The 72,089-nt window shown below is 34.6% G+C and overlaps 2 protein-coding genes across 8 annotated transcripts; both read right to left on the bottom strand.

Moving 5' to 3' along the window:
• Positions 1-26,251: 26,251 nt before the first annotated feature.
• On the bottom strand, positions 26,252-33,892 carry LOC115715021 (uncharacterized). The gene is made up of 2 exons (XM_061113446.1): positions 33,459-33,892; positions 26,252-33,362 (listed from the first exon to the last, which is right to left on the bottom strand). Exons 1-2 carry the CDS (start codon positions 33,528-33,530, stop codon positions 33,015-33,017), a joined length of 420 nt encoding a protein of 139 aa, XP_060969429.1. The 5' UTR covers positions 33,531-33,892; the 3' UTR covers positions 26,252-33,014.
• Positions 33,893-39,272: 5,380 nt separating this feature from the next.
• LOC115715045 (uncharacterized) lies at positions 39,273-56,979 on the bottom strand. 7 transcript variants are annotated; one of them, XM_030643839.2, is made up of 20 exons: positions 56,471-56,979; positions 55,766-56,094; positions 55,583-55,682; positions 55,431-55,508; positions 55,256-55,315; positions 55,021-55,125; positions 54,767-54,877; positions 54,222-54,263; positions 53,977-54,090; positions 53,702-53,895; positions 51,100-51,386; positions 50,838-50,959; positions 50,659-50,701; positions 50,494-50,585; positions 48,810-48,858; positions 48,516-48,586; positions 48,283-48,402; positions 47,296-47,393; positions 40,001-40,046; positions 39,273-39,862 (listed from the first exon to the last, which is right to left on the bottom strand). In XM_030643839.2, the coding sequence occupies exons 1-20, from the start codon at positions 56,717-56,719 to the stop codon at positions 39,812-39,814; spliced, it is 2,361 nt and encodes a 786-aa protein (XP_030499699.2). In that variant the 5' UTR covers positions 56,720-56,979; the 3' UTR covers positions 39,273-39,811. The 7 variants fall into 7 exon arrangements, 6 of the variants coding, with proteins under 6 accessions (XP_030499699.2, XP_030499697.2, XP_030499698.2 ...); XM_030643837.2 differs by having other exon boundaries at positions 48,516-48,607; positions 50,838-50,953; positions 56,471-56,936; XM_030643838.2 differs by having other exon boundaries at positions 48,516-48,607; positions 55,431-55,493; positions 56,471-56,935.
• Between the last annotated feature and the right edge of the window lie 15,110 nt (positions 56,980-72,089).

Below are 72,089 nucleotides of genomic sequence, written 5' to 3' on the forward strand. Positions count from 1 at the left end.
TCTGTTTTAGTATCGAAATAATTTTTTAGTTAAATTTTTTCTCATGTTATGTAAATTATAGTTATTTAAGACATCCTACACAAATTTTAAGAAATTCGGAAAAGTTTAACACGTCGAAAATTACATTCAAACAGTGTGTTGCAAGCGTGATTATTTTATTTTATACGTGTGTGAAATATACTGTTTGAATATTATTTTTTATATTGTAAGTTATTCTGAATTTCTCAAAATTTTGTAGGATATCTTAAATAATTATAACGTACATGAATATGAAAAAAAAATATTAGATTAAAATTTTTTTCTAGATACCGAAATAAGTAGATGGTGCATTAATACTTCTATTTTAAGAGGTGCATTGTAGAATCACTCATAAATATATTATTTAAAATATTATATAAATTAAAATTCCAAAATTTGAAAGTTAATATAATTTAATAATTTAATTATAACTAAACAAAATACAATCCTGAACAGGTGGTTTTATGAGGCCAATTAAACTTTCTAAAAAAAAGGTCTATATATTATAGGTCTCCGACCGACACTACAAATCTACTAATCTACCGATGATAAAGCTAATCCTAAATTTCCTTAACTCAATTATCATAAATCTATCTTAAAAAAAAAAAACTTCAATTAAGACGAACATACTTCTCTAGCTAGACAAACTTTTTTTAAAGAAACTAGCTAGACAAATTCAATACAGAAATAATTTTACCGAAAAACGTTCAACATACCAAATTTAATAGCAAATCAATCACATCTACCTCCCTACATATATGATAAAAAAAAATTGTCAAACACGATTGATTAAATACATAAGTTGATAGTCAATACAATCTCAAAGAGTGCTACTACGAATTTTTACAAATAAGTTTAAATCTTATTTCTAATTATAAAAAATAATTTTGAGGAATTTTTTTCTTTTATTTTATATCCTTATTTTGTCATTGTTTGCTAGCTAATTGAGTTTATTATCTTTTTTGGTAAAATAGTTAATTTTAGTGGAGATTTGATTTATTAAATTTGATTAATCTCTCAAATCTTAAATTTTATGTATGGTGCAGATTTAATTGACTGGTATATTTCTACCTTAGAAGACTTTGCTCGATCCAATAGTTAGACATAACAAATTAGTTTCTATATAATGGTGACATGCTGAGTGAAAAAAACTTCAAAGATAAGTTCTCTCGTTTAAATTACTATTGTGTTTTACCCTTAATTTAAAATTTACATTATTATCGTTGTATAGTGTACTAATCCATCTTTTATATCGATTTATTTTGTAGGTAGTTTCGGTCCAATTGGTTGTTTATATCGAATGCTACTTGAAGGTGGTCTGAAGTTGTTTTGTCTAAACTTCCAAGATAACTTGGTCTTATATAAGTTGCTTTGCTCGTTGTGACTCGTATTTTGACTTTATATATCTTTGGCTAGACAATTAGCTGGTTGGCTGGATTTGTTTCGCGTCGATGATTGTCATAGTATGATTCAAATCACTCTCTAAAAAAAAATAATAAATAAGGGAAACTGGAGTGAGGAAAAGAGGCTAAGATTTATAGGTTATGACACCCCGAAAGTCCAAGCAACTTATAAATATATACTACTAAGTATAAGTACAATATTTATAAATGTAATAATAACAGCTAATTTTGTAATAGTAATTTTCAGTGGACACGACAAATTTTCTTAATAGGTTCTTGACGAGACTTATGATCCATGACTCTGTTTGTGGTATATGATAACATTAGGACGAATATCAAAATCCTTGACTAAATTGTCTTGTTTACTGGAACCGGAGAGGTATGTTTGAACTTGATCTTGATCATGGAAAAGGCCTATTATTACATCTGGCATCGCTTGATCTTTCATAATGTTCTTCCAATAGTTTCCAACGTCTTTTCTAGCGTAGCTGATATGTAATAACTATATTTGAAAACAATTAAAAACGATTTTGATTAGTCATTTATACTTTTTACTTGTAATATATATATATATATATATATATATATATATGTGTGTGTGTGTGATCTTAGACAAATTGTATCTCATCTTTTACAAAATATTCTACAATACATAACTAATATGAAAGTTTTTGAACACAAAGAGTACAACTTTCTAAGGATAACAAAATTACGTGAAAAACTGATGAAGCTTATTTTGAAGATACATACTTACCACGATTATAGAGAAGATAAAGATGAAAGTAGATACTGACTTCTTCATGTTTGTTGCTTATTTGAATGGTATCTCCAATCAGATCGTTAATCTATACCTTTTATAGACAAAGTTCAGAATAATAGAATCCAACCAAAAAATATATTTTGTTTATTTATTTATTTATTGATTATTATTTTGAAAGTCTACTATATATTAGTGACAGATGATTAGACAACAACAACCATTAGTGGAGGAGACTACAGACTACAGTATTCTCCAACTATATGCAACTATTATCTACAGTAAAAACATAGCTAATAAATGAGTCTCTATTAGTAGATTATGTGAGATTTGTGCTCCTAAAAAATTGGATACAAAATAATGAAAAAAAGTGGGTTAAAGCTTCTTAGTGAAAAGAATAAAAAAAAAAAAACATAACGGGTCTTGTGATCTAAATTTAGGTTATGCAATTATTTAATTGAATTTTGAAAGATTTTATACAAAGTACACTAAATTCCTTGCGGTTGGTACCAAAACTAACATATTTAGGCAGCTTCTGCTAGTTCCGTAAATTTTATTCTTTGCATTATATTTTAATTTTTACAGCAATAATCGTGGTAAATTTTTGCTAAAGTTGCTAATGATTTTCTTCTAACTTTTTATTGGAAAATGTGTATATTTGTATCACTAATAATGCATCGCACTCCTGTATGATAAGAAAGAGTTGACTTTGTGATAGTTGACAATTTTTTTTTAAAGATATATGACCTTTACCCACTAAAACATATCTTAAATAACAGTTGACTTTGTTCTTATTTTAGATTTTAGGCTTGAATTTTTTTTTTGCAGCAAGATTTTAGGCTTGAATTGATGTATAAGTATATATTTTTTTAAGCTCAAATCGTTTATGGGTAGATATAATAATATTTTCACTTATAATTATCTCTTATATAATAGCTTATCAAATTTAAAATACTATGATAAAATAATATAAAATATATAAGAAAAAAATAAGAAAAAAAAAGAAAAATTGAATGAAAATTTCTTATTTGTTTATTTTGGGTGAATCCTTATTTAAAACTAAATTTATATATATAATAAACGAAAATACAACCAAATATTAATAATTTATTTAGTAATTTAGAGATGCATAAATAATATTTTATTATAAATACTTAGTTATATATGTTACGTGCATCGCACGTATGCAAATTATTTTAAATGATTATTATGATTTTTTACTTATTATAATGGACTATATTATATATAATTTAAATTAATAAATAATACTACTTTTTAATAATTATAAACTTTTTAATATAAAGTATAAAGTAAAAACATACAGTAATTTGAAAAAATAAAGTCCAAAAAGAATAATGGTAACTTTTAATATAATAGTTAGTACCTAAAGGAAGGTAATTAGGAAATGTAATTTTTAAGTGATAAAAAATAAGGTAAATTTAATTATTTTAATGTAATCAATTAACTTCATTTATTTTAGTTAAGTAATAATGGATGGGTGTAAACAAATTTCAACAGTGATATGACATGTCTATATAAATCTTGGGGATATGTTGGTGTTATATAGCAAGTTCTAATTTTAAAAGATTGGGAATCTAACAGGAAAAAATGATTAATTTAAAAAATTAATTAAATCAGAATGATTTAAAAAAGTTGAGATGCTCACTTTCATAAAATTAGGATGCTCCATATTGAGGGAAAACTCTACCTATTAATGATAGTTGGATTGAGATTTTGACAATGACTAAGCCTTGTTTTGTATTTTCATTTTGCTTTAGTTTCAGACCTTTTCTTGTCTGTTGGACTTTGTTGATTTTCTATTTTCTTTATTAATGATATGGTGCCTAAGGCACTCCACTTTCATAAAATAAAATAAAAAAAAATGCTTTCTCGATAATGTACAATGCATGTTCTACTTCATCATATGAAATCAAACAATAAAAGAGACCTAGCTAAAACCTCACTACTTGTGTTCTATTAAGATGCAACACAAATGAAAATCTCCACCATCTGCACTATGTGAAGAAAATAAAATGATTCTATCACAGCGTCAAGCAATACATTTTGGTCATCTCCTTTTTGGGAATGCACATTAACAGTACTAAGAAGAACGCCAAGGCACCTGACAAAACATAATAAGCAAGAAAGAATAAGATTTACAATTAAAAATAAGACAAATAGATATAAAATATACCAGTTTATAGACTCGCCAACCATCCACATATAGCATCAGTAAGAATATGAAATTCATAAGTGAATACATACTGAGTAATAGTATTATATTTCCTGCCATTAAGAGAGCACACACAACAAATGGCTAATAGAGAAACCAAATTTGCATCCAACCAACCAACATTAGTCTATTTGCATACAATGCTTACATGCGTAATTGCAGTTCTATATCTTTATCATTATCTTTATTTTAAATTATTACAAAAAATAACTAAAAGTAAATTTAGAAAGAAAAAAACTTATGAAGAAATAGGAGACTTTATCTTGGATTGTTCTCGAAACCATTAATAGGTTATTTAATCAATGAACTTTGACCAATGCAACTTCGTAAACCATATATGAGTTTGGTGAAATATTTTGATCATCTCCTTTGATCCCATAACTCATTGGTGGGGTACAGTAAGTGTTCTCTTTTCTCCTACATGCATACCTTCAAGACCAATATCCCAACCCTCTGACGTTTGCTACACCTAAGCGAAATTTGTAAGAAATAAAAGACGAAGATTTCGATTATAAGAAATAAAAGGCTTGCAAAGTTTGAAACATAAAGAGGCGAATATGAGAATTTTAAACTTGAGAATAATAAAAATAATTAAGAAGAATCATCAATATATATATATGATGATGATGATGGCTGTATATTAAATATTCTTGCACCTACTTGTTTAATAACATTGTGGAAGATAATTATATGAGCGTTTAAAGGATCAACATCAACCCTTTTAAGTGCAGCTGCAAAACAACATCAAAGGAAATTTATAAAACTCACTCTTGAGTGTAGGTGCCCTTTATAATTTTTCTATTTATAAGAATCCATATAAGCATCTAGTAAATAAATCTTGGCTAGTGCTCATACAGAAATATTGTCATAAAATATCATGTACATGGATAATGGTGATGCATACTATTATCTATTTAGCCCAATCCATCACCCAATATGAAATGAAGTCAATCAGAAAATATCATCAAAATAAACAAAGGTTTCAAAATATTTACCTTGTTTCTTAGAATTTCCTATTGCTTCCTTGGAACCTGTTGAAAATAAATAAATAAATAAATTACTGCTTGATGTAACCCCATATATCTAAACTACCAATTTATAATATTCAAACCTTCTCTATAAAGTCCCAATATGAAGTTCCAATAAATCAAAATCTCCTAACATTTTGAGTGAAAAATAATCTATAAAAGAAACACATTTAATCAGAAGAAGAAGCCAAACCTTCTCTGGAAGCGGTGCAGTGCTACCCTCGTCGTCACCGAACCTTGTCGTTGTTGGAAATTATTTTACCAGGATCTTAGATCTACTCACAAGTATGTTGATTAACACCCTAAATATGAACTTCTAAAACGATTATAAAATAAACACATATAAAGTATGAGAAACCTTACATTGGGTGCAGCGGAATAATATGTCTCCTTCCGTTCAGATCTCTAACCCTTGTATCATTTCTGTCGCAGAGTATTATCAAGATCTGAACCTGGATTTCTTTCTCTCCTTTCTTTAGTGCTGAATCTCCTTCTTGTTGAATGTCTTTCTTCACGATCTTCCTCACTATGATTGAGGTATCACTTGCTGTGTGTGGGCACTACTCTATCACTAAGAGCTTCGAAATTATTCAAGGAAGAAGAAGAGTATGGGTGGCGGCTAGGTTAGAGAGAGAAGGCTCAGGTTTTTCTCTGAAGAAAACAAGAAGTGAAAGTGTTGTTTATTTCCTGCAGCCTTCACTATCTATTTATAGTATTCCATATAGGGTTAGGTTTGAATTATTTGGCATTAAAATAATGAAAATATCAGATGATAAAGCCTATAAAAGTGGTCGGCCATGGCTATATGGATTTGGGCCTCACTTTTTGCAATTTTGCAGTTTTATCATTTCTGCATCTCATTTTCTCAAAAACGCCCATTTTCAAATTCAACATTTAAATGCCAATTCTAACTATTTAATAACTATAGATAATTATTAAATAATACTGTCATTTATCATATTTATTAATTGAACCATACAAAGTATCTTAATTAACAAATATGCCCTAAAAACTCTTTCTTTACAATTTCGCCCTTACTTAGTGAAAAATTCACAAATAGACATAGTCTAATTTGAGAATTATAATTGATTAATCAAAACCAATTAAATGAGTCTTACAAATAATATTATCTCAACTAGTGGGGGGACCATGGGTCTATATAACCGAGCTTCTAACAAGTAGATCAAGAATTTATAACCTAAATTCACTGACTTATTAATTCTTCGTTGAATCTACGCATAGAACTTAGAATTGCACTCTCAGTATATAGAACGCTCTATATGTTCCACCATATAGACACGTCATTAGTTATCCATTGTTATAATCCTAATTTGATCAATGATCCTCTATATGAATGATCTACACTGTAAAGGGATTAGATTACCGTAACACCCTACAATGTATTTTATCCTTAAAACACTTAACCCCGTATAAATGATATTTCAGCTATGTGAAATGAGTACTCCACCATTTATTTTCGTTTGGTCAAGCTCGAAGGAAATCATCCTTTACTTACTATTCGCCAAATAGAAGCTATAGATTCCATATTTATGTTAGCGCTCCCACTCAATTGCACTACCGTGTTCCCAAAATGTACGTATCACCCTGACCCAAAAGTAGGCTTAACTAACAAATCAAAGAACACGAATAACACTCTTGAGATTGAACCTAATCATATCAGGATTAAGATCATTTGATCTAGGATCAACTAGGCGATATTGACTTGAATAGATATTACGGTAAGTTTGATAAATCTATGTCAAAGTTCAATATCGGTCCCTTCCGATGCATACTCCATGCACCCAACCTGAGCTTTACTTTAACCAATGCTCTGGAAAGAACGTAGCATTTCTCCAAATGCAAGTAAACTCTGTTGTAGATTATCATATCAGTAAAACCCTGTGTCTGATAAATCTAGGAATCTTTATTCACATAGTCATGTTTACTTTCCAATGTGTTGACAACACAACAAACAGGATCAAGTATGTGAAAAAGGTTTCAGATGAATTTATAAATCAAATAGAGAAGCAATTGATAAGATGAACCAAAACATACACAAATGAATGAAAAATACTTCTGTTTCTTTATTGATATTGAATAAATTGGATTACATTGAATTGGAGTTTTATTTAGGGCATAAAACCCAACAGTCGTTACTCTGAGCTCCACTATCTTCATCCATCTTCTTCTCCCCCTCCTTCTCTGCTCCAATGGCTTCAACCCTAAACCTACATTCTCATCACTGAACTGATGTCCTTGCAACCCAATCAACAACAAATCGATTTTGAATCAAACATAGACAGCTCAATCGTATCAACCTAATGGTTCGACTCAATCGACCATTCCGAAGCTCAAATGGATCAATCAACAAAAAATCAAAATCGAATGCTCAATCGTATACATGAATATATAGAGTAAGGGTATTGCATGTATGTCAATCGTATCGACCCAATTGTTGTTCGCCTCAATCGACCATTCCGAAGCTGATCAACCGACTATAAATTTAAATCAATTCTGATTCAAAAATTGAATGCACCATTGAATCGATCTTCAAACAGGAGATGAAAAATGCAAATAGGGCATTTTAAAAATTCCCCACCTAAAAAAAAGGGTAATTTTTACTAATATACCAAATTAACAAATTAATATTACAGTTACCGAATAAAACAAAAATACCTTACATATGTATATTCCTACCAAAATTTAGGAAAAAAATTCCTACCAAACTAGAAAAAATGGGATCAACCCCCGTGTACTGCCGAACCATATATAACCATTTGAGAACAAAAAAAAATCAAAAAGAAACCTTCGACTATTCAAACCTCCACAACCTATGCCATTGAAGCTCTGCAAAAAATGTCAATCGAATCTGCAAAAAAAATCACAATTAAAGCTTGACAAAAGCTTCGATCAACAAAAATCAAAACAAACTCTACAGATGCTAATCGAAGGTGCCGAGATAACTCATCATTGAAGCTACTCAAAGCTTTCGTCATCAAAATTCAGTCATTCCTTATATAAAACCTTAGATCAAAAACTTCGATGTGAGATTCAAAACTTCAATTGTCAGATTCAGTCAATGCTACTCGAAGCTACTAAGACAACACTTACCTGTGAATTTCAGTCGATCATTTCACAAAAACTGAACTTTTGGAAAAGAAAATAACTATGCTTCCTTCGATCGTTTCAAGAATCATCTTTAAACAAAGGAGATATCACGTTCAACCTCTGTACACTGAAAGAGAAAAAAGCAACATGATCACAGCTCCTAGAATCTGATTTACACAGAAAAAGTTTCAAAAACCAGTAAGCTTTTTCATATTTAATAAGAAACTAAACATATAATTTATATAACATTGATTGCTTCTATCTAAAACTACGACTCTCTTCTATAACAGAATCATGGAACATTTATTGTTGGTACTATACTACAATGGAAAATTTGTAGATAGATGCTTATGCAGAGATTATCAAGTAACAGGTATACTGATACAAAGAGGTTTCTCATACCAAGAACTGAGAACACTAATCTGTCATTATTTGGAATAAACAACAGCACCACTGTTCTTGAAATACAATTTCAAATACAAGAAGGTATACCACCAATGAGGATCAAGGACGATAATTCTTGCATAATTTATGAGCATATCAGGAAAAAAAAAATGACAATGAGGCTGCCTTCCCACTATTCATTAACTATACACAGTCATTGAACAATGGCTACCAACTATTAAATCAAGAAATTACTTGCTTTGTCAGAACCTCTGCAGCCTATGAAAATGAAGAACCATATATACAAGATATTGATCCAATTCCTAGATGGACAGAGTATGCACTCTCAGTAGCTAATTACATCACAGAAAGAACTATAGAAGCTATACCAACTCAAGCTGGGAAAACAAAAGAAACATCATCAAAGATCCAACGATTGACAAAATAAGAGTTGGGCAAATTTTCCAAGACAAAGAAACAGTAAAGCTTGCCATGAGCCTACATGCAATCAAAATGAATGAACAACACAGGGTAAAAAGTGTTGGAAGTAATTTTACCAGGAACTTAGATCTACTCACAAGTATGTGGATTTAACAACCTAAATATGAACTTCTAAAACGATGAAAAATTAAACACATAAAAGTATCAGTAATCTTACATTGGGTGCAGCGGAATATATGTCTCCTCCCACTCAGATCTCTAACCCTTGATTCCTTTCTGTAGCAGAGTATAATCAAGATCTGAGCCTGATAGTCCTTCTTTGTTGTTTCTAAATTCTACACAGCCTTCCTCACTATGATTGAGGTATTACTTGATGTGTGTGGGCACTACTCTAACACTTATAGATTTCGAAACAGTGAAGGAATAGAGAGAGAGAGGGTGGCGGCTCAGAGAGAGTTTTGAGTGAGAAAATTCTGTCAGAATAATGTGTGTTCAAAACTGAAGCCTTTGCCTTCTATTTATATAAGACCACCCAGGGCTATGGTTGAATTAATTGATATTTAAAATTGAAAAAAATTAATGAGAAAGGAAGCTTAAGTGGCCGGCCTAGGCATTGTGGAAACAAGGCTAGCCACTTTTCCAACTTTCCTTTTCCTACATTGATAGTATCCTGTTTTGTCAAAAACTGCCAATTCCTTTGTTCAACCACATAAATGTCAAATCTAATTATTTAATAATTAAAATTAATTATCAAATAATATATTGTCATTTATTTTATTAATAATAAAACTAATTAAAGTTTTCTAATTAATAAATATGTCGTTCAGAATCTCTATTTACTGTTTTGCCCTTAATCAGTGATAAATTCTCAAATAGACACAGTCTATCATGAGAATTATAATTGATTAATTAAAATCAATTAAATGAGTCTTACAAGTAATATTATCTCAACTGGTGGGGGACCATGGGTCTATATATCCGAGCTTCCAATAAGCAGATCTAGAATTTACTACTTAAATTCACTGACTTATTAATTCTTCGTTGAATCCACGCATAGAACTTAGAATTGCACTCTCAGTATATAGAATGCTCTATATGTTCCACCATATAGACACATCATTAGTTATTCATTGTTATAATCCTAATGTGATCAATGATCCTCTATATGGATGATTTACACTGTAAAGGGACTAAATTACCGTAACACCCTACAATGTATTTTATCCTTAAAACACTTAACCCTGTATAAATTATATTTCAACTAAGTGAAATGAGTACTCAATCATTTATCTCGTTTGGTTAAGCTCGAAGGAAATCACCCTTTGCTTACTATTCGCCAGATAGAAGCTATAGATTCCGTATTTATGTTAGCGCTCCCACTCAATCGCACTACCGTGTTCCCAAAATGTATGTATTACCCTGACCCAAAAGTAGGCTTAACTAACAAATCAAAGAACACGAATAACACTCTTGAGATTGAGCCTAACCATATCAGGATTTCGATCATGTGATCTAGGATCAACTTAGTGATATTGAATTGAATAGATATTTACGGTAAGTTTTATAAATCTATTTCAAAGTTCAATATCGGTCCATTCCAATGCATACTCCATGCATCCAACCTGAGCTTTACTTTAACCAATGTTCTGGAAAGAACATAGCATTTCTCCAAATGCAAGTAAACTCTGTTGTAGATTGTCATATCAGTGAAACCCAGTGTTCTGATAAATCTAGGAATACTTTATTCACATAGTCATGTTTACTTTCCACTATGTTGACAACACAATAAACATGATCAAGTATGTGAAAGGGGTTTGGATGAATTTATAAATTAAATAGACAAACAATTGATTAAGTGAACCAAAACATACACACATGAATGAAAAATACTTCTGTTACTTTATTGATATTGAATAATCTGGATTACATTGAAACAGAGTTTTATTTAGGGCATAAAACCCAACAAACTCCCACTTGCACTAATATAAAACAAATCAGTACATTTCAATTAACCCTAAATTCTAACGGTGCTTTTCGAATGCAGTCACTACCAAGACTTTCGTGAATGGATCAGCTAAGTTGTCCTGCGTGTCCACTTTTTCCACCAGTACATCCCCTCTTGCCACATATTCTCTGATAATATGATATTTTCTTTCTATATGCTTACTTCTCTTGTGGCTCCGAGGTTCCTTACTGTTGGCTATAGCTCCATTGTTATCACAAAGCAGGACTAAAGGCTTTTCTATTCCAGGAACTACACCAAGACTGGTGAAGAACTTCCTAAGCCAGACAACCTATTTAGCTGCTTCAGCCGCAGCTATGTATTCTGCCTCCATGGTAGAATCCGAAATCACCGTTTGTTTAGCACTTCTCCAAACCACTGCTCCACCCCCAAGAGTAAACACCATCCCAGATGTAGATTTCCTGTCTTCAAGACATCCCTGGAAATCTGAGTCTGTATAGCTTAAGGGATTTAAAGCACCACCCTTGTAGACTAATACATAATCTCTTGTACTTTTTAAGTATTTCAAAATATACTTAACAGCATTCCAATGTATCCGTCCTGGATTTGACTGATACCTGCTCACGATTCCAACTGCATAGCAGATGTCAGGTCTAGTGCATAGCATAGCATACATTAGACTTCCAACTGCAATAGCATAAGGAACTTTTGCCATGTCTTCTATCTCTTAAGGATCAGTAGGACATTGTTCCTTAGATAAACGGATACCATATCTAGAAGGCATATTTGCCCCATTGGTATTAGTCATGGAGAATCTCTCTAGAACTTTGTCAATGTAAGTTGTTTGAGAGAGAGCAAGGGATCTATTCTTCCGGTTTCTGATAATCTGAATACCGAGAACATAGGTTGCCTCAATAAAGTCTTTCATGTCGAATTGAGTGTCAAGCCATTCCTTGATGTGACTCATTTTCTTGACATTGTTGCCAATGATCAAAATGTCATCAACATAAAGGACCAGGAATACTACTACTTGGTCTTCCTTGAGTTGGTAAACACAAGGTTCATCTTCATTCTGATGAAAGCCGTAGGTTTTAATGATCTCATCAAACCTTTTATTCCACGAGCGAGAAGCTTGCTTAAGTCCATATATGGACCTATTTAATTTGCAAACTTTATTCTCCTGCCCAGGAAGAACATAACCTTCTGGTTTCTCCATATAGATGGTTTCTTCAAGAAGCCCATTAAGAAAGGTTGTCTTGACATCCATTTGCCAAATTTCATAATCTAAAGCGGCAGCAATGGAGAGAAGAATTCGAATGGATTTGAGCATGGCAACCGAACTAAAAGTTTCCTCATAGTCCACACCTTCTCTTTGGGTATAACCCTTGGCGACCAGTCTAGCTTTGAAAGTTTCGACTTCGCCTCCAACGCCTCTTTTCTTCTTGTAGACCCATTACATCCAATTGGACGATAATCATCAGGTGGGTCTACATATTCCCAGACTTTGTTCTTTTTCATGGAATCTATTTCTGAATCCATGCCGGCTGACCATCGCTTCCGTTGCGGACTTGCCATTGCCTGTTTATAGGTTAATGGGTCGTCATCAATACCGTCACCAACGACCATATTGATTTCACCATCCAAGCCATAACGAGATGGTTTTGTAGAAACCCTCCCACTACGACGAGAAGCGGTGACCTTCTGAACAGGAGCTTTGGTAGTAGTTTTCTCAGTTGCTACAACTGAGGGAGTGGGATGTTCCTCTTCTTGAGTAGAAGAGGATGGAACATTTGAAGGAACAGTATCTGTAAGCATTTCCTCTAATACAATTTCACTTTTCGGTTTGTTGTCTTTCATATAGTTATCTTCAAGGAAAGTAGCATTTGTAGAAACAAACACTTTGTTATCCTTGTGACTATAAAATAGTCCACCCCTAGTCTTTTTAGAATTTCTGACAAACATGCAAACTTCAGTTCGCGATTCCAGTTTGCCTTCTTTCTTCTCAAGACGTGAGCAGGGCACCCCCAAATCCTATAATGGCGTAAACTAGGTGTACGACCATTCCATAGTTCAACGGGTGTCTTAGGGACTGCTTTAGATGGTACAACATTTAAAATGTCGTTTGCCATTTGAATAGCATATCCCCAGAAGGACGTAGACAGAGTTGAATAACTCAGCATAGACCTAACCATTTCCAAGAGAGTGCGATTTCTTCTTTCTGTAACTCCATTTTGCTGTGGAGTGCTTGGGGCAGTATATTGGGATTCAATTCTAAGTTCAGTTAAATGATCTTTGAACTACATATCCATATATTCTCCACCCCTATCAGTTCGCAAGATCTTTAATGTTTTACCTAATTTGTTTTGAGCCAAAGCATGAAATTCCTGAAACTTTTCAAACGTTTCAGATTTCTTTTGCATTAGGTAAAGAAAACTGTATCTAGAGAAATCGTCAATGAAAGTGACGAAATACTCGTAACCTCCTCTGGCTTTTACATTCAGAGGTCCGCAAACATCTAAATGCACTAACCCTAGGGGTTGTTTGGCACGCTCTCCCTTTGCAGAGAAAGAACGTTTGGTCATTTTTCCTTCTAGGCAACACTCGCATACTGGCAATTCTCCTAAGACGACATTCTTCAATGGACCGTCTTTGGTTAGCCTATTGAGTCTATTAAAGCCTATATGACCTAAACGTAAATACCATAGATAAGTTTGATCATCATTATCAATCTCTTTTCTCTTAAGGCTTCTAGGTTTAGCTACATTGAAAAGTTCAGTATTTAGTGAGATTTGAGTATCAGGTCTTAAAACATAAAGCCCTTGTTCCATGTTTGCAACACATATATGAAATCCATTACGAGAAATTGAACAATTTGAACTCAAAAAATTCAATATATAAAATTGTGTTTGTAAACATGAAACACTAATCAAGTTTCTACTAAAATTGGGAATATATAAAACATTCTCTAAAAGTAAAAACTTCTTTGAATTAAACTTGATTCGGGTTGTTCCTCTTGCTTTAACTGATACCAACTCGTCATTTCCAACTTTAAGATTTAACTCATCTGGGTGAAGATTCTCCCAAGTTTCAAGCAGCTGCAATGAAGAACATACATGGTTAGTAGATCCAGAATCAACAATCCAGGTGGATTTGTCATTCTCTAAAAGACATGATTCAAAGACAAAAGCATCACCTTCGTTTGAATTGTCTAGAAGCCTGGGACATTGTTCTTCTTTATGTCTCTTTCCATTACAATTCGCACATAGAACATGATGTCTGATAATTGTACTTGAAGAAGCAGCTTTGTTAGAGCCCTCATGCTTAATCTTCTTCCTCTGATTAAATTTTGCAATACCAGGAGGTCCCATTGCAATCAGATTCTGGTCATGGGCCCTCAACTCAGTCTCGAGTTTGTCCATGTCGGAGGAGTGAGGATTGTTCAATAAGTAATATAGAACAAAACTGTCATACTCCTGAGGAAGACTATTAAGTATGAGTCGTACCCATTGTTCCTTTGATAAATTAATTCGTAGTAGATTTACCTTTTGGAATTTCAGATTCATCAACAATAGGTGCGAGTTAATGCAACTACCAGGATGCATTTTCACACTATTGAGTTCTTTTGCAAAGATACTAACTAGGAGTGGATCGGGATGAGGGTTATTCATATTGGCACTATAACATATCAATAAACAGAAGTAAGGTTTTGGTTCTATAAATTCATACACAAGTTCAGAAAAGAAACAATCACATAGGGTTAGAAAAATATTAAATCTAACATAGTTTATTTTCCAAGGTTTCCAACGAACTGATACAGTGTCCCGTTTAGGCGAGAGTCAAAGCATCATCCATTGAATAGAGTTGTCAATTCATCTAAAATGTCATTCATTCTAGCAACCTTTTATTCGATCAAGATTGGAATTCAGCGTTGTCCTGTTTAGGCGAGAGTCAAGGCAATTCTATCTTATGAGCTTCTACCATTGTTTCGCACTCTTGTAAATCTTATACAGTCGTCACCATTAGTGTGGACATAAACCATATAAAAAACTTATAAGAATACTTATCTTTCGAGATTAAACAGGGATAACTTGCTAATGAACGTTCCTCCATTAGGGAGGATTACTCACTAAAACAATAGCTATGTAAAACCAACAATGGAAATCGAATTTCTCTTGATTAAAGCTCATTATTTAAAAAAATATGTATTTTGTTTAATCATTTATATTCCATATCTCAATAATGAAATATTACAAATTAAAGTAAAAACTTTAATTAAATTTCAAAAATGGAATAATTTTGAAAAATATCTTATTTGTTATAAATATTAATAATTATGTGGATGTCCAAATCTTTTATTTATTACCATGAATTGTAATCAATATTCCTCTTTTCCTTAGTTTCTCTTTTTCTTAGTTTCTTAATATCTCACTCTTGTATTTGTATAAATAGGGGTTCACCCCATTGGAATAAACAACTCAAAAATTCTCATTCACTTTCTCTTTCTCTCTTCATCTTCTTCTTCTTTCTTCTCTTCTACTTTATATTATTTTATATTATTTTATAACACGTTATCAGCACGAGTCTCTGCCCAAGCTTCAAGCATGAGTCTATGCTATGTCCCAATGTAAGTATTTTGTTAAAGTTCTTGAATTGTTTCAAAGTCATGATACACTAAATATATATTTATATATATACTTATCTCACTGAAACAATTTCAAGAATCCTTTGTTTTCTTTTTTCTTTTTATCTATATATCTATATATTATATATGTATGTATATGTTTTTATATATTTATTATTAATTTCATATATAAATATATTATGTTCTTATCATTCATAATATTTACAATATATGTGCGCCTATGATATGATAGAGAAAATCTATATAAATTATACATATATCCAAAAGATTATGTATTATCGATAAAATATTGTATATATCCTAAAGATTATGCATCATCGATAAAATATTGCATATATCCTAAAGTTTATGCATCATCGATAAAATATTGCATATATCCTGAAGATTATGCATCATCGATAAAATATTGCATATATCCTGAAGATTATGCATCATCGATAAAAAATTGTATATATCCCGAAGATTATGCATCCTCGATAAAATATTGCATATATCCTGATGATTATGCGTCCTCAATAAAATCTTCCATATATCCTGAAGATTATGCAAACGTAATATTCATTATATAGTTGATGGATATATAATGAAAGAGATGAATACATATTTATATATATGTTCTTGTATTCTTTGAGGACAATGAAAAGTAATCTAATATAGATATAGATTTTGACAAACATTTCCTGAAGTAAATGTTTTATATTTGTCAAAAAAAATGATTGTATTTATGTGAATACAACTAAAGAATCATTAAAAATGATTATTATTGATGCAATTTTATAGTGGGTTTTGAATATCCAAAACGAATATTAAGAAAATTGCATTGAAACATCAAAGTATAAGAATAACAATGAGCATGACTAATGTTATTTAAATACATGAGGCATGTATTTATTGTTCATCATTCCCTGCAGAGAATGATACGAATTGAAGTCAATTACTTTTAAAGATTCTTCGTATTAGTCATGTTATTATACATTGTTATTACTTGCAATGTTGGAAATTATTGAATCTGACATATATTAAAGATTAAATTTTGCATACATCTTGGAGACTATGCAAAAATTGCATTCATATATTCTTTGAAATATCGTAAAAGAAATTGTTGAATAATTTCTTATATTTTTATGGATGAACAAGTAATAAATTTTTAAGAAATTTATAATAATGTTCTACTTGTTCAACGTCATTCCCCGAAGTGAATGTAATGATTTTAAATAATCAATGACATTATTTACTACTCAAATATTTCCAGAAAAAAATGGAAACAACCAAAAGATGAGATACCACACACAATCAAAGTGCATGAAATCTATATATCATGTGTGGAATTAAATAATAGTGGTCGTGTACTTGTAGTACGGACACACTTATAATCAAGATAAAAGTATACTTGAATATTTAATAGAATGTGAATTGTACAAACTTATTGTACATTTAGAATATTTAAATATCATTACCTAAAGAGAATGAATAGGCATGAAATTCTATTTCAAAGAATATAGATTTCACATATATTGGTAATGCCAGAAGCAAATTAATATTTACATATTTTATTATTTCTTGAAATCAATAGTTTCAAACTATTGTTAGTACAGGATATGTATATATATAGTTACTATATAATTCAGTTTGCATATTCCCAAAAGTGGATATATAATTTACTAATATTTGTTAGTGATCCAATATAATCAAAGTGATAAAGAATCACAAAATGATTATTTGAAAAGCTTCCTGAAGAAGTACTCTTACATACAATTGCTACTTTGAGTAGTAAAATATCTTGGTATGTACCTAGATGTATAACTTTTATCTAGTTATGAAAGTAATAAGAGATGACTTATTATATGTACTGGTTGTACATTTAAATATATAATATATCAAGTCATGATAATTAGACTGATGAATAGTCTATTAATAAATTAGACGACTTGTTAAAAAGATACCAGGAAACATGAATGATATATTATGGTTATATCTATTTGACCATTATAACAACATGATGAAGTTGTCATATACATTTTACATTATACACATCATTGAATTGATGATAGTGATTTCTGAAGAAATATAAAGTTTGATAAACATAATAGTGACTCCTGAAGAGTGTATATGTTTTGGAGAATAATATAATTATATTATTCGTGTATATAAAAATAAAACTTGTAATGATTATGTTGTAATGAATTTACATTACATTTTGAAAGTTTCATTGAAATACAAATTATAGTGAACCTGAAGTTCATGAATTGAATTTTTTGACATGATCAATCATATGCAATAAATTGTCAAATAATTTGACTAAATTTTGTTGAAGAACCAAAAGATTCTTCTCATTGTTATTTATAAGGCTCAAAAGAAGAATGTGCATATATTTCCACATAGAAAATATTTAAATTATATTTTCTTAACAATCTTGAGCCATTGTTAGATTTTTATTGCATAGTTTCTTATCGATGTGATAAGATTATATGATCATGCATTTACAAAATGTGTAAATTTATGTATTTCTAATTATACACGTATGACTCATTCTTAGAAATGAATTAAGTTCATAAGTATTGAACTTGAAACTGAAGTTATTGAACCTGAAGTTCAATGTCATATAATATATATGAGTTTAAATAGATATTGATTCATTGTGATATATTGAAATCCCTACAGGTGTATTAATATTATTAGATATCACAATTTTTAAAAATTCTCTCGATCGGGGGAGAAGCTGGGATCGATGATAATTTTTGAAAAATGATCCTTGCACAAAGTATATAAGAACAATATAGTTCAAAATGATATATACCAACTGCAAATCAATATTATTCAAAGTTGAGATAGAATGAGTTGAAAACGCCTGAAGCGTAAATGAACAATGTAGAAATTATTAATAAATGTTCATTTGATTTGCCCTGAAGTTGTTAAATCTAGAGGTACTCATGGAGATACCTTAATGTTATAAAGTATTAAAATGATAACCGTGATGAAAACGGTACTCGAAAAGACTCCCAAGAGAAGTTAGACATAACACATTTGATCATAATTGAATCCCTGAAGTGATTCTATATAGGTACCTATAAATGATAAACATATTTGAAAAATATGTAATTTAAAGAGATCTCTATAAGTTATGTCAATATGGGAGGAAATTATCATTTATTGAAATTTTTGTCGATAATAAATATTGAATGTTTGCATATGCAATAAATTAACATGAGATAGCAAGGATCATGGTATTAGATTTGTCGAGAATCATCGACATACATTTTGATTTTTGGCCAAAATATTATGACGCAATCCAGGCAAATTTACTCACATAAAGTGAAGTAAGACCTGTAGGGTGTGCAAATAAATATTTCTAATGAGAAATTTGCATATATGTATTTGTACATAATGAATTGTTGTACAAAGCTTGCATAGACATGAGATTGATTGAAGTAAGGCTTAAATATTGAGAAAATATAATCATGATTTGATTATAGCCTGGAATATATTTTATGAGGATTTATAAGCGTCACATAAATGTTGCAACAAAAGGTTATTTATTTGGAGCTCCTAATATAGTGAGAATTTGAAATAAGCCTTATCTAAAAATTCTAGAAGAATTTAATACATATCTTAAATGATATAAATTCAAAGTCGCGCGCACTATATGACAAAGATCTTTGTATGAAATAAAGACATGTAAGTAAATTATTATTTGAAAAATACCTATGGTTGTCTATGCAATATAAATACGTAAATTATACGTTGTGATAGACTCTTGAAGAGTTTTTAATTAATTGAAGAACAAACTTTTATTTCTTTTGTATTTCGAGAAATATTAATGTATAAAGTTTGTTCATTAGTATTGAAGTCCTGAAGTACTTCTTATGTATCAAGAATTATAAATATATGATCATTTGATATGGAAATTAAGATCATAAAACAAGATGGAATAAATATATGGTCTCGGAGTACCATCATTGTCACAAATGAAAATTTATAGTACCATTAATGTGTTATGTTCATATCTACTTGAAATTTTAAATTTTCGTATGAACAAAGTTGTGTACACACATGAATGATACAATTAGTTGGATAAAGACTAATGTTCCACGAACCCCTCATCTATAATTTAGAAGTCCATACATACTCTGGAAGAGTTATAGAAAATATATGATCAAAGATTATATATGGTGATATTTTAAAAGTGATAACAATAATCTTATGAGATATATTATCACCAAAAGAATTATGGATCATATGTGCATGAGGGGAAGACATATTCATGTTGCACTCTTTTTTCCTTAGTTTAGGTTTTGTCCCAATGGGTTTTCCTGACAAGGTTTTTAACGAGGCAACTTGCAAATAATTATGAATATGAAATATATATTATACTCTTTTCCCTAGCTCAGATTTTGTCCCACTGGGTTTTTCTGGCAAGGTTTTTAACGAGGCAACTATAAATCATGTTAACATACATGCATTTTATGAAGCAAGTAGAGAATGTGTGTGAGTGAGATCATTGACATAGCATATTCGGGAAACATATGGATTGCACTCAATAAAGAAGTATCAACCCAAGCAATTCTCCATGGATAATACTGCTTGCATCGTTCAACTAAAAGGAGGTACATTGAAGGAGATAGAGTTAGAACACATTTCACGAAATTCTTCTTTATACGCTTCAAGAAAATGCATATTGGTGTTCAACATATCCAATCAAGTGTCAATCTTACAAACTTATTCACAAAGTTATTACCAACATCAACATTTGAGAAGACGGCAGACAAGATCAAAATTCGTCGATTAGAAGATCTCCACAAATGCCTAAATGAGGGGGAGTTAGTTTACACTATACTCTTTTTCCTTTGATCAAGTTTTCAGCAAGATTTTTAATAAGGCAGATATATTATGGACATCGAAGGGGGAGTGTTATAAATATTAATAATTATGTGGATGTCCAAATCTTTTATTTATTACCATGAATTGTAATCAACATTCCTCTTTTCCTTAGTTTCTCTTTTTCTTAATTTCTTAATATCTCACTCTTGTATTTGTATAAATAGGGGTTCACCCCATTGGAATAAACAACTCAAAAATTCTCATTCACTTTCTCTTTCTCTCTTCATCTTCTTCTTCTTTCTTCTCTTCTACTTTATATTATTTTATATTATTTTATAACATTATTCAAGTTGTTTAGAAAAATCTAACTATCCAACGTAAATATTCTTCAATCAATGACTTAATTAAATATTACCAATTAAGAAGTAATCACTTAATTTAGAAGATATTCCATTTTAAGTTCCCATATTTATAAAATATCAACTTAAAAAATATCTAAAGAATCTTAATAACCAATTCCTAAAATTCCTAAACTTAATTTATAATAGGAGATTCAAAAAATATTCAAATCTAAGTTGATTTGATAGATTTAACTAAATCTCAACTTAAATAGGAATATTTAATGAAATTATAAAATTAAAATTCAGAAAGAATTTACATGGTTATAATTCCATATTTAATTAAACACAAGAAAAATACATATAGTTTTCTAGAATATAACTATTCAAACTATGTTTTTCTTAAATTAATTTCAAGGAAGAATGAAATTAATTATGTTGCTAATCAATTTTATTAGGTCAAACTAATATAATTAACCTAGCACAGTTATCCAAATCAGGCAAATGGACCTTCACAATTGGGGTTGTTCATATGAGGGGGGCTGGGTCCAGTATGTCGTACCCACTTCTAAGGCTCCCAACTCTCACACAAGGCCCAAAAGAGAGGAATTTAACCTTAAAATGAACAACTGTTATTAATTGAATAGGCTCACTACTAAATGAGCCTAAATAAAATCTATCAGGTTTGATATTTTATTTAGCAACAACAACCTATATGTATCTATAACAGAAATTAAACATATAGGCTCACACAAGCACACACATTTGGATGAATCCTATCATGTTACTAGGTCATACACAGATGAAAGAAGATTGTAAAAATTACCTGTTACAAATTATTTACTTGATCTATCATCAATTGAACCATTGGTTAAAATCAGATCATTAGATCTATCAACAAGTTAACCATGGCAATTTAGATCAAGCAATAATAGATTTTAGAAAACTTACAAACAATCTAAAACACATACTCCTGCAACAAGTTAGATTTGGATAGTTGGATGTAGGATTTATTTAATTTTTAAACATATATTTCGAAAAAAAATATTTAAAAATTAAACCTACCATTTTGAAAAATTAGGTTTTGGGTAACCTAAATGTCATTTCAAAATAAATTGCTAACTTTCCTTTTAAATTTCATGTTATTTAATAAATTAAATAATAAAATAGAAAATGGTAAATACATACCATTTTCTTGTTTTACAATTTAATTTAAGTAAGAATAACAAAATTTAAAAGTTAACAAAAATATCTTATTTCCTCTTTTAAAATATCATGATTATTTTGATCTTATTCTAATTAAGGTCAAGTTACCAAAAAAAAATTAATATCTGACCTTAAAAAAAATAAAATAATCAAATTTTAAAGGAAATAAGAAAAGAGGTAAGAAAAACTTGATTTTTCCTATTTTCAAAATCAAATTACACTAATATCTAAAATTAATTTTAAAAAATAAAATTAATTTATTTCTGATAATTAGATTTGAAATTTGAAAAACAAAAATCAATATACAAAACTACACAAAAAATCAAAATTTAATTCCATGAAATAGCATGAAAAATCGAAAAAATTGAAAAATTGGATGAACTGTACGGATGGCATGCCAGGCATGCCCATCCGCGCGCGTTTCAGGGGGGATTGGCCGAGCTCACACGGCGCAGGGAGGCTGCATGCAGCCATTCCGCGCGCGTGTGAAGATGCTCATCATCCCGATTTTTCCAATTTTCAAAAATTCATAACTAATTCAAATTAAATCGAAATCGAGTTCTGTAAAAAAGTAAATTGCTTAGAATTTTCCAAACTATCCAATAAAAATAATTACAGAGACAGAAAAGTAACTATTTTTCCCAGAATTCACAAACAACAATCAAACATCAATATGACACACAAAGCAACATGATACCATCCAAAACACAAACAAATCGTTTTAAGTCCAAATTTCTTGCAAGCAAATCAATTACCATGGCTCTGGTGCCAGTTGTTGGAAGTTATTTTACCAGGAACTTAGATCTACTCACAAGTATGTTGATTTAACAACCTAAATATGAACTTCTAAAACGATGGAAAATTAAACACATAAAAGTATCAGAAATCTTACATTGGGTGCAGCGGAATATATGTCTCCTCCCACTCAGATCTCTAACCCTTGATTCCTTTCTGTAGCAGAGTATAATCAAGATCTCAGCCCGATAGTCCTTCTTTGTTGTTTCTAAACTCTACACAGCCTTCCTCACTATGATTGAGGTATTACTTGATGTGTGTGGGCACTACTCTAACACTTAGGAGGCGTTTGGTTGGGAGGAATGAAAATATAGGAATAGGAATGGGAATGGGAATGGGAATAGGAATGGAATGGAATAAAATTTAAAATGTATAAAAAAAATTGATAAAAAAATAATTAATTTTTTTTCTTGTTACATTGGAATGGTCATTCCTTCCTTTTTAAATGGAATAGCCATTCCACCAAAATGGTGGAAAGAGCATTCCATTGGAATGTCATTCCAATAATTTAAAATGCAACCAAACAAAGGAATGGAATGAAAATTATTTCATTTCCATTCCATTCCATTTCATTGCCTCCAACCAAACGCCACCGATTTCGAAACAGTGAAGGAATAGAGAGAGAGAGGGTGGCGGCTCAGAGAGAGTTTTGAGTGAGAAAATTCTGTCACAATAATGTGTGTTCAAAACTGAAGCCTTTGCCTTCTATTTATAGAAGATCACCCAGGGCTATGGTTGGATTAATTGACATTTAAAATTGAAAAAAATCAATGAGAAAAGGAAGCTTAAGTGGCCGGCCTAGACATTGTGGAAACAAGGCTTGCCACTTTTCCAACTTTCCTTTTCCTACATTGATAGTTTCCTGTTTTGTCAAAAACTGTCATTTCCTTTGTTCAACCACATAAATGTCAAATCTAATTTTTTAATAATTAAAATTAATTATCAAAGAATATATTGTAATTTATTTTATTAATAATAAAACTAATTAAAGTTTTCTAATTAATAAATATGCCGTTCAGAATCTCTATTTACTGTTTTGCCCTTAATAAGTGATAAATTCTCAAATAGACACAGTCTATCATGAAAATTATAATTGATTAATTAAAATCAATTAAATGAGTCTTACAAGTAATATTATCTCAACTAGTGGGGGAACCATGGCTCTATATATCCGAGCTTCCAATAAGCAGATCTAGAATTTACTACTTAAATTCACTGACTTATTAATTCTTCGTTGAATCCACGCATAGAACTTACAATTGCACTCTCAGTATATAGAATGCTCTATATGTTCCACCATATAGACACATCATTAGTTATCCATTGTTATAATCCTAATGTGATCAATGATCCTCTATATGGATGATTTACATTGTAAAGGGACTAAATTACCGTAACACCCTACAATGTATTTTATCCTTAAAACACTTAACCCTGTATAAATTATATTTCAACTAAGTGAAATGAGTACTCAATCATTTATATGTTTGGTTAAGCTCGAAGGAAATCACCCTTTGCTTACGATTCGCTAGATAGAAGCTATAGATTCCATATTTATGTTAGCGCTCCCACTCAATCGCACTACCGTGTTCCCAAAATGTATGTATTACCCTGACCCAAAAGTAGGCTTAACTAACAAATCAAAGAACACGAATAACAATCTTGAGATTGAGCCTAACCATATCAGGATTTCGATCATGTGATCTAGGATCAACTTAGTGATATTGAATTGAATAGATATTTACGGTAAGTTTTATAAATCTATTTCAAAGTTCAATATCGGTCCATTCCAATGCATACTCCATGCATCCAACCTGAGCTTTACTTTAACCAATGTTCTGGAAAGAACATAGCATTTCTCCAAATGCAAGTAAACTCTGTTGTAGATTGTCATATCAGTAAAACCCAGTGTTCTGATAAATCTAGGAATACTTTATTCACATAGTCATGTTTACTTTCCACTGTGTTGACAACACAATAAACATGATCAAGTATGTGAAAGGGGTTTGGATGAATTTATAAATCAAATAGACAAACAATTGATTAAGTGAACCAAAACATACACACAAGAATGAAAAATACTTCTGTTACTTTATTGATATTGAATAATCTGGATTACATTGAAATAAAATTTTATTTAGGGTATAAAACCCAACAAAAAGATCATCAACAAAGGACTACAGCTTAGTGTGTGTTGATAAAAATTGTAAATGGTACTTCTTGGCAACAAAACATGGAAAAACAAATCTCTTCAAAGTCAGAAAACTTGTGGAGGATCTTACATGCTCAATAGAATGCATCAATGACGATCACCCCCAAGCAACAAGTAACATAATAGCTGACTGCATCAAAAGAAAAATTAGCAATCCAAAAAGAAACTATAGGCGAAATGAGATTGTTGATGATATAGCAGAAGACTATAGTGTCTCAATTTCTTACCAAAAAGCTTGGAGAGCAAAAGAGAAGGCTTCAGAAAAAGTAATAGGCTGCTGTAACACCCTAACTAGCATAGGCGTATTACGTGATTTTAAACATACTGTGCAGCTCGTTGCTAATCAACGAGGTTTATGGAAAAACGTGATTAATTAAAATTTTTGCTTTTTAATTAAACTTGTAAAATATTTATACAAAATACTCGGGATCCCGATTACAAAACCATTTACAAAAGTTTACTGTCTATACAAAATAATTGTCGCCTAGCGACTAGTTACAAAAATAGCCTCGCTGTCCCGATGATCGTACGCTCCACGCCTAACCGCCCCGACATGTACAATCTTCATAGGCTCGTCCTCACGGTCCATCAGCTCTAGCCTTGCCCTTACCTACACATAAACATAGCACTGTGAGTCGACAGACTCAGTAAGAAAAGCATAATAATACTCATACATAAATCCCGGTCATGATCAGACGCCCATACCCCTGACCATAACCCTAACTGTCGTGTCCAACACGATACTGAGTCCCCCTAACTGTCGTGTCCAACACGGTACTGAGTTCTGAACGTTCATAGGGACGGTACTATTGACAAGTAACAGCCTAATCGGTCGAACTGGTCATACTCCAGCTGCTGGTCATACTCCGGCTGTCGTACCGACGTGTTACAGTATCAGCCTAATCGGTCGAACTGGTCATACTCCAGCTGCTGGTCATACTCCAGCGTGTACCAACGTGATACGTCAAATAGTACGGAACCACCAACCTAAGTATCAGCCTAATCGGTCATACTGGTCATACTCCAACTGCTAGTCATACTCTAGCCTATACCGATGTGATACAGTGTCACCCTATACTCGGTCATACTGGTCATACTCCAGCTGCTGGTCATACTCCAGCCTATACCGATGTAACACAGTCAGATGGTTCGAAGCCAACATACATAACTAATGTAACCTAACAGGCTTCCTACATGCACGCTAAACATGTAATCTACATATGCATACTGTTATACTAATCTTACCTCAATTTCGAATTCAGGTGTGCCGGTCAACCTGACTGGAACTATCTGCGCGACGAATTACAGGCTCCTAAACCATAAAAATTACAACACTATGAGTGATACGCTAAATCACTTCCCGGGGACTTAAACTAGGAACTAAAAGTTTCCCTATCAATAAAAAGCATGGCAATACCCCAAATAACATAAAATCGAGGAAAACTAGGGTTTCTGAAATTTCCCCAACCGGTAGACCGGTTGTCCAACCGGAATTCCGGTTCTGGAAACTTTCAAAACCCATCCGGAATTCCGGTTCCTCGCAGGCAGAAATTCAAAAATTCACACAATGCTCAAATCTAATCCAAACAACCTCAAACCTTCCAGACCTGTTCTATAGGACCCAAATAACATTTCTAAAGCAACTACACAGTCCAGAACACACATATACCAAAAATGCCATTAAAGCTCCAAGCTTTGAGTTCAAACTCAAACTTGGTTCAATTCAACTAACATGCATCCAAATCAGATCAAACCTACTTAAACATGCATGTAAAAGCCTCTGAAAACACAAGAATTCGACCTCAACAAACATAGCAACAAAACTCAGAAATCCACTTTGAAAACTCAAGCTTTTGCATAGAAAAAAAAAAACCATAACTCAAGCAACCTAACTATCATGCATTACTAACAGCTCAAATATCCTCAATTTAACATGCTTAAATCTCTGAAAACAACAATAAAATCACAGTAGCAACAACCATTTAAACTATGCATGCAACCTCATCTTTTTCATCATTTTTTAAGAAAACAAAGGAAGACAAGCTAGACAAGAAATACCTCTTCAAGGATCACACTAGACTTGCTGAAAATCACCAAAATCACAAGAGAAAATCCACTTTCTTGCTGCCTCAAATGGCCGAAAAAGAGAGAGGAAAAGAGAGAGAGAGTTTTCCTTTTGAAATTTTTCTAATTTTACTAAGTTTGGAAAAAAATGAAAGAATTGCCACATAACCCTTTACTTCAGCCATTAAAAGCATTAAATAAACATGTATTTTCCAATTATTAAGCCATAAAAAGACAAACTAACAATGGGGCAAAATGACCATTTTGCTCCTTCACACTAAAGTCACATAAATAACACTAAAGGGGTATTTTTGGGAAAATCTAAATTCCCAGCCATTACCGACATTCCCAATGTCTACTAATCCGTCCCACACTACTAACATACTAAGTTGTGATTTTACTGAGCCAAACACCGAGTTCCATGATACCGGGCAGCGGAAATGCAAAATTATGAGAATTACTACATGACATAAAAATACATCTCAGAATTCCACAATAACAGTATAAATAATTATTTAAATAGCTATAAATAATTTCATAATTAAACATGATTAACTGCTAATTTCCAAATTAAGCTAAGCGGTCTTTACAGCTGCCCACATGATTCATACAATGAAATACCAGGGATTCTATACATGATCAAAAAATGCAACCCAAGTATAACTTCCTTGGTATTAAACTAAAAATAATCTTATAAAAAATTAATCAGTAGCTTTAATGTGACCATACTCTCTCATAATTTTGCAAGAACAATAACAAACTTAGTCCAACATGACAATGGGCATTTTAAGTACATATTCTTTGCATTAGGAGTCTCAATAGAAGGCTGGAAACATTCCACACCTCTAATTGTGGTTGATGTAACTTTCCTGAAGAATGCATATGGAGGAACATTGATAAATGCTAGTGCACAAGATGCCGACAGACACATATTCCCACTAGCTTTTTAATAGTTGATTCTGAAAATGATGGATCATGGAATTACTTCATGGAAAAGCTCAAAGAATCATATGGGGAGCGTGAAGAGCAATGCATAATTTCTGACTGACAGGAAAGTATAGCAAAAGCAATGAAATCAATATTCCCTAACTTGATGCATGGGGTATGTTGCTTCCATTTGTTCCAAAATATAAAAACAAGATTCAAAAAAGGAGGAGATGATCTAAGAGATGCATTCTACTGTGCAGCAAAAGCATACAATCAAACTGACTTCGACGATTGCATGAGGGACTTAGACAACATTGATAGTAGAATTCGTCCTTACCTGACAAATGAAGTTGGCCTAGAAAAATAGACAAGGCTTTACAACCCAAATAAACGCTACTTAACATTAACCTCCAACATAGCAGAGTCTGTGAACTCAGCATTGAAAGAAATCAAAGAGCTACTGATTGGAACACTGCTCGAATGTCTACGTTGCTTGGTTCAAAAATGGTCATGGGAAAACAAAAATAGAGCTTTGTTCACATTCACAACATTAGCAAAAATACCAGAAAAGATACTAAAGGATAAACTGGAACGCAGTAAGAAACTAAAGGTAACCTCAAAACTTCACTTATATGCTACTAATGCGCATTTTGTTACTTCACACAAAGTAAAAAAATAACAGTTATACTAATGGTTACCTCTTTTACATTTCACAGGTGCAAACATCCAATCTTGTCATATACATAGTAAAAGAATTGCAAAACTCCTATATTGTGGATATCCAAAAAAGAACATGCACGTGTCAACGATTTTAGTATGATGAAATGCCATGTTCTCATGCAATGGCTGTAATATCAAAAAGACACATGAAATTCTATGAATATTGCTCATACTACTACACAAAAAAAAGCATTTCTTGCAACATATGAAGGTTCTGTGTTACCAATTGGTGACCCAAAGACATGGGACTTGCCTGATAACATCAAACAACTACAAGTATTACCACCAATATACAAGGGACCAGCAGGAAGGCCAAGGAAACAAAGGTATAAGACTGCACTAGATAAAGCAACACAGATGAAATGTGCAAGATGCTTACAAAAAGGACACAACCGAAGGACTTACAAAAATGATGCGGTCGAGCCAAAGAGAAAGAGAAAAGGAGACATTGAATAGCACATCCATTATTCTTCCATTTATCCAAATACTATAAAAATAAAAACAATACTTTCAAATTGAGAAACTACTAAGTAGCTTTACTTTCCAATGTTTCCCTACATTTTTAAATACTATAAGAATTAAAAAAAAACATGTCATTTGTGAACACTGCTTTTATGAATAGTTAAATTCATTTTTAAAGTCTAAATTTGGTTTTTAGTATTTTATATGATTGATCACTAATAGAAAAACTAACGCGTTGCTTAAATTATATATTCATACATTTTTATCATTTAGGCAAAAAATGTTGGTTTTCAATAAATATTCTGCTGTCTATTTTATTTTTAAATTATCATACACACAAAAACCATATCAAAATAGACATTATTCATTATCAAAAAATGATTAAAGTGTACCTCTAATTCAAATATGTTGCAAGCCACTACCATTGTAGAACCCCAAGTTAAAAAAATCCTCTTTTACAACCTGAACGTTTATATAAAAAAAATTAGAAACAATATAACTAATTTTTCACTAAATGAATCATACTAACTACTCTATACCTTGATTATTCATTTGTATTAAAATCATCATTCAACCAAAAAAATATAAATCATTAATCTGCAAAAAATCATTGTTGGTTTTATAAAAATTAAGCTACAAACATTAGCTTAAAATTACAAAACACACTTTCTTTCCAACTTTATATACTTGAATCGTTTCATTAAAAGATAACATCCCAAACAACAATTTTAACTACTTATATACTTGCATAGTTCCAAAAAAAGATACGGAAAGGTCCCTTCATAGCAGTGTTACCAACAAAAGAGAGATTAACACCTAGCTAACACTACATATAAATCCTACTGTCTAGATATACCATTCACTAATACTGACAATGAAATGTAGTAAATTGGAGCTTAATTACAATTCTAAAAACAAAAAGTAACAAAACAAGGTACTCTGACTCCAAAATAGTTCACCAAAAAGTTTCATTCTAGTTGAAACTCCAACTTTAGTTCACCAAATAGTTTCTTCCAAGTGCAGATTCAACACCCCTTCAATCCAATCAAGCTCTTGGGATCCTCCCAGGAAACTCAGACTCAGAATCATAATCATTCAACAGCTTCTTCTTGGGATGAACATACAACTCAACAGCGAGCTTCCTCCTGAAAAACCCCACATCTAGAGGATTTGGAAGTTTGTCAATACATCCATGAATAAAGAAATCAGCATACTTAGCCACGAACAAGCAACAATCACTATAAACAATACAAGAAAAAAATAAACATTAGTCTGAATACTAAAAAAAAACAAAAATCATAACAATATAAACACATTTCTACATACTTGTCTACTTGCGTAACTTAGTAACAACAAAAACATCAAGCTTGTCCTCCTCCTTTTTTCCTTTAAACAATCATTGGCTTGTGTCAATATCAATCCTCCTACTGTAATAGTCAATGAATGACAAACATATAGGCAACACCACTGCAAATGGCTTGACATAACCAGCTGTTTTCCTGTCCAACTCATGTCTAGACTCTAAGGAATTATAAACATTGAGACACCTAGCCCTAATATCAAAAATGATCAAAATCCAATGCTTTTCATCCTTAATATGCATGTAAATCAACACATGATCAACAAGTAGCCAATCTTTGTTAGCATACATGTAATACCCACTCATGTATTCAGTAACAATGTTACTCTTAGGGACAGCATCCATCTTGTTTCCAGACTTGATAAACTTATCATACAATTCAACCACCTTAAAACAGAAATGATAATCTGTGGTTGTTGCAGACACTGCAACATTAGGATCATACTTCAACTTCTTTCGCATGTAGTAAAATATTACATCCATATGCTGTAAAAAAAATATATTAGAATCTGAATAAATAAAAGATAACCAAAAACAACATAACTAAAATGAAAAAAAAAATACTAAATATGATACTCAGTGAGTCACTAAGGCACCTCCCAGGGGTCAAAAGATCATAAAACCACCACTTGTCCTGAACACTATCAATGCAGAAATCAAAAGCAAGACTGAAAAGATTCTTCCCTTGAATAAACTTCTTCTTCCTAAAAAAAGCAACCAACCAATATACTTAATATCAAATATGCAAAATTTAAAAAACAACTCAAATAACATAATAAAAACAAGAAAACATACTTATTCTCATCCTTAAACCCAACACAGAACCACTCATCAAATGCTTTTCGTTGAAGTTCATGCGGATGATCAAACAACCCAGAAGTAAACGGATATAGACCTTTAACATTCTTTTTCTTCTTCTTTTCATTACTACTAGAAGACCCCAAATCATTTCTGTAAGGACTCTGTAATGCCACACTAGGCTTACGAGCCCTCTTTGATTTAGGAGATCACAAACTTTAATCTTGTCCTAAAAAAGAAACCAAACAGTAACATTTAAATTTAACAATAATAATAATTTAAAGAACAATAAATCATAAAAAAAAAAACAACAAAACATCAAGTCATACCATAATCTTCTTCACTTCATATACATGACAAACATCATCCACCTTCTGATTTATAACAGCCATCACAGATTCTGAAAAACCATCATCGGTACCCGCACTAACCTGCTCAGCAATTCCCTCAACTCCATCTACATTACCACCATCAGAACCCAAAGCTTCATCCTCTACCATTGCAACAGTCTCAGTTTGTCCTAATAGCGAACCCATTATGTCAAAATTTGGCATATCCTAACAACAAAAGCAAATCAAAGTAACAAACAAATTAGTTACTAACTTAAGAGAACAAAAATACAATAATTACACAAAATCGTTATGTAAAAAAATTAAGAAACAAAATTAACCTTTTCCAAAGAAGATAAACCATCAAAATCTTGACTATCAACTTCTTTCACAGACATCTCAGATATGTTTTTAATTTCCTGCACAATATAATCAGAAAAATAAACAATTAAATAGCAAATATTATAACAGAAAATATCAAATAATAATAAAAAGAAACTCAACCTTATAAACATCACCATCAGCATCAACACAATCTTTGCCATCCTTCACATCACCAGCATCTTCACCATCCCCCTTAACAGTAGGCTACAATAAAAAAATAACAACACCACATTATAAATAACAACATCATAACCCAAAAAAGCACATAATAAGAAATACTAAAAAATAGCACCATACCATCATAGCGCAACTAATAACACAAAAACACAACATACAAACACATGAAAAACTAAAAAATCTAAAAACTACTAAATAATACCTCAACATCATCACTAATGTCATCTAGGTTACGGGGACTAGCAACGCCACCACCACCACCGTCATCTTCATCCTCATCGTCATGACTCTACAAAAACAAAATCATATAAAAATCATTGCATGTTAACAAATAAAATTAAAAATAAATAATTTCAATCATAAAAGAAACCAAAACACCTCAGTGGTACAACATTCGCAATACTCTCTTTAATCAAATCTTTCAATTCTAAAAATATTGTATCAAGATCAAAAAGTAAAATCCTCTCCAACTTTACGATCAATGCAACCCTTCAAATTTTCCTCAAGTAATGCAAATTTTTCATCGACTTCCTTACGAAACTCTTTCAAAACACACTCCAATCCAACTTGACTAACTACAAGCCCCAACACCGAATCTTTAAGTTCATCCGACACAGCTACACTTATAGTAGCTTTTTTCTCAACTCCAAGACTACCAGCCTTGTCAACTTCTACTCTTGGTTGTCTCACATCCTCAAAATCATCATCAGATTCCGACCCATAAGAAAACTCAAACCCAGCAATGTCTAACTTTTGATTCTCCTCAACTGAAGGAAACATGCGGGTAACAGAAAACTGTAACAAATAAAATAAAAACAACAAAAATTAGTAACATAACAAAAAAAAACAAAAGACAACACAAAAAAAAAATTATATATCACAAAAGCATACCTTAGTTGACATATATATTTTCTTCTCAACTTCACGTGAGAAAGGATTACCCACACTACTCCACCTACACATCTTGTAATCTGGAGAAGAATCATATGTGCAGAAACCTTGCTTCTTAAAAAGAGGAATAACCTCATAGAGCCAAACCTGGAACGCAAAAGGGAAACCACACAATTTGTACGTCTTACTATTGTAATCATTTTCTTTACCCTTATTATTCTTCCCTTTTGCCTTCGAAGCAACTGTACCCTTCGTCTTATTAACAACTTTCTTCTTGTTTTTTCCTTCAAAAAAAGTCCTCAAACTATACAAAGTAGTATCATACGCAACCTTACCCCATGGAAAACTGTTAAACTCACCAAGTCTTATTAAATGAAGTAACCCACTATCTACTTTCTTGCGACCAGGCTTACTAAGCAAGAAATTCGTAACAAATTAAAGCACAGCCATTCTAAAAGCAAATACATCATCTTTGAAATACTATTCAAGAATCTTTGTTTAACAGCAGCATAGTTAACAGTCATATCACTAAAATACTTGTCCACAAAAGTATCTTCCCTTCCTATATATTTTTCCATACTACTGTCACCCTTACACAACAATCCACTAATAATAGCAAATTCACCTAACCTAAACCGAGTCCTAGAATTACAAAAATCAAACCAAATTTTCTTAACATGTGCTTGATGAACCTCCCTGCACAAAGCATTATGTATAACCTGAGATTGCATGTTGCACTCCTCAAGATCTAGAAAATGCCCAAAAAAAAATTCTTAAAACATAGAAAGTTGCTTAGTAGCCAATCTACCCTTGATTTTCTGCAATAATACCCACATCAAACCAGTATATGATTTTTCCACAAAATCTTTCCTCTAGTTTCAAGTAAAAATCCTAAACCTGTAAGAAAATTTAAAAACAAACATAAAACATTTAAAAAGAAACTAACAAGTAAACTGTATTCTAAAATAATAAATTTAAAAATAAAAAGTAATCCATCAGTATTAACTTAAAAACAATAAAACAGTTTCTTTATTAAATTAAATCCAACATAGAAACTAACATATATAAGTGCTTAATCAAATATTCACCATAACATCATTAAAAAGAAACTAACAAGTAAACTTTATCCTGAAATAATTAATTAAAAAATAAAAAGTAATACAACAGTATTACATAGATCAAGCACAGTCCTACTAAGAAAATACTTAATAAAAAAACAATACAACAAAAAATTAAATAGTATACCAACAAAAATTATAGCAAAAAAAAAACACTAAATCGTAAATTATTAATCACAAACACATTAAAAACAAAAAACACACTAGAAAAACTAAAATACTAAAATATATATATACGATCCATTTAAAAACTGTACAGTAAACTTTCATCTTTAAATAACGAACAAATATACATAAAAAATAAACTACTCAGTATTATAAAGAACTTGGTAAACAAAAAAACTACTAGAAATACAGTGTTAAACAACCTACACTGACAAAAAAAATAAGAAACTATTCTAACATATATAATATTCACTATAAAACTATACATTGATCTCTAAACAAAACATAAAACAAAAATGTGAACAACTTATTATACCAAACAACTCTGTATACAAAAAAAACAACAACTAACATAAAAATGTGCATCCACATTAACAAAAATCAAACAGAATAATACACGAATCAGTATAAACAACCAAGATACTAACCTTCAATTTTTTTAGCAACACAATAGGGGCTTCATCACATTCTGAATCAAAATCATCGTCATCTTTAACAACACTCTTTAATTTCTTAGAGCACCTATCGTCAGAAGAAGCCTCAGATACACCACTCCTCTTCGAAATGGCAATATTCTTATTTTTCTTCTCCTTATCAGAATCAACAACCTTCGCACCAGATCCACCCATTTTTTTCGAAACTTCCTCTATTTTTTCCAGCTTCTTCTTCGAACCAGACACCTCCGGTGATGGATACATTGAACTCCTAGTACGCACCATAAACGGGTTAAATGCAAAATCCTAACAAAGGAAATCCTAAAACTTTGCTGAAATGAGATGAGGGGAAATGAAAATAGAAAGGAAAATGAGAAATGGAAGTGATTGAGTGATGGCTTGACAGAGAAAATGAGAAGTGGTATCGTGTTTAACACTCAAACCACTCTCAAACAGTAACCGTGTACACGTGTCAAAACTAATTCAAAAAAAAGTGGTTACTTTTACCAAATAAAAATATATTCGGTATATACAGTAATAAAAAACAAAAAAGGTCTCACAGCGTAATTTTCTCTAAAAAAATCCTATATATATTGATTATTTTAAATTTACAAAAACTAGTAAAATGAATGTCTACAACTACACATTTTCATATAATAAGTATTGAGTTATAATTTCTATAAATACCAACAAAAAAAAAAGATAACCTCACCTAAACCATGTAAACGCAAATAAGTTTCATAAGTTTTGTCATATTTTTAATGGTTTGTTTTGCTGTCCTCTTTTGAGACCTTCTACAAACAAAAATATATAAAAATCAGTGTAACTAAATTTACATTTAAAGACATTGGTCCTATTATTTTTGTACATTCATTTAGTATTAATTTTTTTGAAATGTTTTAATCTATTTCTTATAATTTATTATTATTATTAGGCATACTTATTTAGGATTATTATTTTATTTGAAAGAATAATATTTTGTTATGCAATTTTTTAGGCCTTATTTAATTTTGCCAGCTCATTTTTTGGTGTCTGTATTGTAATTTTTATTCCTTATGATTTAAATGTTTTATTTATGGTTTTTCCTTTTTAGTTATATATTAATTTATTACAGCCTTTATTTTAATTATATTTAGGTATTAATGTAAATTTATTTCATAATTTCTTTATTAGCATTTATTTTCTTTTAAGAATTAAGTAGCCTTAATTTTTTTTTCTACTTATTTTATACCAATTTTGTTTAATTTTTATGTCTTATATTAAATTTTATAACTTCTATTTTATTATATATTATTAAAGACATTTTTTATATTTTATTTAGTCTTACTGTCAAATCTTTTCTTATATTTTGTTTCGCTGATAGCATCAATTTTGAATTTCACAAAGTACATTTAATTTGTTTCCCTCATATGTAATAATGATTGTTTTTTAAGTATTTATGATAGTATTTTTTTTATTATATGTTTAAAGTATTTGTGAGATCACACAGGTTTTTGCACTATTTTTTAATAGTTTTGATGCCTTTTACAGTTTATGTGCCTTTTATGACGTTTTGTGCCATTTATTATGGCTTGTCCCTATTTGTTTAGGGTAGTTTTGTGTTATGGTTAATGGGCAAGAGAAGTGATACATTTTGTTCTCATAATTTCTACTTCAACGACCTTTCACTTATAACCGATAAGTATTTCAAATCTTTTTAACTCCTTATATTTAAGAGGGATTTATTTACCATCGTTCTTTCACATTACCTTTTTTTTTTTCTTTATATTGTGTGGTAATAGAGTTTATTTTTCTTATTTTATAGGTTATTTTGTGAAGGGCCTACACTTCAAGAGCATTTACCGATAAATTTATTTTTAAATATAATCTGTTTGACATTGATTTTCAGCAGTTTTTAATTAGGATGTTCGTATGTTGTTATAAGCCAAAGGGTAATACCTTTGGCTAGTTTTACTTAGAAATTTTGTTGGTGTTTTAGTTTTTTGTAATGTTGAACTAGTGACATGGGTTGTGTGTTAATTTTATTATTGTATTTTAATTTTTATTTTGAAGATTGTTATTCTAATATAACTGTATTTTTTGGTTTAGTGTTGCGATGTTTTTCATATTTGCTAGCTCTGGCGACAACTTTTAATTATGAGAAGGTGTTTGCTGTTTGAAGACGTTATAGCTTTGTTGTCTATATTTCCGGGGGCAGTTTTGTCCCATGTGGCTCGCGATTTGATTTCTACAGCTCATGGTCGGCAAAACATGCCCTTCGGTTAGACGATGAGCTATCCTGGTTCGAGGAGGCTGATTGTGGTTTGCTGCTTTGTTAATCATGTGTGACTCTCTTCACCACGTCAAAAAAAATATATATTTTTAAGATATTTGCGCATTTTAACAACAAAATCTTTTTTTTTTTTTTGTTCATAATACGTTATGTTAATATTTTATTACAATTTAGTACAAACTATTATTTTTTTTATTGAAAATGATGATGTGGTAGTATTTATTTAATACTCTTTGTTTAACTTATGTTTAAACATTAGTATCTAATTGCAACAAAATATTAACATAATTGTTATTACTGTAAAAAATATATTTTAAATAATAAAATACAATAATTAAATAGATTTAATTATTATCGCCACAAATAACTCTTATATTTATCTTTTTTTTTTTTGAAATAGATACTCTAAATTAGTTTCTCTGTTGTACCTTTCAAAATACAACCTCAAAATCTCTTTTAATCATTTTTCTATGCGACCTTTTACAATACACCATACAAGAAAGTTCATTATAGTTTAAATAATGAAGATAAAAAAAAAATTAACTAATTATGCATTTATTCAGTCAAAATTATTTTTCTAAACTTAAACTATTCAATATTGGTAGAATAGGTTATTTTTTTTCCTAAAACCCCATTCTACCCTCCCATTTGAACAGCCCCCCTCTCTTTTTTTTCCCTTCTCTCTCGCTCTCTGTAAACACACCCACAAAGGAGCACACAATCGGACCACCACACGACCCACAACTCACGAACCCCCTCGACTTTAAGACCACGCCACCCACACGACCCACGAACTACCGCGACCGGACCATGACAACCACCACCTAACACCGACAATGTCTTCGTCAAAGGTAATCCTTAATTTTTTCATGATTTAGGGTTAAAGCATTTAGATTTAGGGTTAGGTCTGTGTTTTTAGTGGAGAATATGTGATTTTTGAGGTTTTTAGGCTCAGATCTGTGTTTTGGGGGGGAATCTGCGATTTTCCCCTCGTCCGACGCAGGTCCGATGTAGGCCCGATATAGGGCCTGATGGTAAATGTTGAAGGGATTGAAGGTTGAAGAAGATAGCCCGATAGTCCGATGGGCGCGATATAGGGCCCAGTAGGTCCGATATTGTCTTGTTGATCTTGGACCTATCGGAACAAGTCTGTCAGCTTTTTTGGAAAAATTGACTGCAATCAAACTAGTCATCGGGCCCTATACCGAGCCTGTCTTCAACCCAGATCAAATTTTTCATCACTATGCATTGGGCCTACATCGGGGATGCATCAGACCTACATTGAACCTGCCTAGAAAATACATTTTCTAACCCAAAAATCACAGATTCAAATCTAAACCTAATCAAAACGCACATATCAGACTCTAATTTTTTATCAATAAACAATATTTTAACCCTAAATCAATAAGAAAAATATTCAAAAATACAATAGGAGGAAACCGTCATTAGTGGTTGTTTGTCTTCGTGGTGGGTCAACTGGGTGGTGAGTGAAGTGGGTCGAGTGGTGCTCAGATGGTGGGTTCAATTGCTCTTTTCCTTGGTCTTGGTGGGTTTAACAGAGATCAAGAGAAAGAGAAAAGGGAGTAAGAGAGAGTCAATTTTTAGAATGAGATGAGTAAAATAGAATTTTAGTAAAAGTTAACCTATTTTACAAATTTTAAATAGTTTTGAATTAGTGAACCAATTTTAATTTCAGTAAAATAGAATTTTAGTAAAAGTTAACCTATTTTACAAATTTTAAATAGTTTTGAATTAGTGAACCAATTTTAATTTCTCAATAAAATATGTAGATAAGATAATAGAGATTAGGAAAATCAATATAGAGTAGAGAAACCATTGGAATGCATTTCTGTATTTTGAAACTATACGTCTATTTTACATTACATGGGCAATAATGCACATTCATAATCGATACATAAATTATATTAATGACAAATAAAATTATCCACGTTGCGCCAAAGGACCTATTCCCCAAATACCTACACCCTTATTCTATATTATTATCTTTAGAAATCATATTTTTATTGCTGAAGACATTTAAGAAAAAAAAAATTATACATCTTTTTTAATATATTTTTTTTTAACGACGGTCATAACATTTCTCCAAGCTTAATGTAGCTGTAGTCGTACCAGTTAAGACCGCTGGATACTAGGTTAGTTCAAGGAGAGAAGGGAAGGGGAAGGGGAATGGGAATGTACCTAAAATAGAAAACTAATAGTCGCAAAAGATTACAATTGCAGCACAAAATCCTTCTTGCTTATGATAATAATGCGGAAATCTCAAAACAGCACACATGAATGAATGCTCGATGGGAGCGTGGACCCTCAACATGAACCATCTTGATGGAAGAAATAATTGCTCTGCTAAAAGAATAGACCCCTTTTCTTTCCTTTTCCTTTTCTTCTTTCACTAGCCTGCTAGTTAGTACCATTATCAATTAAAATTTGATTAAACAATAATATCAATAAGCACAAGCGCAGGGTTGACATGATTTCATGTCCAATGATAAAATATAAGCAGAAACTACAAGACTTAAAGACAGTAACACTTACCCTACGAACGAAAAATCTCAAGGCAAGCACAATTGTATCTCTAGAGCTGCAACAAAGACAATAAAGGCAACTCTTAAAATCATTATAAGAATACTGAATCAAAAGTCCAATCTTTGTTGATATCCAAGAAATGTCGCACAATGGTTTCGAAAATCTGAGTTTGGTGTCTCCCAATAGTACTATTTACTTTCTTTAACAGAACAATTACATTTACCCTCCCAACTATAGACTAGGGTGCTATTTATATACCCTCCCACAACTACTACCAACAGAATTCTACTTACAATAGTATAGTAAGAAAATAAGTTGTTTTAGAACTTCATTTTTTTTTTTTTTTTGAAAAAGAGAAAGCAGCCATTGTCTGGCCACCCCTGTTATGTATTGAGAGCCCTCACTTGTGGTAGAGGAAAATCGTGGTCACAAACTTTAAGCGAAAAATTACTCAAAAGCGCAAAATAATCAACAAAAATCTCATAGAAAAGGAGATAAGACAAAAACAAAAGTTCCAATCTCTACATCAGTGATTTCCAATCCCTAAAATCTAAAAATGATAAGTCCTCAAAATGTTTGGTTTTGAAAACCCAAATAGCTGTCTAGAATTTGATTTTATCCTAGATATCCGTTTCTGAACTTTCAGATCCTTCAAATATTCTCATGTTTCTTTCTATCCAAACAGCCTAAAATGTTGCCAGGATCGCAGTCCTCCAAAGCTTTGTCTTGCATCTGCACCCAACCACCTTACTCAATATCATTTGTTTAATAGAGCCCGGGAACACCCAACACAACTCAAATTCCTCCAACAATTTAAACCATAATATACAAATGAAACAACAATCCAAAAACAAGTGATCCACATCTTCTTCACTTCTTTTACAGCAAACACACAGCCAGGGGATAAAGATAAAAAGGGGCATCTCTTTTGCATCCTCTCAGTTGAGACATTTTCTTAACTCTGACCACCCCTTCGCTGTCTTCTTTTGGTACAATAATCATATTCACCTTGTTTCTCAAGGCAAAGTTTTAGAAAGGTTCCTTTAGCATTTAAAAAACATTCCAAAAACAACTAGCAATGTTGTTCCTAAAATATCTTTTAAAGCTGACTATTTGCGTCCCAGAATTCTGCTGAAGCTCCTCCAATGTGTCAATAATCCAATCCACTGCATCAATGGTTACAGCAACTTCATACCAGAAAAGCCTTGTCCTTTCACAACTGCACCTCCATAGTTAGACAAGGTGACCATAAAACTTTGTGTTTGGTGCGGAAGCTCCAATATCTATGGAGTTCCTTATCAACAGAGGGACCAGAAAGATTTTTCCAGCCAAAACCAGTGGGGTAATGACCTCATTTCCTCCCGAAACCAGTGGGGTTTCAGTGTATTCCATGACCAGAAGGCCATGGAACCCCCTCGTATGCATGGGCACGTCTCTCAGAAAGAGGAGAGAGAAGAGAGCATAATTAGGAGAGAGAAAACTTTCAAGTTCTCTTGATTGGATTATGTTTTAGAACTTCATTAAGAAAGGAAACTTTCTTTAAATCTGATATAAAATTAATATTTTACTATTTCTAACCCTTTTAAAAATGATACTAATTGCAAATGGAACTTCCCCAACGACTGCAAATCCCACTTGGACATCATGTGACAATAAAATTTTTGTTGTACTGAAAACTGAGTTATGGTTAGAACTATCAACGAAAATAATCAAATGATTTTGTTGATATACTCGAGAAATTTAAACGTTTTACAGTTAGTAAATTACATTTATTATCATAACTTACATTTTCCAACAAATTTGATTTTTTTTCTATTCCAACCATGATCATGAACAAATTGCACTGCAACTAACAAAAGTAAAAAGAGTACTTCCGCTGTCAATTATGCCTAGAATAAGTCTTAACTTGTGGACTAAATACTACTACACCAGGCCCAAACACCTTGTCCTCGAGATGAAACTTAGGAACAAATCCAGTAACGTTGTAAATCCAATTCCAACAACTAGAACGACTAGCTTCTTAAGTGTATGGCATGACATATCTTGTTTTTGAACAAGCACATTACTACCATTATGTAGGAGCTTCCAAGCATCGTTCTTGGCTGAATGAAGACTGGAGAACCATCTGTGAAGTGTAAATCACCAGGTAACACCTCCAACATCAATCCACATCCTCACTTCCTTATTAAGAACTGGCCCTCTTGACACCAAAAATCACAATAGATAGTCCGATAACAAGCTTCTAATAAAGAGAGAAATATGACATTAACAATAATAAAAAGTGAAAGGAACCGCAATGTTAGGCAAAGTCAGCAAGTTGTTGGTTAGGTAAACCATAAATTTGTTTATGAACTCTGGAACCCAGCAAGTTGAGTCCCTTTGAAATTTTAAATGGTAACAGATGGCTTCAGTAGTAGTCCTGCATCAAAAAGCAATTTGATAAACCTGGTCATGTTCCTCACCACACTGCTGAAATCTTTACTAATAGTTCATTAACACACCCATGAAAGGGAATTCTAGCTTGACCCACAGCAAGTTGCCCTTTCCCATGAATCCAACCAGTCTAGAACCAAGAGGAACATAGAAAATTCATGTGGCAACTGCATCTGGGTTTCAAAAATGTACCTAAGGAATGAAAACCTAAACTTCCCATTCCTATTTCGATGCTTCGCCACTGAGAAAAATCCTGAAAAACTCCGTTCGTCCTCCGTCAAAATTTCATTTCCTGAAAAGAGGAGAGGCCATTAATGAGCCAGTGCACTTGAAACATTTTAAGCATTGGACCCTTCCAAGTTGCACCCAAAGCATATTCCATGTAGTTTCCCTCTCTTTCTACAGGTCCCATTTCACAAAGTTATAGAGTTTTCTACCGCACATAGCAAGCACATTGTATCCATACACTGCCAATGAAGACCCCTCCTTCGTAACAATCGCAACATCAGGAAAGACCCTTGTTCCCTCTACATCAACTTTCTCCTACTATGTTTGGAGTTGAAGCACAAGGGAACTGCTCTGCAGTAGCATCATCTCCCTATTTGGTGTGATCGAAACGAGGGAACCGTAAGGTTTCGTAAAAGACAAAAAGAGTTGTTTTGGGCTTTACTCTCTTCCAAGCCCATTTTGATGGACCTTGGGGTTAACAAATATTTGGCATTTTGACTTTGTTGGTCAACCTGGGTAATGTCTGGGGAAAAGGATTTGAAGTCCCCCGCCTTACCACTCGGCCATGACGCCAAAATGCTACAAAATAGATGACAAAATTTCTTTTTTTTTTTTTGTACTTGTATTTTGAATCTCGTTTCTTTAATCCCTTTCCTAAAAGAAATCATTCCTTTGCTTTTTTGTTTGGATTGGATCAACCCCTTCGATTGATTACATCTTAAAATAACGAATCTAAATATCTAAAAACTTTCTTTTCATTTTATATTGAAAAATCACATCTGAGTTTTCAGTCATTAAAGCAAAAATACTCCTACGGCAACCCAATAAACACACAGACAATCCACGTTGTCAACGTCCCATGGAAGTTCACCAATGAACAACATATTCTAAGGTTGAATAGGCCATTCGTGATTGGTTATATTCAAAAAGAGTTCTTCACATAATGGATGACCTTTTTCACCGATCGAATGGCTTGCTCGTCACCACCATTAGATGTTTATGTTATCGTCCTCGATCAAGAAACCTATTCTCACCTTCTACAATCTTCAACCCTTTTAGTTTTTGAAATTTAGCAACTCATGAGTATATCAACAACCCATGATGACTTCCCTTCACGATGTCGACAATACCAATGGAGTCAATTTTGTTAGGCGAAGTATGACTTAGGAGATATTTTTCGTGCTTGCTTTATGGTGGAGGGAAGGAGAATTAGTTGAATTTCCTTATGGGTTATAGGAGGGGTGATGAATCAAGAAGACTGGCAAGACAAAGGAAGCAAACTATGAGCAAAAGAAATGTGTAATTGGATCTTACCCAAATCCCATATGGTCAAGGCATGATCTTGATTAATTGGGCAATATCTTTTTTTTATTTGGGTTGCACCTTGAACAAGGTTTAATTGATTGGGTCTTACGTGATAGGTCTTTATTGGAACATTTGATGTGTAAATTGACATCAGCAAAGATATATAACTGTTCACATTCTCTCGTGTTCAAGGAGAATACTCAATTGAGAGTTGTCAATTGCAACTCTCAACGTTTGAGATGTATGATTGCTTGGAAAAAGTAGGGTCCCCAAAGCATCAAGTCCACTTAGACACACTAAAGGGATTGGACCCCGTATGCAAGTTTCACACCTGTAAAGTCATGCCACAGTTGACTGCGTAGCCTTCTGCCACACAATACAAGATAAGAGGAGGCTAGCCAAAGTTTCCCAAGAAGGGAAAATAGATGTTAATTGACAAGAAACCATTTCCTATGACCGTGCAAGCGGTGCCAGTCTATATACATTACCATTACGGCGTAAACCCTGAATCCTAAGGTGATCACTTCAGAGAAATGGGTGTGCCAAGACCAGTCACACAGCAAACATCTTCCATAGTCATTAAAGAGATTGTCAATCACTAGATTGATTATTATAATGCAAACATGGTTACGATCCTACAAAGGCCAAACCAACCCCGACTAAAAAAGAACTCTTGTTGTGGTGACTTTTCTACCAATACACAACCAAATTTTAAGTACTTTGGATTCAATCTTAGACCAATTTTGACTCAATGTTAGTCATTTTCATCATCGGGTTAATATCTTCTTTAACCAAAATATAATCTTGCTTTGGTAGCTCTAGTTTAGTAACTCCAAAGTTTGTCTGACAATCCTCCCCATGTACGCATTAGCAAAGTTTGTTTGACAATCCTCCCATCATGTACGCATTAGTTATTGTGAATGAATGTCACCTTGAATATTCTTTTGCAAAGTACAAACAAGCCTAACGAGATCTATTCCTATGTACCAAGTGAGTGTACCGTCAATCATAGATCCAATGGCTACAAAACTTTCATGTGATCTGCCATATGTTGTGTAGAAAAACATTTTTCAACATGTGTGGACATCAATGCCATCAAATTTGGGGAAGTCAAAATTGTTGAAATGCTTACCCATGCAGACACTTGAAATTTTTGAGCCACAATAGCCGATCAAATATTGCAAAAACATGTTGAAGTGACTACTTCTTTGAAAAAACGCTGTAGCCACCAAAAAGAGTACCACCAATGGGCTAGAGATGGGTGCTTTAAGTCAAGCATAAAGCAGACTATTCGGTAGATATGTTCAAGGCTATACTAATTACAAAGGGTTATACTTACGTTATGTTTGGCAGAAGGGAATTTAGGAGGGAAGGAGAGGTATGGAGGTAAGCAAACAATAACTATGGTTGCATGCAAACAAGTATTTTGTACATATTACTTCCTCGGACCGAGTGTTTATTGTAATATTTTAGTATAATTTCACCATATTGTTGTTCTTGACTAGATCAATGTGCCCATCTTACCTTGGGTTTTTGAACCAAACAAAATGTACTTTTTTTTTGTAAGCTCTGAAGCCTCGTGCTAAATAAAATATTCCTAAAATAGGAATATGAATGAAATGAAATAAAAATTCAAATGAAGATGAAAATATATATAATTATTAAAAAAAAAACAAAAACAAAACAAAAAAAAAATTGTTTTTATTATTCTTTGGAATGGTTTTGCATCCCACTTTTGGAATGAATAGATATTCCGCCAAAATAGTGGAAAAACCATTAAATTGAAATAGTATTCCATTGCATTACATTGAAACCAAATAAAGAAATGAAAGAAAATAAATTATTTTCCACTCCATTCTATTCCATCACCCCTAATTGAACATACCTAGTTTCCTTTTCTTTTCCAAGTAAATAAGATGGTTTATAGAGCAAAATGAAGCAAAAAAGAGAATCTTCTCGTGGGAGAGGGTCAATGGGGATGGAGGTGATCATTTGGTAGCATAGGAGAAGGTTTCAGACCTAATGAGTTTGGTGTTAGGAAATGATAAATATTGTAAAGCGTATTAGCTTATTTATGAAATTGTTCTGGAGATTCCCAAAAGAAAAAGGACATTGTGACATGATGATTAAATATGACATGGTGTCAAATGTAAATGTCTCGATGATAACCTCACATTCAAAAGCCCTTGGAATTGTTTTCTATTTATTTTTTTTATTTTTTGAAAGAAAACCTTTGGAATTATATTTTTTCATGATTCACTGAGACCTAAAAACACTTCACTTTTGAACTGCGCATGAGACTCAAATTTTCGAAGGTTTGGTTGGGAGCAACCACTATGGCTAGTAGGCTCCCATTACTTTATCGTATTGCTAGCTCTCAAGACTATTTTGGCATATGCAAGGGGAACTGGAAGGGTGGAGCATTAGGAAGATTTTGTTGTGATTTTGTGGTGGAGCAATATGAATTAATTTGTTAGAGGAATTCGAGATGATACATGCTCTAGAATTGTTATTGATGCTACTTTCACAGATAGTGTCAATGGCTGATAGAAAGAAGGATAAAGAAGCCTGACAATTATGAGACTTTTTGTTGAAATCTACTTTTGAGTAAAAAAAATTGGTGAGGGCCAAATCAATTCATTTGGAAAATCTTTGCTCCAACAAAGACAAATATTTAGGTGGTTGGCAGCTCTATTAAGCTTATACATATGAGAGCTTACAATGTTTCTCTGAACTTGTGTGTGATGTGCCGAAAGATTTCTTACTAGTGATCATCTATGCCTACATAGTTACTTTTCTAGGGCTATCTCGAAAGTTACTATAATAAATGAGGATTAATGGTGTGTGACCTAATTCTAGTCATGACATATTATTTGTAACGTGGAGGCATAAGGGGTCGTGGATTGCAATGGGAAGACAAAGGAAGACACTTTGAAATGTGGTTGTCCTTGTCGATCGATAGGCAGATTGGTGATATAATAGGCTTCAAAACAGCCTTGTATTACATGTTGCTTTAGTATACTTTATATAGTCACATCCTAGCATGTAATCTAGATTACTTCCTATCATCTACAATTAACCCATCTTTACTTTGTTATTAGAAAAAATGTTAAGACATAATTAATAAGACCTATATAGCATTATGTAAAACACTTCTATAATTCCAAAAATCACACACGAGATTCATATGCCACAACCAAACACAAGTATATTCTCATCCTTAACATTCTCAATAACTAAATAATTTGAACCCCTCACTCCAAACAAAACATAATAAACTCCATGTGAGATGATTTTTGTAGTTGATTTGGAAGCTTATAATAGCATCAATTGCTTACCTAATAATGTCTGCATTGTTATCTATTTTCAATAGATGCTCAACACCACCAAGGCCAGTTATATTGAATTCTGCCAGGCTTCCATAAGGAATTGCAACCTTAAAAGAGAAAAATAAAAAGAAATAAGGCAACCTATAAGAACATCACGTAGTTCAATAATTCCAAGAGAATAACTGACTTAGCTTGTCAAAATAATAATACATTGTTTCATATGTTAGTTAAAATTCGTAGACAAGTCCAGGATGAGCACATGTCCTACCGTGGGCTTGACCTGATATACAATTTGAATATTGCATTACTATATGTTAATATACTTTTATATTATGAAATTTTGACTTTATGGGTTGTTTCCGAAGTTTTGAAAAGAAATGTTTTTATGTCAGCAATAGAAGCTCAAGCTCAAACAGAGTTTGGGATTAGAATGTGGGGACCTATGGACCCACACATGCCTTACGATGTGCAAATATATAATCTGATGATGCTCATTATCAGTGCATATAATACTTATATGTCAGAAATAAATTGGACACAGCTCACCCGGACCAGGAAAGTATCACAAGTAATTTATATAAAAAAAGTTCCATGATTTCCATCCAATACTAAAAAAAAAATGAACAAAATAAAAAGAATCAAATAATATATAAATCTAGCACCCTCTCCAACTTAAAAAAGTTGAAGCTTTATGAGCTTGGCCTCAACATTGCAAACACAGGTTACTGGTTCAATAGAAGGTTGGTACAGGGTGATCAAGCAAAAAGGTACAGCATGTTGTTGTTATGGCCATTTGCTGGTTTGTTAGAATAAAGATTAAAATCAGAAGAAAATCCAAGGATGGTCAAATTTTATGTTGTTTACTGTATATTTGACAGTAAACATTTCAAAAGAAATTGTTTTCTAATTTGGTGACTGTAGTTTTATGATGACTGTTTGGCATACTTTATAATATTTGTAAGTACTAGGTAGTATAAGCCAAAGTGAGAATAATACAATTGTGGACGGCGAAAACTTTTCTGTAAGTACAACACCATTGGCGCTACTGGACTTAATACTGTAGGCATCCCTCTTGATTGCCAATGTAGCTGGTTCCCATATATCAAGATACCCACTCTAGAAAAAAAAAATGTAAGAAAACAATTAGTGCAGTGGTTTAAAGAGAGGATATAGCAGCTAAAGAGAAGTAAAATAGAATATCTTTGTAGGTATTCTCATTGAAGCCATACCGAATACAGGACTTTGTAAGAAGCATGGCCATTATGAAGGATCTTCTCTATATGGTTTTGCATATCAGGATCTATATCAAAGGGGTAGTAAACTGAGAACAAATAATAACATGCAAATAAAAAAAATATATATTATTCTTGTTTACTCAGTCCAAATATACTTGGAGAAAAGAGGGAATCCATTCACAGTAATTCGGAAACTGGGGACGTTTATAATGTTTGCATATCATAATATATATCAATTTACTTACCACGAGACTAATTGATCGAAAAGCAAAGCAGAAAATTACTCACCACAAGTGATTTTTTCCTTCCCATTGGCAAAAACCTTTACAAGCTCACCCTGCTCAAAATAAAATCAAATAAGAAATTCAGACAAGATAAAAATCCTTTCCAAAAACTCTACTTACTAAAGAGATTAGCAAACTGGTACTAAACCAAAGCAGCAACCAGACCTAGACACTTTATACCCTCACACTGGCCAAATATATGGTATGTGAACCTTACAAAATAAATGTAAAGTTTCTTTCATACGAACGTATCTAGTTTCAGTGTTTGCAACCCTAATGGCTGATCTTTTTTATTTAAAAAAAAATTTAAAAAAATGGATACAAAATTAAAAAACAGTAGAAACGGAACTCTGTTTTATTCGATAGGAAAAAATACAAAGTAATTGGAGCGTATGGTATGTGAACCTTACAAAATAAATGTAAAGTTTTTTTCATATGAATGTATCTAGTTTCAGTGTTTCCAACCCTAATGGCTGATCTTTTTTATTTAAAAAAAATAAGAAAAAAAATGGACACGAAATTAAAAAACAGTAGAAACAGAACTCTGTATTAATCAATGGAAAAAGATACCAAGTAATTGGAGCGTGGTTAACTCAGAGTTGAAAACATGAACCTAAAAAAAATTGGACAAAATGAACTAGAAAAATGTTTCCAACTATCTCTTCTTTATCTTTTTTTTTTTTGTCAGGATCTTAGCTATTTAAATACATATATAGGCCAAGGATGAGTTATAGCTAAACTACACAGCATAGTTATTGAGCAAATTGATTCAAAACTATTGCAAATTTGCCCCTTCAGTTGCATTGTATTCATTTTGAAAAAGATTGCTAAAGTAGCACTAATGTGATCCTAATCTAGCACAGTAGAAGATATCAGGCAAAATATAATGCATAAATAACGATCTAATAAAAAATTGTCTTCATTCTTAGAGCTGATGTTTGTATGTTTAGCGCGTCAATCAACTGGATTTTGGCCAACTTAAACAAGGTAAATAGACGTACTGCAACTAAACTTGTGGCAATGGGCCACATCAGCAAATTGCTTGAAAAATGAACGAAATATAAAGGGACATTTGCAATGATTTGTATAGTTCAGGAATATTTTTTTCAAAAAAAAAAATCAAGGAGCAAAACTCTTATATAGTCATAGTTCGGGAGAAAAAATCCTACTTATTCAAAAAAATATTGTTCATTCAATGTCATCCCTTGGATTTTATTTCAAAGGTTGTGAATTGAGATTATTGATCATACCATACAGTTAACTACACAATATCCTTGTCATATAGACACATACATATATGTTAAAAAAAAACTTTTAACTTGAACTAATAGAAAAGTTCTGCTGGCAAAATTTGGAGAAACTTCTTAAAAAATACAAAAGGATAAGTTGTAATCAACTACACTGTAGTATAGTTATTGTACCAAAAAAAACCCTCAGCCTATACATATATAGGCCAAGGATAAGATGCTCTTGTTAATTACACAACATTGTTATTATATCAAATAGTTGATACAAGGTTGGACTAGATATTATTGACCATGCCATATTCTTCTCATATATATATATATATATATATATATATATATCCACATAAAAAAAAATCCTCAGCTAATACTAATAGAAAACTGTTGCTGGCAATTTTTGAAGAAACTTCTAAAAAATACAAAATCCCATAAAAGAGCATGTACCTTGCGCTTCCTGTTATCAAGAGGTTGGACTTCAATAGCAAGGTATGTATCAACATCATCCGCAGTGACAAGATAATTGGGTTGCTTTGCTCCTGCCAGAAAAATGAACCACAATTCATACACAAGAAGAATTAGGGGGAATAATATAAGGAAAACGAGAAGTACCTTCAATGTAATTAACAGATCCATCTTCCAAATGACGTACCCACTAAGTGCAAAAAAGTAAAACATTGTGAGTTTATATACTAGTATCTAAATCAAAAACTTTCAAAAGAAAATTATTTATTGTAAATCCAGAGAGAGAACAAGAGTTATTTCTTTAATTGCAGTGAAAAAAACTTCACCTCAAAATTGCAACTGGTTGTTCCATTGATTGAATAGCCACATGCTTGAAGCTCGTGTCCTGGATAAGCCTCACCTGAAATCTGGAGGCCATCTATTGCCGGTAAGGGGTCATCATCTGCAGCTGTATGTTATAAGACACTAATTAAAAAGTAGCCAAACATGGTATGATCTACTTAATATGGAGTAGGCTAGTCACACATGCTTCTTCTGTAGCCAATAACAACAACAAGATCAGATCACATAAATCCTAGCAATAATTACCCTCTGAAAATGAGGAAGAAGGTTCTTCTAAAACTGGTGGCAGATAAGGATAAGAGGAGCTGGGGTCCTCAAGTGTAGTCGTGTAAGGAGAGTTTCCTGAAGTCCAATTAGCCGATGTTTCTCTCTCATTCTGGCTTCCTTCAGCACCTTGCTCATCCATCTCACTGTGGCTCACAGGGTCACGAAATGTGACCTGTTTATTGGTGGATTCTTCAGTATACTGAGGAACATATGCATCACCATGACTTAATGGTATTTGTGTTGGTATATCTTGAGCTACAGAAGTCCTACAAAATATAGAAAACACATATCAAGATACCCAGATTTACATGATAAAAGAAATTTATACACATCGCAAGTAATTACTTACAACCACCAAAAATCTCTAAATACCATAATATATTTGTATTAGTATTATTAAAAGGAAGACACTAAAACAACAAAGAGAAATTTCAGCACAGAGGAAACTAAGCTATTTGTTATAAAAATAAAACTTAGGTGCTGTCAACAACGGCAGAGCTAATTTAGCTGTAGTAATATGTTAGGAATTTCTTGGCACTTTAGTACAAACAGTAACGAATGAAGGAAATAGTAAATGATATATTGATATTAGAAGATGAAGGAACAATGGATTGCTGGGTATTCGAGAGACCCAGTGCTCTCCCAAGAGCTACTGCTCATTAACTAATTCATTCTCTACCCAAACCCTTCTAGTTGTTCTCATACATATACTCTCCCAATAGCCCCTATTACAATGACCCAAATACCCTTTTTACTTATCCTAAGGCCTAACATAATACAGACAGCAAATGTTTAAAATCAGGCCACAAGAAACAAGAACTTGAAGTATTAACTAATACACAATAACAGACACCCACAGCAAAGTATAAACCTACACTACAGCCTAATTCCACAAACAATGTGGAACATTCTTAAATCTCTTTCAAATGGAAACCCACAAAAGATACCAAAATGGCACACCTTTGAAAAGACATACTTCTATTTTGAAATAATATTTACACTTTTTTACATTTTTTTCCATAAAAGGCATGCAAACAATTCAAATAAGGGGAACACTTCCAATATAAACAAAGCATTGAATTCTCCCTCACTTAATTGTCACATATGATTGCTATTAACATGTAAACACAATTTTTCAGTAACAGATGAACATGAATGAGGCAGTTGCTGAGTTAGTAATATATTAGGCATCTACAATTAAATACGTACGTCTCCTCAGGTTGATTTTTTTATACGGATAATCAAGGTGAATAATGATTGATAGGTTGCAAACCCTAGTGACCTTTCAAATACAACAAGGGAAAAAAGAAAAGGCAGTTGAGGACGGAAAAAACAAATGATAAAAGTGCAGGTAAAAAGCCTTTTATAGTCTCTCAGTGCAAAGGCAACACTCTCATGACAAACACTTAGTCGATGTTATGCTTGAAATAGGTCATTTCATATGTGAGAGAAAACAGAAGAAAAAGAAACTTGAGTGAAAAAAAAATATGGGACAGAGAGCTCGATAGTTATTTGCTACCAGAGTGAAGAACATAAAGAGAAAACATTGTAAAAAAATTGAGAATTACATACTACTTGCACACCAAACTTTACAGTAACAGTTTAGGTGAAAATATATAATTACAAAATAAACTAGTTTCCTATACTTGTCATCTACCAACCAACTATAAAAGAAAAACATCATCCTTTCCATCCTCTATATTTTCCATCTCTTATACTTTTTCCATCCCACCTATTTTCTTCACTCTCTACTAGACATACAGTCATACTCTATGTTTTGTTAAGAGAAAAGATAAGTATGAGAGATAGAAAAGACAATATAGTCTCTTATGTTGTTTTGTTGGGAGGAAGAAAAATAAAAAAATAAAAGTAAAATCACAATTACAATTTAACAACTTTAAAAGATTATTTTGGATTAAAAACAAGGGTAAATAGGTAGTTTTCATTTAGATGTATAGAATAAACATTTTCCACTCAACTTTTCTCTCCAAATTGGGAAGGTTATATATTGATGGGACCAAAAACCTTTTTTTTTCCACCCCTATTCTCTTCCACCACCTTTTCTCTTCAACCAAGCAAACATTTTTTATTTTTCTCTCCAAACTTTTCTAACCATTTTCCTTTTCTCCCATACAAACATTGCCACAGTTTTAGTAGGACCTTTCAAGCTACAAAAATTATTCGTGACATCTCTCAATTTGAGAGAGAGAGGGAGAGAGAGAGAACAATACTTGCTCAAATCATAAGATATAAACAGAACAAATAAACAGCAACCAAAAAAAATTATTGGCAGACTATGCCACAAAAACCTTTATTTGCTTTCCCAATCACAAATGTTACTTGACACACAGATCATTAGGTTTTCCGTTTTCCACAGATCGTTTCTTTTGCTTCCTTCCACACTCTAACAATAATACAAGTTGGGCATATAAAGAAGACACATTTTGGACAATTATTTATGCATAGACGACCATCAAGGCATCAACACAAAAGTTAAATGAAATTAGAACCCACCAACAAATGCAGATGGTTGTAATTTGTATTCAGTTCACAGAAGCAGTCTCCATTTGACCAGGCTCACCTGCTTGCAAGAGGTGAATACCTCCCCAAGTCATCGGGTTCCGTATGATTTGCTGCAATACCAACAGTGCCACTTTGACGTCGAACCAGTAGATCCCATTCTGTAGTTGTCTGAGCATCGGAATTAAAGACAGGTTCTTTTCCAGTTCCATGGGTGTAATTCAGCTGAGGAACTAATTCGAGCCCACTCATGTTCTGGCAAAGAACAAATAAACAATTTACAAGAAAGCATAGCGACAAGCTAACAAGAAAAAATAAAATAAAATGAGACCGTACTGAAGGTGCCAACACTGCACTGATGGAGTGAGATGGCGAAGGTGGGGCAATATTTGAGTTATTGACATCTGACCGCCAAGGGGTCAATTGATATTGAGATTCCTTTAGCTTTGACTGACAACAATGTAAGAGTTAACCATGACAATTAATTTAGAAATTAATTAAACATGCTCCAAAAATCCTAGTTAACCTCAAGAATTTAAAAATTCAAGTATTCCATCGAACAATGTACTTGCAATGCATACCTCAGTAAGGAAAAGCTTCTCCTGCAAATGTTTAAACAGAACCTGCAAAAAGCAGATGATACCATTAAAATGCAAACCTATAAACATAACTAGTTTTGAACTTTAGACAGAAGAAAACAACTACTCTCACAAGAGCCCATGCCCTTTTAAATAATAAAAAGATAATAAATTTGCCTTCCACGTGCTTAAAATTCCAAATCTAGGTCAGTGTACCTTCCACATTGCTACCACAACCTTCTGTGGCTCGCACCTCAATGAAAAAAGTGGATAAAATAAGAAGAAAAAGAAAATGCACACAGTTTGATAGGTGAAGAATTTTGTATAACTTAATGTTTAACTATTACTGTTACTAGTAACATATTCAACCGTGGTCTTCTACACCCAAAAAACCATAGCATATTAAAAAAGTCATCAGTGAGCAAATGGTTGATTCCAACGATTGTCAATAACAAGATTTCTCGATACACATAGAATGATAAGATTAAGTCCAAAATATAATGCTAAAAACTTCCATTTTAACTTCTGATAAACTATTTAAGGCTGACCTTGACATTGCTGACAATTGATTGGGCATCAGGAACAGGTGGCTGCAGAGAATATTCCGCTAGAAGAGGCAACAATGATGAAACAAATGTTGATCTTTCTTGTTGTGCATCCTGGCAAAAGGGAAGAAATATAGTCATCAAACAACTAGGCTCTGAAATTAATAAAGCAATAAGAACTCATTTCCCTAAGAACCATTTATCGTCGCGCGCACACAAAACAAATGAAAATTGAAAACCAGGATAAAAAATAATACCTGTAATGCATATGTAAGACGTATGTTTTCCTCAATAATATCCTGTCTGTATGAAAGAGCTTTAGAAGCAGCATCAACAAGGTCTTGTTGCTGCTGATCAAAGGCCTAAAGAAGGGTGATAAAATTGATTAAAAGATATAATGTACAGGGGATAAAGGACGGGGCTATTGACTGAGAGAACCAAAAGGAATAAGGCATTGAATTCCAATGTGAAAAAAAATTGTGTTCTCCCTACCAGGCGCATATAAGCAATTCTCTTTTCCAAAACATGTTTTTCATTGCGTATTTGTGCCTCCTATCATAAAGTAAGTCATGAGTCAAAATTAAAGATAAGAATACAAAGAATAGAGGACAGGAAAAAGTAGGAACAGAAATAAATAGCCACTTAGATATCTATGGTTATGCTTTACCTTTATCGAATAATCAGCAAGGTGTTTCCGTAATTGCATAATCTCTTCTTCATGCTCTCGAATCTTAGAAGTAAGATCCTGTAAGAATTAAGCGTTTGCTCCATAAAAAATTATCTTCTACAATAACAATTTCTATACCCAAATGACAATACCTGCTTCCAGAGACTAGTAGAATTAGTTACTTCAGCCATCGGCATCAAAACTTGTCCAGACAAATTGAAACGGGGATCATAATCTCCTTCCATTTGGAACCTGAGATAGATGACTCATTTTCTTAAGTGTTCTATACTCCAACGTAAAAAAAATACTATTATCTGCATAAGAAGTCATATAACCTTCCTGCAGAAAATGATGTTGTAGATGAAGCAGAGAGTCCAGCATTATCCACCGGTGGGTGACCACCAGGATGTAATTTAACTGTCCCGTTGATCTTGCTGGCATCAGAGTGGGCTTCTGTGTTACTTTGTGTAGTAACATCATTATTCGGCTTCACATCATGATGAACAACCAATGTGCCAGGTAGGCTAACAGCAGAAGTGTTGTTCATGCTCTTATCCCTGTCTTGTTGACTTTTAACAAAGGGAACTGATGGGGGAGACTCATAAGATCCATGGCCATGCCCAGCACCAGAATGAGAACTTTGGGACACTGAGTCATCTAGTTTCTGTCAAAAACCGTAGAGTCACCACATGAAAATGACATAGAAGATACCTACTGAATACCACCACAAACCCTTAAAAGAACAAAAATTACATTATCTGACCACATGATCTTTCTCTTATTTTTATTTTCAGCTGTTGTAGCATAAATAATTTACTAATAGTTAAGCAAATTAGTTGTGCCGAGCAAAACCAATGGAACTTGAAATGAAAGAAGCATCCTAAATTCAAAATTTGCCTATTTTGGAAGACGATGCATGCAAAGTTACTCACAGTTCTTTTCAGTCAGTAGCTACCCAATAAAATGTCTATATATTTATATGAATCACGTACAGTGCTTAAGATAGTTTGGGCTAAATCCTGCCTGAACCGAAAACTCACATATTTCTGGAGGAGGAGACTCTTATGTTGGAGCTCCGCCCTTAATCGGCTATTCTCGTCGACCTGTTGCTTGATGGTGGCTTCGGCAGCTTCAACGGCTTTCATGACCTGAAACAAGCTACTATCGTTGGGATTATTGATGTTATCATCGGACGAAGGATCTCCAATGGAAGAGCCCATCCCTAACCCTAACCCTAACTTCAAACCCGAGAATTTATCGGCCAGTTTCCCATCATATCCATTCTCCATGGCTGGATTTCGCTTGGCCTTTATATAATTCTCAAAGTTTTTGGGGCTTTTTCTCGAAATTGGAAGAAGGAAGCCCTTCTTCTTAGATCATAAAAATGGGACTATCGGCATGATCTCTTCTTTCTTTACTACCACAACCAATTACTAATTCTTCCGCCTTCTATTCGGGACTGAAAAATGAATATAACGAGACAAAGAAATAAAGGGATTGTCAATATCATTATGTTATCGCTATTCAATTATGTCTGCGTGCGTGTAATTTACTAATACAGTATTTTTATTTTTGAAAGGGCTAACAGTATCCCCAAGGAGCTCATCAAATTTGGTGTTACACTGATGTTAAAAACTATCTTCACTCTAACCACAATACAAAAATTACACTAAAAAATTATTTCTTATTATTATATTAATTTTTTAATAAAATAAAAAAATAATATTATATTAATTAACTAAAACCACCACAAACTAAAATGCACAATTTTAAATAAAATAGTCACACGTATAATAGATAGTTTGAACTTTATTTTCAGCTTGTTAAATTTTTCAAAATTTTTTAAAATTTTACAAAATATCTTAAGTAATTATAATATACACAACCATAAAAAAAATAAACTAAAAAATTCTCTCAAATGCGAAAACAAGTAAAAGTACATCAATATACTATTTTTAAAAAAACACATTATAATTTCATAAATTCAATTAATAATATAAATATATATTAATTAAATATAATATATTATATATATATAAAAAAAAAGAGTTACTCGTGTAATAGACAGTTTGAACCTTATTTTCGGCGTATTAAATTTATCTAAATTTTTTTAAAATTTTGCAGGATGTCTTAAATAAGTATAATATACGCTACTATGAAAAAAAGTCTCAAATTTTGAAACAAATAGAAGTACATCAGTGTACCACTTTTAAAAAGACACATTGTAATTTAATAAATACAATTAATAATATAGACATATACAAAAATTAGTTATAAAAAAAAAAAAAAGTATGTCGTGTGAACAGTGCACGGCATATATGTCGTGCACTATAGCACACACGGCAATTTAGTGTAATGTTAGCAGCTACGTTGGAGGGCTGATTCCACGGCATCACCAAATTTAAAGCCTCGTTGGTGATGCTCTAATACAGTATATTCAAAATAACTATAAAACTCCTCATCAAAAGAAAAGAACCTAAATAAATAAATAACTATAAAAATATTCTGGAAAACATATAAAAAAAAAAATAGAGTAATTATTGTTGGGTTTTATGCCCTAAATAAAACTCATTTCAATATAATCTGATTTACTTATTAATATAGATCATAAATAACATTTAATGTTGCATGGTTCACATGATTTATTTCATGATTATATGTACATAATGTACAAATTCATCTGAAACCCTTTTCACATACTTGATCCTGTTTATTGTGCCGTCAACACATTGGATTATAACAATGGATAACTAATGATGTGTCTATGTGGTGGAACATATAGAGCATTCTATATACTGAGAGTGCAATTCTAAGTTCTATGCGTGGATTCAACGAAGAATTAATAAGTTAGTGAATTTTAGTGCTAAATTCTTGATCTACTTATTGGAAGCTCGGTTATATAGACCAATGGTCCCCGCACTAGTTGAGATAATATTGCTTGTAAGACTCATATAATTGGTTTTGATTAATCAATTATAATTCTCAATTTAGACTATGTCTATTTGTGAATTTTTCACTAAGTAAGGGCGAAATTGTAAAGAAAGAGTTTTAGGGGCATATTTGTTAATTATGATACTTTGTATAGTTCAATTAATAAATTTGATAAATGACAATATTATTTATAGTTATTAAATAATTAGAATTGGCATTTAAATGGTTGAATTAGAAAATTGGCGTTTTTGAGAAAATCAGATGCAGAAAAGATAAAACTGCAAAATTGCAAAAAGTGAGGCCCAAATCCACATGTATAGGGCCAGCCACTTTTGTAGGGAATTTAAACTGATATTTTCATTATTTTAATGCCAAATAATTCAAACCTAACCCTAGTGGAATGCTATAAATAGATAGTGAAGGCTTTAGGAAATTTACACTAAAATTTCTACACTTCTGAATCAGAAAAAACTGAGCCTTCTCTCTCCCTATCTTTGGCCGAACCCACTCTCTCTCTCTTCCTCTTGAATTTCGAAATTCTTAGTGTAAGAGTAGTGCCCACACACAGTGTCACGGGCCGCCTATTTGGGCACCCCCAAGTAGGTGGAACGTGCGGCACTTGCTGGCACACCGAGCTAGCAAGTCAGCCTAAACGCGCCTGCAAGCAAACAAGTTCAAAGGTTAGGCACGATACATGTCTCGCACATGTTGAGTGCAAACAAGAAGCATGAGCAAGCAAATACAAAGCGTCCCCAAGGACCAATCTCACACAACCCACAAGCAAACATATAGACAAATGGCAGGCAATGGCCCAACAAAGGCAACAAACAAGCATCACAAAGACCATATAGAAGCATACACAAGAAGCATGGATAAACATCGTTTTATTAATATATGGCCTTGATAGGGCAAGGGAGTACACAGCTGGGCCCCTATCATGCTGGTGACAAGGTGCTTCATAAGTCACCTGGTCACCCCCCCTAAAGAGCTTATTGGGGTTTTAAGGGATTTCCAGGAACATAGATGATTTTAGCTCTGTAGACATATGTGAAGGAAATACAAATAAAGAAAGCTAAACAACAAAAGGTTCCCAACCCCCATGAGGTGCTTGGTGCAAGACTTGACTAATGATCAAGCACCAAGGCATGCTCATGTTACAAAAGACCCCAATGAGGTGCTTGGTGCGAGACTTGACTAATGATCAAGCACCAAGGCATGCTCATGTTACAAAATGGCCCTAGTGTGGGTGTGCCATGGGGCAGCACGCCACATTCTCCCCCACTTAATTGTTCGGCGTCCTCGACGAACCTGCTGCATGATCTTCAATCTTCTGTATAAACTTCTGTAAGTCCTCCGCCTTTTCCCAGCTGATCTCGTCATCAGCAAGGCCTTTCCATTTGACCAGGTACTCTTTTCTCTTCTTTTTCTTCACACGAACAGTTCTTTCGGCAAGGATTTCTTCTGGTTCTCTGCTGCTGCGTCGTTGAATGCTGATGTCGTCCCTGGTAGACTGGTTGCGCGCTGGATCTTCTGGATCTTCATGATACGGCTTGAGGTTGCTGACGTGCAGGACCGGGTGTATCTTCATCCATGAAGGTAGTTCGACTTTGTAGGATGCTAGGCCAATTTTGGAGATGACTGGAACAGGGCCCTCGTATTTGCGTACGAGTCTGATGTCCTTGTCCCCTCGGAATCTCAATTGTTCTGGCCGCAGTTTGATCAACACTAAGTCGCCTGTCTTGAACTCCAGCGGTCGGCGTTTCTGATCTGCCCACTTCTTCATTCTTCGTGAAGCTTTCTCTAAATATGCTTGGGCAATCTCTGTGTTCTTCTTCCAGTCTTTTGTAAAATTAAAGGCCCGCGGATTCCGTCCGTGGTATTCATCCACTGTGTGGGGTAACAGTGGTTGCTGTCCGTTCACAACTTCAAAAGGGCTCTTGTTTGATGAAGAACTCTTCTGAGAGTTGAAACAAAATTGAGCTACGTCTAGTAGTTGCGGCCAATTCTTCTGGTTGGCATTGACAAAGTGCCGCAAATACTCCTCCAACATCCCATTGAATCTTTCTGTCTGCCCATCTGTCTGTGGATGGTAGCTCGAGGAGATGTTCATCTGTGACCCAAGAAGCTTGAATAATTCGGACCAAAAGGTCCCTGTGAATCTTCGATCTCGGTCACTTACTATATTCTGGGGTACTCCCCAGTATTTTACTATATGCTTGAAGAAAAGTTGAGCTGTCTCTTCTGCCGGACACTGCTTCGACACCGGGATGAAGGTTGCATACTTAGAAAATCTATCCACAATCACCAAGATTGCATTCAAGTCCCCAGTCTTCGGCAAACCTGAGATGAAATCAAGTGAGACACTCTCCCATGGCCTGCTTGGGACCGACAGAGGTTCTAACAACCCTGGCGTCTTATGCCTCTCCACTTTGTCTTGTTGGCAGACGAGACAGGTCCTTGTGTAGTCCACCACATCTTCCCGCATCTGCGGCCAATAGTACCCATGCTTCAAAAGGGCATGTGTCCTATGCCACCCTTGAGGACCCGCCCACAACGTGTCATGACACTCACTCAGCAGCGTCCTCCTTAGATCGCCTGCCTTTGGAACGAACAACCGCCCACCTTTGGCCCACAAGAGGTCATCCTCTACCCAAAACTGAGTTGTCTTTCCCTTTCTTGCGAGAGTCATGATGTTCTTTGCAACTGGGTCCTTCTCCAAGTTCTCCTTGATGCGCTCTTTGATTGGTGTACCCACTTGGCTAGCTGACATGCCCGCTAACACCTTTAGTGCCGCCAACTCTGCTTTACGACTAAGGGCATCAGCTGCCTGATTAAGACGTCCAGCCTTGTGCTCGAAGTAGAAGTCGAATTCTGCCAAGAATTCCTGCCATCTGGCCTGCTTGGGAGTCAGTTTTGGCTGTGTGAGGAAATGACTAACAGCAGTATTGTCCGTCTTCACCACAAACTTTGACCCCAGCAAGTAATGCCTCCACGTCCATAAACAATGAATAACTGCCAAGAGCTCTTTCTCTTGCGCAGTGTACCGCCTCTCTGCTTCAGAAAGTTTGCGGCTCTCAAATGCCACGGGGTGGCCCTCCTGCACGAGTACCCCTCCTAAAGCATAATCTGACGCATCAGTCTGTACTTCAAAAGGCTTGCATACATCGGGCAGGGCTAATACAGGATCTTCGACCATGGCTTCTTTCAAACTTCGAAAAGCTTCTTCGCACTTCTCAGACCACGTCCATGTAACACCCTTCTTCAATAACTCTGTTAAGGGTGTCGCTCTTCTCGAATAGCCCTCCACAAATCTTCTATAGTAATTGGCTAGACCGAGAAACGAGCGAAGTTGTTTCACGTTGGTTGGGGTCGTCCACTCTTGGATCGCCCGCACCTTTTCCATGTCCATACGGATTTTCCCGTGTTCTACAATATGACCCAGGAACTTGATACTTTTCTGAGCGAAAGAACACTTCTCGCGCTTTACATACAACTGTTCCTTCCTCAACTTCTGAAACACCGTTGTCAAGTGTTCCTGATGCTCTTCTAAAGTGGCGCTGTAGACCACGATATCATCCAAGTACACCACCACGAACTTGTCTAAGACATCATGGAAGACTTCATTCATCAGTGTACAGAATGTGGCTGGCGCATTAGTCAACCCAAACGGCATGACGCGAAACTCAAACGCCCCATACCGAGTAACACAAGTCGTCTTTGGTTCATCCCCTTCTGCGATACGAACTTGATAGTATCCTGATCTCAAGTCCAACTTCGTGAAGTATTTCGCTCCACTTAGCTGGTCAAATAGATCCGCGATCAAGGGAATGGGGTATCTGTTGCGCACAGTCACCTTGTTGAGGGCGCGGTAGTCTATGCATAGTCTCAAGGTCCCGTCCTTCTTCTTTTGGAACAACACGGGGGCACCAAAAGGTGCCTTTGAGGGTTTGATGAATTCTGCCTCCAGCATCTCCGTTAGTTGACTCTTCAACTCCTTAAGTTCCGGAGGAGACATTCGATATGCTGCTTTAGCTGGGGCCTTTGCACCTAGCACCAGCTCAATTTGGTGATCAACTCCCCTCCTGGGAGGCAGTCTCTTTGGAAGCTTGTCTGGCATCACATCCTTGAATTCATCTAACACCTTCTTGATTACAGGTGGAGTGGACTCTTCCACTTTTTCGTCGTACACGGTGGGAGCGATGACAAATGTTGGCCTCTTCTTCTTCAGGCCCCTTTTCAGTTGCAGGGCTGATAGTAGCTTGACTTCTGGGGGCTGTCTCACTTTGGCGGGTACCATTGAAGGATTCTCACCCATAATCAGGAGATTCCCTGTTGTTGGAATTGGAATGGCCCCCTTCTCTGCTAGAAACTCCATTCCCAACACCACATCGAAGTCATCCATGCGAACCGCTACGAGGTCAAGTTGTCCCTCCCATCCGCCAATCTTAACATTCACCTTTCTGGCCACTCCAGTTGTGGCCATAGCCTTGGAATTGACCGCCTTCATGCGACCCGCATCTTTCTCCAGTTTTAGGCCTACCCTCTTAGCTTCAATTTTTGAGATGAAGTTGTGTGTTGCGCCGGTGTCAATCAATACGCTCTTGGCCTGCTTACCGTTTAAAGTGGCCTCCATCAACCCCTTCCCAAGGGCTTTCTTCCCTCCGACGCCATGCTTCTTAAGAGCAGCCATTAATCGAACAGCGCTCATGTGCGCGCAGTCTTCATCCTCATCATCTTCCCCACATCCTTGCTCCTCTTGAGCAATGGATGCCTTTATGGCACTCAGCTTGGACTGGTGGGGGCAAGCAGCCGCCGTATGTGGGCCTTGGCAAAGCCAACACTTAAGGGGCTTCTTCCCCGTTGCAGCATCACTTTTAGAGGAGGAACTAGATTCAGGAGTCCTCTTGTTTCCTCCCCCACTTTTACTCGGCCACTGCTTTCCTGACTTCTTGCTCGCGGCATTGTTGGCGCTGGTCTGAGGATTCGCCTTCTTTGGCTGCGAATTCTCAGAGGTGTAGTCGCCGCCGCCGCTGCAGCTTGAGCAGTGGCGAGATCTGCCACACGCTGCCTTTGCAGCTCTTGTTTAGCCCATGGTTTAAGTCCTTCAAGGAAGTAGAAAAGTCTGTCGACTTCATTCATATCTTTGATGTCGAGCATCAATCCAGAGAACTTCTTTACATAGTCTCGGACTGTCCCGACTTGCTTTAACTCTCTAAGCTAACGTCGAGCGAGGTAGGCGACATTCTCTGGCAGAAATTGGGCGTTCAATTCCTTCTTGAGATCTTCCCAAGTGTCGATGGTGCATTTACCATTCTGAATGTCTTCATATTTCGTCCTCCACCACAACTTGGCGTTCCCGGACAAATACATGGTAGCTGTTGCTACCTTAGCTTCTTCAGAGTCGGTCCGCACGACCCTAAAGTACTGCTCCATGTCAAACAGAAAGTTTTGGAGCTCCTTGGCATCCCTCGCCCCTCCATAGCATTTGGGCTCGGGTGCTCTCGGTCGGCCATACTCCATACCTCCGTGCCCCCCGGTATTTGCACGCTCTGCCGCTATCATGGTAAGATTTAGCTTGGTTGACATCCCTGCTAATTCTTCCCGGATGGCTGTGACAGACACATTACAATCCTCGATCGTATCATTGAGGGAGTCTTGTAATGCAGCCTGCCCATTTTGTAGTACAGTGATAGCAGCCTGCATGTCTGCTGTTGCTTGTTCTAATGCCTTGATGCGATCCTCCATCTGAGGTGCACCTGATGTTCCGGTAGCAGCATCTCTTCTCTCGATTGCAGCTACCCTGGCCAACAAGTTAGCATAGTCTTGTGCCAACGAGGCAACTTGTTGTTGTGTCACTGTTGGCCCTGAGTTCTGATTGTTAGGGGCTAGATCCCTGACCCTCTCGTCCAGGCCATCTAATTCCCCTATGCGCCTCTCAAGCTCTTGAATCCTTTGGGTGTTGCTCACCATTATGTTGTGTTACCAAGCTTCCCTTTTCTCTTGGCTCTGATACCAACTGTCACGGGCCGCCTATTTGGGCACCCCCAAGTAGGTGGAACGTGCGGCACTTGCTGGCACACCGAGCTAGCAAGTCAGCCTAAACGCGCCTGCAAGCAAACAAGTTCAAAGGTTAGGCACGATACATGTCTCGCACATGTTGAGTGCAAACAAGAAGCATGAGCAAGCAAATACAAAGCGTCCCCAAGGACCAATCTCACACAACCCACAAGCAAACATATAGACAAATGGCACGCAATGGCCCAACAAAGGCAACAAACAAGCATCACAAAGACCATATAGAAGCATACACAAGAAGCATGGATAAACATCGTTTTATTAATATATGGCCTTGATAGGGCAAGGGAGTACACAGCTGGGCCCCTATCATGCTGGTGACAAGGTGCTTCATAAGTCACCTGGTCACCCCCCTAAAGAGCTTATTGGGGTTTTAAGGGATTTCCAGGAACATAGATGATTTTAGCTCTGTAGACATATGTGAAGGAAATACAAATAAAGAAAGCTAAACAACAAAAGGTTCCCAACCCCCATGAGGTGCTTGGTGCAAGACTTGACTAATGATCAAGCACCAAGGCATGCTCATGTTACAAAATACCCCAATGAGGTGCTTGGTGCGAGACTTGACTAATGATCAAGCACCAAGGCATGCTCATGTTACAAAATGGCCCTAGTGTGGGTGTGCCATGGGGCAGCACGCCACACACAGCAAGTGATACCTCAATCATAGTGAGGAAGATCGTGAAGAAAGACTTTCAGCAAGAAGGAGTTTCAGCATCAAAGATTCAGAGAAAGAGATCCAGGTTCAGATATTGATAATGCTCTGCTACAGATATGAATCAAGGGTTAGATATCTGAACGGAAGGAGTCATTTAATTCCGCTGCACCCAATGTAAGGTTTCCTAAACTTTATATGTGTTTATTTCATCGTTTTAGAAAGTTCATATTTAGGGTGTTAATCAACATACTTGTGAGTAGATCTAAGATCCTGGTAAAATAATTCCAACAACTATTCCATATACTATTTGTTAACTTTTTTTAAAAAAAATTTATGGTTTGGTTGATACGTTAGTTTCTCACGTGCTTTCTATGAGGGTTGTTATATGAATTTTAGTTGTATTTTAAGTTGCTCCGTTAGTTACTATAGGGAATTCTATGTGGAATTTTGTAAAAATACAAAAACAAAACTGTTTTGAAGTGTAAAATTATAAAAACCTTAAAAAAAATATAAATAAAAAAATGCTCAGAAAACACTTTCAAAAAAAATTACAGAAAAATTATAATAATTCATTTAAATTTAAATATATATATATATGTGTGTAAATAAATTGTACGGTATACGTGGTGTTACTAACATGTAAACAAACTGTATCTCTATTCTATACTTTACCCACCCATCAATCATTCTATACATAAATTGGCAATGATGATGATTCTTGTTATCCCAATTTTTGCACTCTGACGTGGCATCACATGTGGTGACACGTGGAATCGATTCCGAGTATCTGCTCGTGTAAAGTCCTTTTTTGGCAAGTTAGTTAACAAAATATTTTTTCTTTTATGGTAAGATTCTTATGCATTCATAACCGATTTCTTACCTTGTTTATTCGGTTTATAGTTGCTCTTTTCCTTGTTAGGAAAGTTGCACTTTTCAGCTAAACTTTCGTTTGTTTGGAAACTTCTTAAAAGAGAAGCAATTCTCTTTTGGAAAGTTGTCTTTTTTAGGGAAACTTTAATTATTGCCTTTTCCTTATTGATTTCCATTGTATCTTGATACAATCAGAATATCTAATTTGTTTTTGGCAGGAATCAAGCATTGATAGAGGATCGGACCCGATTATAGCAAGTTTCCCGTTTCTGGTCTGATCTGCTGCATCAGCATCCGAATATGATGCTGCAGATCATGTTTTCTTAGGAAAGTTTTTGTACAGCTGTAGATTCGATCTTGTGACTGTCTCTAAGGTTTCTATGTTCTATAAATATAGCCTAGAGAGCAACCATTCGAATTAGCTCTTCCATTAATCATTTTTTGCACTTATCTTATTTAAGAGAAGAGAATTTTTCTTTGTTTTGTGAGAGCCTAGTTGTTCATCTAGGTTCTAGTTGTCTATTTCTGTTCTTACTCTGTTGTGAAGAACTACTTGACTGAACAAGAGATTGGTCTTCGGGAGAAGACTTGATAAAGCCTTACTTCGGGAGGAAGTAAGCACTTGGTCTTCGGGAGAAGACTTGTTGAAGCCTTACTTTGGGAGGAAGTAAGCACTCGCACTTCAAAGACGAAGGGAGTTCGGGCTTGAAGGTGTTTCAAGAAGTCAGATTCATAAAGTGGATTACAAAGGATTGCGGCAATACTTTAGAGGGAGTCTAAACTTGTGTAAGTCAATTGTCTTTGTAATTTTGATACTTTATTAATTGATTTCATTCTCTGGGCGTGACCCGTGGACTCGTAGTGTTCAGGAAAACACTGATACTACGTATAAATCTCTTGTGTCAAGTTATTTATTTTTTTGCAAATATTTTATATTCAGCCTGTTCTGTTTTGTTACTGCAAAACTGGTTTCTGCAATAACAGAATTACATTCTGCTTCTGCAGACGCATACAGTTTTATATTTTCGTATATATAATTGACATTTGCAAAAACACGGTTTTTCAGCTCGCAAGATATAGTCCGAACAGGACACCTCATATGCTTGCTCGAAGCAAAGCAATCATCAATCCCCGCAGAACGACCAACAATTAGCGAATTCAGCTTTCGCATCGTGAGTCATCAAGGAAATCCCTATAACTTGGGGATCAGATTGCAGAGATATGGCAAGCTGTCCAAATCCCACAATCGGTGTATTCTGTATTTATTATGCAATCTTTCTGCTTATATCCATTGTAACGAGAAAGGAAATACTTCCTCTCCAAGCTCATAGCCCTATAAATAGTGATGCATATTGGGCAAAGGGTGGAAAGATTTTACTTGAGAGATATTGTTTAAGAATTCATATTCAGAGGTATTGTTGTAAAAGCTATAAGAAAAAGAATCTTTCTCCTTGTTCTTAAGTCAATACAAATAACGAGGATTAGGCTATTACCGAACTGCTCGGGGCTGAACCTCTATAAAATTTTTGTGTCTTTATATTGCTTTATTATATTTCAATCGTTATAAACTACTTGTTGCTTACTAAATTAGACTCACTGTCGTTGGCTAAAAGCGAGGTCAACATTTTGGTGCTTTCATTGAGAGCAGAATCAAGAATCGCTCTTCATTCTAAATTTAACCACAAGTACGATGGTGGTACAGACTCGTAGGGGCCTGGTTGATCCGACAAATCTATAGGCGGTGGATCCTGCATTGCAGAACCCAGGAAACACGAGGGTTCCAACTGTTAATCCTGAGCAGCCGTCAAACGCGGGTCATGGTGTAACGACTCCTATGGATGAAATCGCACTTGGTGTGCAAGAGACTGGGAATACTAGTTCAGCACCCAGCCAGGGCATTCATAACACAGCCATTCCGCCTGCTACCAACGTTCGAACGACCATTGGAGATGATACTGAGATCCAAAACCTCCCCGCTGCTCATGGACTCATGCAAGGTCATACCAATCCCTACATCATGATCAGGAGGAACTCCGCACTGCTGTAAATCTTGCGTTTGAGGAATAGAGATGCATGTTTGCCGAATGGAGGGACAAAGAAATGGAAGCGTTAAGAGCTCATCATGCAGAGATTGACAATCGTTGTCGGCAAGCTACTGTGCTGATACGAAAGGCCTATCAAACTGTTGGGCAGCAACCTCCAAATGTCATCCCCTTGGGTGAAACAGACGAAGATCCAGTGATGAATACTTCTCAGACTATAAATGGTCAGCCGCCAAATCTCCGGTCACAGGTTCCGCTTGTGGGCCAAGCAGTAGGTGGGCAGACCTTGTCTAGTAATTCATCAGGAGAAGTCATACCTGATAATTCCAACCAGGTTAATGGTGCCGATCAACACGTTAACCAAACCAATCAATCACTAAGACAGTCAGGCATATCTATACTCGAAAGGTTGGGGACGACTCATGATCTTAGAAACGATCTGAATAAAAGGAGAGGAGTAGATGATCAGCTTGGCACGCTGATCGTGCAGCCCAGAACCCGTGCTCAAATTCACGCTCAAAAAGATGCTGACGTGACTCAGATCGACCAAAATGCCGAACAGGTTAGTCTAGCTGTGCAGGCACAACTGGACGAACTAAAGAATATGTTCCAAAGCATGGCCGGACAAAGAAACAATGATCTCGAGTTGGACCGAGCACGTGGAACCCCTTTCTCTCTCGAGATCAATCTCCTGGCGTTACCCCACAAGTTTAAAATTCCAACTTGGAAGATGTACACTGGAAGAGAAGATCATCTTTCCCACCTCAAGTATTTCGAGATGCAAATGGATGCAGGGAGTACGAGGTGACGTATGTTGCAAAATTTTTCCTGCCACCCTCTCGGAAGCCGCCTAGCAATGGTATTTCAAGCTAGCCCCTGGAAAGTTCAACTCATGGAAACTTTCTTCTCAGAATTCCATGCACAATTCTCCTCCTCTCGCCAACTTCTATTGCATTTAGGAGACCTGGTCGAAGTCAAGCAAAGACCAGGCGAGCCTCTCCGAGCATACATCAGTAGGTTCATGACGGAAGCAACCAAGGTCTCACGGGTAACTGAAGATGGAAAGTTGTCCGTAATACTGGGGGGCATTGAAGTCCTCGATGAACTTTGGAAGGACATAAGGAAGAACGACCCGGTAGACTCAATGAGTGATTTTCTCGACCGTGCTGAAGGCTTCATCAAACTTGAAGAGGCTATTCAGAGAGCAGAAGGTGAGCAAAAGCCTGGCAAGTCAAAAGTTCCTTCCACTGGAACGTCCGCCCAACTCCCCCATTACCCAAATAATTCGAGCTCAAATGGTAAACGTTCCAACAACAATAACAGGCAAGGGAATGGGAAGAAGGGAAAGTTCACCGGCAAAATCGAGGAGGCTCCCCGGGAGAATCAAGCAAAGTACACTGCATTTACCATCTTGACTGAGGATATAGAAAGTGTTTACATGGCCACTCAGTCGCTAGCCCCGTATAAGAAGCCCGGGCCCATGAAGAAGGATGTCAGCAAGAGAGACATGATAAAGTTTTGTCGATTCCACGGAGACTACGACCACGACACCAATGAATGCAACAATCTGAAGCGGGAAATTGAATTTCGGATAAGGAAAAATAATCCGCATGTACAGAAATATGTCAAGACCGATCAGAATCAGAGGAACGACAATAACCAAGACTTGCTACCTCCACCGATAGACGGAAATCTGCAAGTCATCATTGGAGGCCCGCACATAGTTGGAGATTCGGGCAAAGCTCAGGAGAGGTACGCCCGAACAGCACAGCACGAGCAAGAAGAAGTGATCTTGGCCGTAGAAGAAAGGAAGCCTAAAATCCCACGGGCAAGAGGGCCTACCATAACCTTCAACGATGAAGACGGTGTCAAAATCAGGTTTTCGCACAATGACCCGTTGGTTGTGGAGGTCCAGATAACTAACAAGATGGTGGCTAGAACCATGATTGATAATGGAGCCTCTTCTAACATCTTATTCAAAACTGCCTATGAAAAGATGGGGCTGCAGCTTAAAGATCTAATCCCCTGTCTCCTGCCTGTATATGGTTTCTCCGGCCAAGGAGTCGCACCTCTAGGACAAATTCGTCTACCCCTCACTATTGGACAAGCTCCGACGAGCATGACTATTATGGCACAATTTCTGGTATTAGATGTTCCTTCAGCCTTAACGTAATGCTAGGTCGTCCAGCTTTGTATGACTTAAAGGCTGTCACATCGATATTCCACTCTTGCCTGAAGTTTCTAACGAAGAATGGGGTAGGGTGTCTAAGAGGAAACCAGCAGCCTGCTCGGGAATGTTATAATCTTGTAGTGGCCAAGGCAAAGAAGGAAGTATCCTCCAACCAGAGCACAGACAAGGGAAAAAACATTTCCAAGTAGGGAGCTTCCCAAGGAGGGGATGAAGATGTGGATCCTCGACTTGGGGACCCAAGCATCAATGTTGGACCTGTGGAAGAATTAGAAGAGATCGAGATCGATCCAGATATCCCGGCCAGAAAAGCTAAAGATCAGAAAATGTTTGCTGCTCGAAGTAAATTCAGCATTGACAAAATTTCTTAGAGCAAACCTAGACGTTTTTGCCTGGTCGCATGAGGATATGGTCGGAATTGATCCTTCTATCATTTCGTACGTCCTAAATATTGATCCCAACTTTCGACCAGTTCAACAAAAGTGAAGGCTATTGGACAAAGAGCGAGCACTAGCCCTAAAAGAAGAAGTAGAAAAGCTACGCAACAACAATTTCATAATTGAAGCTTTCTACCCAGCTTGGGTTGCAAATCCCGTACTGGTACCCAAGCCGAACAAGAAATGGCAAGTGTGTATTGATTTCACAGACCTCAACAAAGCATGCCCCAAAGACTGTTTTCCACTTCCAAGAATCGATCAGCTCGTGGATGCAACAGTAGGACATGAAATATTAAGCTTCATGGATGCTTATTCAGGGTACAATCAGATCAAAATGCATCCACCAGACCAAGAACATACAAGTTTCCGAACAGATATAGGTCTATATTGCTACAAAGTAATGCCGTTTGGTCTAAAAAAACTCTGGAGCAACATACCAAAGATTGGTAAACAAAATATTTAAAGACCAGATCGGACGAAGTACGGAAGTATATGTGGATGACATGCTCGTCAAATCCAAGAAGGCTTGGGGGCACATAGATGACCTGGACGAATGCTTCAAAGTCCTCAAGAAGTACAACATGAAACTAAATCCCTTAAAGTGCTCCTTTCGAGTCAGCTCGGGAAATTTTTTGGGCTTCATTGTCAATGCCTAAGGAATTGAAGCCAATCCAAAGAAGATTGAAGCCCTCCTAGATATGAAGTCGCCAACTAAAACCAAGGAAGTGCAAAGTTTGACTGGTCAGATCGCCGCACTGAGCAGATTTGTTTCAAAATCAACAGACAAGTGTGTCCCATTCTTCAATATCCTGTGAGGAAACAAGCAATTCGAGTGGACGAAGGAATGTGAAAAAGCTTTACTAGAGCTAAAAGCACAACTCGCAAAACCTCTCGTACTCTCAAAACCTCTGGACAGAGAAGAACTTGGAATATACTTAGCTGTCACGGAGCACGCTGTGAGTGTCGTGCTAATCAGAGAAGAGAACAACATACAACACCCGGTCTATTACATCAGTAAAAGACTCATTGAGGCTGAAAGCCGATACCCACTAATAGAGAAACTCGCTTACTACCTTATTCTAGCAACACGAAAGTTAAGGCCCTATTTTCAAGCTCATCCTGTTCAGGTCTACGCTAACCAACCATTACGCCAAATATTACAAAAGCTGGGCGCCTCTGGACGGCTACTCAAGTGGGCGGTGGAGTTGGGTTAGTAGGAAATTACTTTCCAACCCCGAATAGAAATCAAAGGCCAGGCCTTAGCAGACTCTGTGGTAGAATGCACAGGCAAAGAAGAAAGTGTACCGTAAAGCAACCCCGAGCCCGTACAAACACCTCAGCCAAATAACATTGAAGATAAGCCGACTTAGAAACTACAGGTAGACGGGTCGGCTACAGATCAACTATCTGGTGTAGAAATTGCCCTTGTCATGCCTGGGGGCAACACCTACACAATGC

This window comes from Cannabis sativa, chromosome 4 (assembly GCF_029168945.1).
Source record: "Cannabis sativa cultivar Pink pepper isolate KNU-18-1 chromosome 4, ASM2916894v1, whole genome shotgun sequence".
Taxonomy (NCBI): domain Eukaryota; kingdom Viridiplantae; phylum Streptophyta; class Magnoliopsida; order Rosales; family Cannabaceae; genus Cannabis; species Cannabis sativa.

Coding starts and splice junctions, on each gene's coding strand:
- LOC115715021 (XM_061113446.1), bottom strand. CDS start 33,530: ATGTGTAGGTGGAGTAGTGTGGGTAATCCTTTCTCACGTGAAGTTGAG. Junction 33,363..33,458: donor AAATATATATGTCAACTAAG/GTATGCTTTTGT, acceptor TATTTGTTACAG/TTTTCTGTTACCCGCATGTT.
- LOC115715045 (XM_030643836.2), bottom strand. CDS start 56,719: ATGGAGAATGGATATGATGGGAAACTGGCCGATAAATTCTCGGGTTTG. Junction 50,960..51,099: donor TTCTTCCTCATTTTCAGAGG/GTAATTATTGCT, acceptor TATAACATACAG/CTGCAGATGATGACCCCTTA. Junction 48,608..48,809: donor GAAGGAAAAAATCACTTGTG/GTGAGTAATTTT, acceptor ATTTGTTCTCAG/TTTACTACCCCTTTGATATA.